Source organism: Tachyglossus aculeatus, chromosome X1 (genome assembly GCF_015852505.1).
Source record: "Tachyglossus aculeatus isolate mTacAcu1 chromosome X1, mTacAcu1.pri, whole genome shotgun sequence".
NCBI lineage: Eukaryota > Metazoa > Chordata > Mammalia > Monotremata > Tachyglossidae > Tachyglossus > Tachyglossus aculeatus.
In genome coordinates this window covers 78,599,417-78,671,505 of record NC_052101.1, presented here as the reverse complement: position 1 = coordinate 78,671,505, position 72,089 = coordinate 78,599,417, and the positions used below count along the sequence as shown (strand labels likewise).

The following is a 72,089-nucleotide window of genomic DNA, read 5'->3' as shown; positions in this document are numbered from 1 at the left end:
GTGGTCCACAATGTCAAAGGCAGCTGAGAGGTCGAGGAGGATTAGGATAGAGTATGAGCCGTTAGATTTGGCAAGCAGGAGGTCATTGGTGACCTTTGAGAGGGCAGTTTCCGTGGAATGTAGGGGATGGAAGCCAGACTGGAGGGGGTCGAGGAGAGAGTTGGTGTTGAGGAATTCGAGGCAGCGCGTGTAGACGACTCGTTCAAGGAGTTTGGAAAGGAATGGTAGGAGGGAGATGGGGCGATAAGTAGAAGGGGAGGTGGGGTCAAGAGAGGGTTTTTTTAGGATGGGAGAGACATGGGCATGTTTGAAGGCAGAGGGGAAGGAACCAGTGGAGAGTGAGCGGTTGAAGATGGAAGTTAAGGAGGGGAGAAGGGATGGAGCGAGAGATTTCATGAGATGAGAGGGAATAGGGTCAGAAGCACAGGTGGCCGGAGTAGCACTTGAGAGGAGGGAGGAGAGCTCCTCTGAGGATACAGCTGGGAAGGATGGGAGAGTAGCAGAGAGCGTTGAGAGTCGGGGGGTTGAAGAATTGGGGGAGTGACTTTGGGGAGGTCAGACCTGATGGATTTAATTTTATTAATGAAGTAGGAGGCCAGATCGTTGGGGTGAGGGAAGGAGGAGGGGGGGAACCGGGGGCCTGAGAAGGGAGTTGAATGTACGGAAGAGCTGACGGGGGTGATGGGCATGGGTGACAATAAGGGAGGAGAAATAATTTTGTCTGGCAGAGGAGAGGGCTGAGTTAAGGCAGGAAAGGATAAACTTGAAGTGAACGAGGTTGGCATGGTGTTTAGACTTTTGCCAGCAGCGTTCGGCAGTTCGAGCATAAGAGCGAAGGAGGCGGACAGTGGCAGTGATCCAGAGCTGTGGGTTAGTGGTACGAGAGTGGCGAAGGGAAAGGGTAGAGTGAGTCTAGCTGAGTAGAAAGGGTAGAGTTGAGACAGTAATCTGATCATCAAGATTGGGTAGAGAGGAGAGGGAGGCAAGGTGGGGTGTGAGGCACTCAGAAAGATGGATGGGGTCAAGAGAGCGGAGATCTCTGTGAGGGAGTAATATGGATTTACAGGGAAAAGGAGTGTGAGTGAGGAGGCAGGTGAGAAGACTATGATCAGAGAGAGGGATTTCAGAGTTGGTGAGAGTGGACACAGTGCAGCGGTAGGAGATGATGAGGTCGAGGGTATGACCAAGTTGGTGAGTGGGCGAGGTGGGGTGGAGCAAGAGGTTGGCAGCGTCAAGGAGAGATAGAAGGCGGGCGGCAGAGGAGTCACCAGGGATATCCATGTAGATGTTGAAGTCTCCAAGGATCAGAGTGGGCATGGAAAAGGAGAGAAGGAAGGTGAGGAAGGGATCAAAATCGTCATCTAGCTGGTTTGAGGCGAGGAGATAGTGCCAAGTAGGGGGAGATGGGAGAGGCAAGAGCAAGGGATAAGGGAAGGTGAGCTTGGGCTGAGTAGAGAGCGTGAGCTGGAAATAATGGATGAAGAGATCAGATGTGCGAGAAGGAGAGAGTACGTAGATCAAAACCTAGAGAAGTGGTAAGAACAGTTGTATATACTTGCGTGCTCATCGACCTTTCTTGTTACCCAAGGAGAATCAGAGAAGGGGATATCAAGTAAGTGATGTAGTAAAACTATGAATCTGAACAAACAGTTGAGAACAGTGAGTTACCTGATCAGGGGATACTGGGATCCGTCTTGCACCATTTGACATTTTTTTGGACCATATTGCTTGGTCCACCATTTTAAGGCCATTTTGTCTTTGTTCGGTACTTTCAGACTTCTAAAAAAGAACAAATTAGAGGGATTTGTGCCAAACAGGTAAAATTCTACACACAGAATTCAACATTCTTGGACAACAAACAGTCTATCAGTAGGAATTGCAGCACATATCACGAATCATAAGTGCTTCATAAAAATGGATATTATCATATTGCAACCTAATCACTAATCTAGAGCCTACATTTTTCTCTACAAGTACATGAAGCAGAGATTAAAATGGTCGGTATTCTTGATTTAACATACCCAAGTGCTTAGTACAGTACTCTACACACAGTAAGTGCTCAATAAACATGATTGATTGAATGGCTGAAGGCTGAGTCATGTGCCGAAGACGGAGTTGGTATATTTGTGTAGGGTTGGAATTATTAGCAGATGTCTACCCAGTAAAAGGAATCAACATTAAATTTAATCATGCCGAAAGCCAAAAGTGGCTCCCTCCTGACATGTGTACCTAATCAAAACCCTTGGCCAATGGGCTTCCAATCGCTCCACCAATTTGCTCCTTTCCCCCACCCACTAACCCAAATGCTAATAATCCCAGCCCGGCACAAATATACCAACTCTGTTTTTGGCATATGACTCTCAGCCTTCAGCCATTCAATCAACCATATTTATTGTGCACTTACTGTGTGTAGAGTACTGTACTAAACGCTTGGGGAGAGTATAACTGAGTTAGTAGACACAGTCCTTGACCATGAGTTTACAGTTTAGAGAGGGAGATTGACATTAATATAAATTAATTACAGATACGTACATTGAGTGCTTTGTGTTGAGGGAGGGGTGAATAAAGGGAGCAAATCAGGGCAATGCAGAAGGGCATTGGAGAAGGGTAAATGAGGGCTTATTCAGAGAAGGTTTCTTGGAGGAGATGTGCCTTCAATAAGGCTTTAGAGGTGGGGAGAGTAATTGTCTGTCAGATATGAAGAGGGAGGGTGTTCCAGGCCAGAGGCGGGACACGGTCAGCGGCATGATAGATTAGATCGAGGTACAGTGAGTAGATTGGCATTAGAGGAGCTAAGTGTGCAGGCAGAGTTGTAGTAGGAGAGCAGTGAGGTGAGGTAGGAGGGGGAAAGGTAATTAATTGATTTAAAGCCAGTTGTAAAGAGTTTCTGTTTGGTGCAGAGGTGGATGGGAAACCACTGGAGGTTCTTGAGTGAGGATACATAGACTGAATGTTTTTGCAGAACAATGATCCGGGCAGCCGGAAGTATGGACTGGAGTGGGGAGAGACAGGAGGCAGGGAGGTCAGCAAGGAGGCTGTTACAGGAATCAAGGCATGATAGGATAAGTGATCGGATTAATGTGGCAGCAGCTTGGATGGAGAGGAAAGAGCAGATTTTAGCGATACTGTGAAGGTTGAACCAACAGGATTTAATGATAGAATGAATATGTGGATTGAATGAGAGAGATGAGTTGAGAGATGAGTTGAGGTTACAGGCCTGTAAAACAGGAGTGATGGGAAAATCAGAGAGGGGACAGGGTTTGAGTGTGACAAGGAGTTTGGTTTTGTACATGTTAAGTTTGAGGTGTCCAAAGGACATCCAAGCGGAGGTTTCTTGAAGGCAGGAGGAAATGTGAGACTGATGAGAGGGAAAGAGATCAGGGCTGGAGATGAAGATTTGGGAAGCATGGGCATATAGGTGATAGTTGAAGCCATGAGAGTGTATGTGCAAAACATTTCCCCCAACTTGAAATAATAATAAATAACCGGAGAACTTATTAAGCTTCTATTTTGTGCCAAGCACTGTACTAAGCATTGGCATAGATACAAGATAATCAGGTCAGATATGCCCCCAGTCCCACTTGGGGCTCACGCTCTAAGTAGGATGGAGAACAGCTACTTAAACCCCATTTTTTTGATGAAGAAAGTAAGGCACAGAGAAATTAAGAGAATCATCCAAAGTTGGTACAGCAGGAAAGTGGCAGAGCCATGATTAAAACCCAGATCCTCTGACTCCCAAGCCCTTGCTCTTCCCACTAAGCCATGCTGCAATCTGCATTTTACTATATCCAATCACTTCTCTTAACTACTTCCAAACCCACCTCCCCCATGTAGCCTTCTCAGATTAACCTCACCCCACTTCTGACCATGTTTTCCTACTCGACCTCAGCACCTATGTATGTTTCTCTCTTTAGGTCTTCCAGTCGATTAATCAATAGTACCTATTGGTCATCCACTATGTGCAAGAGCACTGTACTAAGTGGTAGGGAGAGTACAGTAGTTAATAGGCATGACCCGTGTCTTCAAAAAGCTTATAGTGAGGGAGGCAGACACTAAAATAATTTATAAAGAGGAGGAAGAAAAAAGGGATATGTACATGAGTTAGTGCTTAACATGGGATCAATCAGTTGTATTTATTGAGTACTTACTGTGTGCAGAATACTGTCCTAAGCGCTTGGGAGAGTAGAATATAACAATATAAGACACATTCCCTGCCCACAAGCTTATAATAATAATAATAATAATAATGGTATTTGTTAAGCCCTTATAGTCTAGATGTAAGATATATGTACACAAAAGTACTACAGTTGGTGCAAAAGTACTAAACAGGCAGTAAAGAAGAGAAATTAATTGGGGATGGCCTCCTGGAGGAAATATGATTTCAGAAGGGCTGTGAAGCTGGGGATAGAAGTAGTCTGGTGTATGTGAAGTGTAAGGAACTTCTAAATGGGGAAAATGGTGTGAGCAAGAAGTTGGAGAAGGGAAAGATGAAAATGAGCTACAATGGGTAGGTTATCTTGAGAGGAATGAAGTGCGCGAGCTGGGGTGTAGTGAGAGAAGAGAATCATTTAGTAGGAGGGAGAAAGCTGATTTGAATACTTTAAAGACTATGGTCAGGAGTGGAGAAAAATGGGTAACCACTGGAGATTTTTGCAGAATGGGGAGATGTGTGTAGAACATCATTCTACTCATGGTAAATCCTTACCACCAGCTTTAAGACAATCATGTTTCTCCATTAACTTCACTGACCTACTACAACCCAGTCTGCATATTCCATATTCCACTCCTCTAATGCCCTACTGCCTGAACCTCGACCTCATCCATCCTGCTGCTGACCTCTTGCCCAGAGCTCCCTGCCTTTTTATATTCAACAGTGCACTGCTCTCCCTACCTTCAAAACCCTCCTATTTCCTCCAAGAGGTCCTCTCTATGACCTCATTTCTCCTATCTGCCCCCTCGCTCCCTCTGTGTAGCCTGAACTTAGCTGTGTACCTCTTAAACACTTTTGATGTTCACCCAAGTCTCAAAGTACTTACAGTCTCTCTTTAGTTTCTCTTTATGGAAGAAAAGCAGTGTGGTATAGTAAATACAGCATAGGTCTGGGAGTCAGAAGGACTTAGGTTTTAATCCCAGCTTTTCCACTTGTCTACTGTGTGACCTTGGACAAGTCACTTACCTTCTCTGTTCCTCAGTTCCACCATCTGCAAAATGGAGATTAAGACTGTGGGCCCTATGTGGGACATGGACTGTGTCCAACACGATTAGCTTGTATCTACCCCAGCACTTGGTACAGTGCCTGGCACACAGTAAGTGCTTAAATACCATTCAAAAATATATTATTATACTCTACATTTTCCCTATCTGTATTCTATTTTAATGTTCATTCATTCATTGTCATATTTATTCACAAGCACTTACTGTGTGCAAAGCATTGAACTAAACACTTGGGAGAGTACGCTATAACAATAATTTGTCTGTCACTCCCTGTAGACCGTAAGGTCCTTGTAGGCAGGGGCCGTGTCTACCAACTCTACTGTATTCACTTTCATTAAATTGCATTTATTGAGCGCTTACTGTGTGCAGAAGACTGCACTAAGCGCTTGAAAAGTACATTTCAGCAACAGAGAGAGACAATCCCTGCCCACAACAGGCTCACAGTCTAGAAGGGGTGGGGGGGACAGACATCAAAACAAGTAAACAGGCATCAATAGCATCAATATAAATAGAATGAGATATATATATATATATATATATATATATACACACACACATCAGCCCAAGTAAAACAGGCATTAACATAAATAAATAGAATTATAATGTACATATATACACAAGTGCTGTGGGGCGGGGAAGGGGGGTAGAGCAAAGGGAGCGAATCGTACTGTATGGTCCTTTGTGCTCTGCACAGAGTAAGCGCTCAATAAATACCACTGATCGACTGATGGATTACTTTAGAAAAAAGATCCAGGCAGTGGAGTGAAGTGTGGATTGGAGAAGGAGAGATCCCGGAAGCAGGGAGAGCAGCAGTGCCTGGACCAACGTGGTGGCCATTTGGATGGAGGGGAAGGGGCGGATTCTCAAACTGCTGTGGAGGAAGAGCCAATAGGATTTGGTGACAGACTGAATATGGGATTGAAAGAGAGAGGGCAATCAAGGGTAATCCGGGATTGCAGATGTAGGAGAAGGCGGGGACTGTAATGTTATTGACTTTGATGAAAAGGAGAGGATTTAGGAGGGAAGATGAGCTCAGTTTTGGACAAACATTTTGAAGTGTTGGTGAGACATCCATGTAGAGATGTTCTGGAGGCGGGAGGATGTAAAATTAGAGAAAAAAGAGGTCGGGGCTAGCAAGGTAAACTTGGGAATCATAAACAGAGAGGGGTCATTTGAAGCTGAGAGAGCAGATGAGTGACCCAATCAAACCAGTTGGTATTTACGGAGCACTGTACTAAGTACTTGGGAGAGTAAAATACTTCATAGATATGCCTTCACTGAGCGCCCACTTGGTGCAGTGCACCACACTTCCCAAATGCCTAGTACAAGTATAGTACACCAACAGCTCAGTCAATACTATGATTTACAGCTACAGAGGTCAAAATAAATAATTGAGCACACATGTATAAATAAGAGTGCTAAGGAGGGTGTAAATAAATTCATAAATACTAGAGTTGGCTTTAAGGATGATGTGGCTCAGGGTGCCAGGAGATTAACTGGGGAAGGCTTACTGGAGGAGGTGGGATTTTGAGGATTTGACAGTGGGGAAGACAGTATTGTCAGGGGAAAGCCTGTGATGGTGAGGAGCAAGACAGGAATGTGTGTGTGTGCATGCCGTGGTGTGGGTGTGAATCCTTCCCTGGTGTCCGTGTGTGCGTCTTCTAGACTGTGAGCCCACTGTTGGGTAGGGACCGTCTCTATATGTTATCATTCCCTGCTGTCGGAATATGTGTTTGTGTGTGTATGAGAATTGTCCTCTAGTGTCAGAGAGTGTGTGTGTGTGGTGTGAGTGTGCCTCAGTTCCCTCATCTGTAAATGGGGATAAAGACTGTAAGCCCTCTGTGGGACAACCTAATCACCTTGTAACCTCCCCAGCGCTTAGAACAGTGCTTTGCACACAGTAAGCACTTAACAAATGCCATCATTATTATTATTATAAGGATGATGGGGAATTGGCCCATGATAGAGTGGGGAATGTAAAAAAGCTCCTCTTCTAGACTGTAAGCTCTTTATGAACAAGGAATATGTCCACCAAATCTGTTATATTGTACTCTTCCAAGTGCTTAGTACAGTGAGTTGCACACAGTAAATGCTCAAATACCATGCGTGATTGAAAAAGAAGATCCAGAACTGAGTCTAAAGACACCATCCAAGGTTAGAGGGCTGGAGGCAGAGGAAGAGCCGATGAAAGAGACTGAGAAGCAGCCGGAAAGTTGAGGGAACGGTTTCAGTAAAAACAAAGTTAGAGAGTGGTTCCAGAAGGAAGTGGTCCAGTGTGGAAGGCATCAGAGAGGTCAGGGCGGATTAGGATAAAATGGAGTCCATTAGATTTAGCAAGGGGGTCATTGGTGATCTTGGAAAGAGCAGTCTCAGTGGAGGGAAAGGGGCAGAAACCAGATTGCAGAGGGTCAAGAACAGCAGGTGAATACAGCCTGTTCAAGGAATTTGGATAGGAATGGGAAGAGTAGCGTGGTCTAGTGGAAAGAGGATGGGTCTGGAAGACAGAGGACCTGGGTTCTAATTCCAGCTCTGCCACTTGCCTACTGTGTGACCTTGGGTAAGTCACTTAACTTCTCTGGGACTCAGTTACCTCATCTGCAAAATGGGGTTTAAGACTGAGACCCATGCGGGACATGGACTGTGTCCAACCTAATTCACTTGTTTCTACCCCAGTGCTTAGTAGAGTGCCTGGCACATAGGAAGCACATAAATACCATTTAAAAGGAAAGAGGGAAAGGGGGCAACAACTGAAGGGTACAGTGGGATCCAGATGGGTTGTTTTTTTTTAGGATAGGAGGCCATGAGCACATTTGAAGGCAGTGGGGAATAGACCATCAGAGAGTGAGTGATTGAAAATAAATAGCAGTCAGGGAAGGAAATATGAGTGGATGCAAGTGTTTTTAGAAGGTAAGAAGGGATGGGGTTGGAGGCACAGGTCAGAAGGTTAGATTTTCAAAGCAAACGGTAGATGCCTTGGGAGATAGCTGAAAGGTATAAAAAAGTAGATGTGGGAGTGAGTTGGGGAAATTTTGGGGAGCTCACACCTGATTCTGATCGGGTCAAGAAAGTAGCTGGAAAGGTCATCATCTGCAAGAAAGGGAGAAGGTGAGGGCCTGGTGGGCTTCAGGAGGTTGTTGGTCTAGAATAACTGGTGGGTGCCAACTTTTCCTTTTGAGCACAGGAGTGCATTTGGAGGTGGAACTTTGAGGAGACAGGGCAGGAAATGGTGAGAGAAGAGGAAAATCAGTCAATCCCTAGGCCCTCATGTCCTTTTCTACCACTCCCTTCTGTGTCGCTCTGATTTGCTCCCTTTGTTCACCCCTCTCTCAACCCCACAGGACTGATGTACATAGCCAATAATTCATTTATATTAATGTCTATCTCCTGCTCTAGATGGTGAACTTATTGTGGACAGTGAATGTTTCTGTTATAGTGTTATATTCTATACTCCCAAGTGCTTAGTACAGTGCTCTGCACACAGTAAGCACTCAATAAGTGATTGACTCAATGGTATTAATACAGCGCTTACAGGGTGTAGTGCACTGTACTAAAGGCTTGCAGGGAGGATGTGTTGGACATGTTCCCTGCCCACAAGGGGCTAACAGTCCAGCGAGGGAAGGAAAAAAATAGTAGGTATAAAAGGCAGACCCCTGCCTCCTTCTCCACCACTTCCCCTCTGATCTTCACTGGACACTGGGGCCAGATGTGAGCGGCTACCTTAATCTAGCCTCTGAGCTGTCCATCTGCTTGTCTCACTCCCACCCAATTACATTCTCCAACAGGACCACACTGTGGAAGCCACAGTGCAGCCATGGCACCAGAGTTCTGATTTCTGCTTACGCCCAGCCCCAACTCATGTCCTTAGGACCCTAGGCTGCCCTTATCCTACAGAGAATCTAGCCAACCAAGACCCCAGGCCCAATTTGCACCATGAGAACCCGAGCTGCGAAGAACACATGCTGCAAAGACTCCAGTCTGAGTGAAATCCCCATGCCATCTAGAAAGGCTCCAGCTGCATCTGGCAGGGGACAAGAGGTGCCGAGCTGGCTAGTTATGCTAGTCTTCTTTCCCCAAAACCCATGAGGGCAAAGTTAAATGGCATCACTCCCAGTGCCAAGTCGATGGAGGCCATGGTCCCCATGTCGTGGGCCCGTGGGCATGAGATTTAATGAGGGAGAAATAATGCAGCTGACCAGAAAAGAGGGCACTGCCACTTCAGCAGTTCTATGAAACTTATACAATGGAGTCCTCAGAAAATCCCCTCACTAGCACTTATGAACAATTCTCAATGCTCTTATTACACCTATCTGTAATTTACACTAGTGTGTGTCTCCTGTTATATTGTGAATTCCCTGAAGGCAGGGATCATGTATACTGGTTCTACTGCACTCGCCCAAGTGGTCAGAACAGTGCTCTGCACAAAGTAGACATTAGATAAATACTATGACTAAAAACAAATGTAGTATTTAAATGCTTACTGTGTGCCACCAATTACATCAGATGCTGGGGCACGTACAAGGTAAACAAGTCAGACAAGGCCCCTGTCCTTCACTGTCTAAAGAAGAGGAGGAGAACCCCACTGTAGAGATGGGGAAACTGGGGGCCAGAGAAGATAAGTGACTTGCTCCAGGTCACAAAGCAGGTAAGTGGCAGCGCCAGGATAAGTACGCAGGGGCTCTGCCAACCAGAGCCCCAATGCACTATCCATTGATTGACTGACTTGTGGCTGAAGTCTGCCAGATGCCTAGATTTCCACCCAGAGTGCTTGGCAGCATAAGCACAAGAGGGAGAAAGCATTTTGGGGAGGTAACTCAGGGCTGGGGGTTGGTGATGTGAGATCAAACAGAAGGATACCTGCACTTTAAACTTTTAAACCTTTAATTCACGCACTTAATCTACTTGTAGGTTCATGTTTTCATACTTTGCATTTCCCCCTGTAGATTGTAAGCCCTCCAAGTGCTGGTATTTTGTCTTAGTCCTCTTTCGAAATTCCTCACGGTCCCTCCTAAAGTGCTCTGCACCCTCAGTAAATACTGTTGAAGATGATGATAATGGGACACAGCCCATTAAGATGCTCTGCATCTTAAAAAGCTTACATTAAGTCCCTCTCTCAGAAGCCAACTGTCCTGGTAGGGGGACTGTCCTTGTTGCTTGTGCCTTCTCGCAATGATGTGAGGAATGCTGAGAGGGAGTGTATCTGTGGCTCTACCGATTCTCAGAGTTGTTGAACCAGGATGTATCACGATAATGAAGTTGCTCTGTATCTGCTGCAAAAAAAAAACAAGACATAGGAATCCTTTGGTAAATTATAATGACTTGATGGTCACCATTCCTAGTTACGCCAAGTACACCAGAGTAGAGAGTCTTTGCAGAACCCTCTGCATTTCCTCGCAGATAAAAGGACTGCAAGGGACACAGGCTTGGGTGATGACTGGGGAGGGGAAAACAAGCCCCTTGGGAAAGGATGCTACTTGGGAGGAGGGTTCCGTAGACAACAGGAGGGGCCAAGGTGAATGTAGAGGGCTCTACTGGGGGTAGAGATCCTATTCAGAAATCCGTTATGAAGTTATTCCTGGTGAAAATATGCGTGGTGACAAGGGCCGGGGAAGGCTCGGCCCTTGCCTTCCGGTAGAACTGATTCTAGGGAAACGCTACTGTGGGATCTTGGGAAGGTGCACCTCGGTGGGCTAGACTGGGATGAGAAGCAGCACGGTCTAGTGGCAAGAACACGGGCTTGGGAGTCGGAGGACGTGGGTCCTAATCCCGGATCTGCCACTTGTCTGCTGTGTGACCTTGGGCAAGTCACTTCACTTCTCCAAGCCCACTGTTGGGTAGGGACTGTATATGTTGCCAACTTGTACTTCCCAAGCGCTTAGTACAGTACTCTGCACACAGTAAGCGCTCAATAAATACAATTGATTGATTGATTCTCTGGGCCTCAGTTCCCTCATCTGCAAAATGGGGATTATGACTGTGAGCCCCAGTGGGACAACCTGATTACCTTGTATTCAGTCATTCATTCATATTTATTGAGCACTTACTGTGGGCCGAGCACTGTACTAAGCGCTTGGGAAGTACAAGTCGGAATTGTATCCGAGTTGTATCCACTCCAGCGCTTAGAACAGGGCGCGGCACAGCGTAGGCGCTTAATAATAATAATAATGTTGGTATTTGTTAAGCGCTATGTGCAAAGCACTGTTCTAAGCACTGGGGTAGGTACAAGGTAATCAGGTTGTCTCATGAGGGGCTCACAGTCTTCATCCCCATTTGACAGATGAGGCCCAGAGAAGTGAAGTGACTTCCCCAATGTCACACAGCTGACAAGTGGCGGAGCCGGGATTTGCACCCACGACCTCTGACTCCAAAGCCCGGGCTCTTTCCACTGCGCCACGCTGCTTCCGCTGCTTAACAAATACCATCGTTCTTATTATTACACATGGCCGGGGGCCCACTCTGCGGAGCCCATCTCAAGGGCCTGGTCCGGAGGGTAGGGAGCCGGGGAGCCATTTGTCCGGCCTTCAGCTGGTCTACCCCTTGGTTCCCATAATAATAATAATAATAATAATAATAATAATACATTTATTAAGCGCTTACTATGTGCAAAGCACTGTTCTAAGCGCTGGGGAGGTTACAACGTGATCCGGTTGTCCCACGGGGGGGCTCACAGTCAATCCCCATCATCATCAATCATATTTATTGAGCAATAAACTGTGCAGAGCACTGTACTAAGCGCTTGGGAAGTACAAATTGGCAACATATAGAGACAGTCCCTACCCAACAGTGGGCTCACAGTCTAAAACCCATTTTATCATCATCATCAATCGTATTTATTGAGCGCTTACTATGTGCAGAGCACTGTGCTAAGCGCTTGGGAAGTACAAATTGGCAACAGATGAGGGCACTGAGGCCCAGAGAAGTGAAGTGACTTGCCCAAAGTCACACAGCTGACAGCTGGCAGAGCTGGGCCCTCTTGACTCCAAAACCCGTGCTCTTTCCACTGAGCCACGCTGCTTCTCCGGGCTTTGGGGAAGAGATCCCTCGGGGATCTATTCTGAATGCTGAGCTTGTTGGGGGCGGCGGATCCTCAGAGCTCCTTCCCGGGGGGAGCTCGTCTAGCTAAAAAGCACCTACTGTCGGGAGTTGGGCGAGGGGATGGGGGTGGAATCTCACCTCCTGCAACGATTCGGGCACCTGGGCGGGGACGATGGGTCGCTTGACGCCGCGTTGCTCCTTTTCCTTTTCGCCGCTCTTCTCCTTCCCGTTGTCCGGCTCGCCTTTCTCCGCCTGGGTCATGGCTCCGGCCAACGGCCCAGGCCCGGCCTTACCGGAAGCGCCACCGGCCAAAATGGGTGTCGAGGCTCCAGAGTGACGCGTCGCTCTAAAAGCGACCAAGAATGCTGGGAAACCGAGGCCCGATGAGGAAGAGGGAGGGGGCGTTCCTCAGAAACGGAATCGTGGCGTAGAGAGCTGGCCTCAGCCACCACGGCTTTGCCCACCAGGCCACGAAACGTTTAGGAAGAGGCCTACTGATTGTGGGAATCGTGACGCAACGCGGTGTAGTGGATAGAGCACGGGCGCCAGAAGGTCATGGGTTCCAATCCCGCCTTTGCCACCCGTCTGCCGTGCGACCTTGGGCAAGTCGCTTCACTCCTCTGGGCCTCAGTTCCCTCATCTGTAAAATGAGGGATTGAGACTGTGAGCCCCACGTGGGACAGGGACTGTTTCCAACCTGATTTGCTTGTATCCCCCCCCATCTTACCTCCTTCCCTTCCCCACAGCACCTGTATATATGTTTGTACATATTTATTACTCTATTTATTTTACTTGTACATATCTGTTCTATTTATTTTATTTTGTTAGTATGTTTGGTTTTGTTCCCTGTCTCCCCCTTTTAGACTGTGAGCCCACTGTTGGGTAGGGACTGTATATGTTGCCAATTTGTACTTCCCAAGCGCTTAGTACAGTGCTCTGCACATAGTAAGCGCTCAATAAATACGATTGATGATGATGATGATAGTAAGTGCTTAACAAATGCATTATTATTATCCTTATAGAGAGGCCTCTATCTCACAAGACCTGAATGGGAGAACTGGGGTACGGCGAAGAGATGCAGTATGGCCTAGTGGACAGAGCATGGGTCTGTGGGGGGAAAAGGCCTGGGTTCTAACCCCTAATCTTCCACTTGTCTCCTGTGTGACCTTGGACAAGTCACTTCATCATCATCATCATCAATCGTATTTATTGAGCGCTTACTGCGTGCAGAGCACTGTACTAAGCGCTTGGGAAGTACAAGTTGGCAACGTATAGAGACAGTCCCTACCCAATAGTGGGCTCACAGTCTAAAGACTGTGGGCTTCACTTCTTGGAGCCTCAGTTTCCTCATTTGTAAAATGGGGATTAAAATCATCATCATCATCAATCGTATTTATTGAGTGCTTACTGTGTGCAGAGCACTGTATTAAGCACTTGGGAAGTACAAGTTGGCAACATATAGAGACAGTCCCTACCCAATAGTGGGCTCAGTCTAAAAGACTGTGGGCTTCACTTCTTGGAGCCTCAGTTTCCTCATTTGTAAAATGGGGAGTAAATCCTACTCCCTCTTAGACTGTGAGCTGCGTGTGGAACAGGGATTTTGTCCAACCTGATTATCTTGTATCTACTCCAGTACTTAGTACAGTGCTTGGCACATGGTAAGCGCTTAATAAATACCATTTAAAAAGGGTACTGCAGGCTAATGGAGGGAGCTTGAAAGCTGGGAGATGCAGTTACCATAATTTGGTGGCCTAGGAAATCTAAGCTCCCCTGGAGGAAGAACCAAGAGCAACAGTAAAAAATAATTTTATTACTTCTGGGTCAAAGATTTTAATCTTAAAAAAGAAGCATTTTTTTGTCCTCAAATTTGTTACATGCCTTTATTTAGACGCTGCCATTGCCTAGACACTATCACGTTCAGTACAAGGGAATGCCACCACTTTATACCTCAAGTGCCTTTTTACATGGAATTCCAATTGCCTGATTAAATACAATTTCAAGTTGAAGCAGAAAGTCGACAAGAATATAAAAATGAAATCTTTGGTGTGTGGCAGAATGAAGGAATGGGAGTTAGTGTAAAAAAAAAAAGACTAAGGTAACTCAGAGTTGTTGATCAAAGACAACAGCAGAGATTCAAGCTTTTACTGTGTGGAAGAAGGCAATGTTAAATCACTTCCGTATTTTTTTACTAAGTAAACTCTGGACTACATACCAGAACAACTGCAGATGAAGATAGGACTTTCTAGAGATGTGTTCATGGAGTCGCCATGGGTCAGAAATGAATTGAAGGCATTTGACAACAACTGAGTCAGATAAGAGTCAGGGCTGATCAGGATGGGACTTTGAGTAATTAAAGTCTAGTAAGACCTACGTAATGACAACTTCCACTGAACTCTGTTAGCATGGGAAGCAGTGTGGCTCAGTGGCAAGAGCCCGGGTTTGGGAGTCAAAGGTCGTAGGTTCTAATCCCGACTCCGCCACTTGTCAGCTGTGTGACTTTGGGCAAGTCACTTCACTTCTCTGTTTCTCAGTTACCTCATCTGTAAAATGGGGATTAAGACTGTGAGCCCCTCATGGGACAACCTGATCACCTTGTATCCCAAGCAGTGCTTGACACATAGTAAGCGCTTAACAAATACCAAAATTATTAAAATTATTATTATTATCGCAGCGCTTAGAAGAGTGCTTGACATAAGCACAAGTACTATTTTTTTAAAGCAACCCCTAGAGCTTTCAAAGGTAAGATTTATAATCTTCAAATAGCAGAACACTTTGACTTAACTATCCCAGTACATTCTTCTTAGGACTCTGGAAAATGGCAAAGTATATATACACAATTTGACTTTATCAGCCCACTTATTCAAATCTGTGCATCCTGAGCGTTGTAAACTCTCCTCTCACTGGGTGGAGGTGTTCACCTTGCAATCCTCCAAAACTGTTCTTGTGTCAGAAATGCTTATTTTTAGAACTTTCCAGTTGATAAAATACCACATGATACAGCTTCTACTGAAATATCTATCATGTACTCAGTTCTGCCTTCCTTAACATGTGTTTTCACTGTGCATTTTGGCTGGAGAAGCAGTATGGCCTAGTGGGAAGACTATGGGCTTGGGAGTCAGAGGACCTAGGTTCTAATCCCAGTTCTGCCACTTGCCTGCTGTGACACCTTGGTCAAATCACTTCACTTCTCTGTGCCTCGGTGCTCCCAACTGTAAAATGGGGGTTCAGTACCTGTTCTCCCTCCTACTCAAAGTGTGAGCCCCTTGTGGGACTGTATCCGGCCTGATAAACTTGCATCTACCCCAGCGTTTAGAACAGTGCTTGGCACATAGTAAGGGCTTAAATTCCATTTAAAAAAACAATGTCATTAAGATTGTAGCACTTAATTAAAACACTAGGTGCTGTTCTTAAGACATTCAAGTGAAATAAAAACACAATATGGAAAATATATCCCAAGGAAAGGCTATAGGAAGGTCTACATGGGCAAGGAGATCACTGCCATTTATAAATAGAAGAGGCGATGGAAAATAGAACAAAAAAAAAAGCCTGAGGTTCATAAACAAATACAATCCTGTACTTCATTAATGTCTTTGCTTGCTACTTATTGGCTTCCTCAGGTTTGGAGTTTAGTGTGGATTCATACTGGGCAAGTATGAAAAGGGTCACGGTTTTGCAAGCTGAAAATATTAACTACAACTGGATTAGATGTCGCACACTATACAAAAAGACTTTGAGAACAGAAACGTGTGCCTTTATATAATTGCTTTATCAGTTATACTGGATCCCTGAAGGAATTCCCAGCAGAACATCATTAATCTGCTTATTCGCAGAGCAATTATTTTAGACATACACACTCAATCATGATTGGAAAATGGTTTGGTCCACCATTCAGCATTCTTTCAGTTCCCATGATGAATGTGTTGTAATGTTGCCTGCCTCTTCAGCAGGCACTTATCTAAGGGAAAAAAAAAGAAAGTTATATATTAGTCTCATTTCATGACTTTTATAAGCAAACATAAAAATGTAATTCAAATAATACAATTTACATGACCACTGCATTTGAGACCCAATCTGTTGGAAATGGGCAATTAAATTATAAAGTTCTTCCTGATAGATAAAAATAATACTTCATTTTGTTTTACGGGAGTTAAGCGCTTACTATGTGCCAGGCACCACGTTAAGCGCTGGGATAGATCCAAGATAATCAGGTTGGACACAGTCCATCCCACATGGGGCTCTCAGTCTAAATCAGAGGAGGAGACTTTAACCCCCATTTTACAGATGAGAGAACTGATGCACAGAGACGGTAAGTGACTTGCCCAAGGTCACACAATAGGCGAGTGCCAGAGTTGGGTTTAGAACCCAGGTGTTCTGGCTCCCAGGCCTGTGTTCTTTCCATTAGGCCATGCTGCTGCTCATTTGACTCCTAATCTTTTGATTCCTGGGCATTCCATCCCTAATGGGTGAAGTGGAGGGCTGAGGGAAGGGGCCTCCCACCGAGACCCTCTTGCCTCACACTCCAGTTGCCACTCTGGGGGCAGGTTGATGCCAACCCCTCAGGTGGATCCTGACATGGTCCCAGCTTTGGGGACAAGAATCAATGGTATTTACTAAGCGCTTACTATGAGCGAGCGGGAGATTGGGGCAGCATCAGCAGCACTGGAGAATTACCAGGGGTCAGAGGTTACTGCTCAGGCTGGGATGCCTGAATGGAGCTAGAAGGAATTGGGGCTCACATGAGCACAGGCACAACCACACCTTAAGTAGGGCAGGGTAAGACCAGAAGAAGAACAGAGTGAGGAGAAAGGGTGGTTATCTCTTCAGCCAACAACAGCGCTGACCTTAAGGAGTTTGGCAGGAGATAGACCACTAGCACTTTCACCTGGTCCCAGCTATATGGTCCAAGGTAGAGGGCAATTGCAGCTACACCATAACTGGGCGCTCCGGGCCTGGAATATGTTTTGGTGTATTCAGATGCTGTAACATAGGGAAACAGCGTGGCCTAGTGAAAAGAGCACTGGCTTAGGAGTCAGAGAACCTGGGTTTTCATCCCATTTCTGTCGCTTGCCTGCTGTGTGACCTTGGGCAAGTCACTTCACCTCTCCATGCCTCGACCTCCTCATCTGTAAAATGGGGATGAAATCCTACTCCCTCCTACTTAGACTGTGAGCCCCATGTGGAACAAGGACTGTGTCCAACATGATTATCTTGAATCTACCCCAGTGCTTAGGACACAGTACCTGGCACACAGTAAGTGCCTAATAAACACCATAGTAATTGTCTGCGAACTTATCCAACCCTCTTGAGACTACTGATATGTTTGACCTCCACGGTGCCTTATGGCAAGGTGCCTGAAGAATTTGTTTTTGTTTGTATTGAACCTATCACCCTCACCCTCAAGCTTTAATTGGTGCCTCCTCAGCCTGTGTATGTCTTACCCACACCCTTCAACATTCTGTACACTTCAATCGAGTTTACCTTTGCATTCTGTCTTTCCGGCATTGCAGTCCTGACTCTTTCTGTCTGTTATCATAAGGAACCTTCATCTCTGATCACCTTGGTTCCCTTCTCAGTACTTTTTTCCAGCTCCATTAATATTTCCTAAGATTAGGTTTCTCCCACCTTCTTGATGATGCCCAATACATCTCTTCTTCTTCAGCAACAGCTACCATCAGCTGTACTATCACTGCCCTCTCCACCACAGCCGAATTGTAATCTGTCTTACTTCCTCAGTCTAAAATGGGCCACTTTAATATACCGATTTTAGGCTTTTCCGGTAGCAGAACAGAATGCCGAAAAGTGTGACCACCCTGCCTATTGTGGGACTTCGGGTCATCTAGGTATTCGCGCACATGCAAAACTGCCCAACGAGAAGCAACGTTGCCAAATGGAAAGAGCACGGCCCTGAAACTCAGAGGACCTGGGCTCTAATCCCAGCTCTGCCATGTGTCTGCTGTGTGATCTTGGGCAAGTCACTTAATTTCTCTGTGCCTCAGTTACCTCATCTGCAAAATGGGGATTAAGTCCTATATGGAACAAGGAATGTGTCCAACATGATTAATTTGTCTCTACCCCGGCGCTCAGAACAGCACTTGGCACAAAGTAAACACTTAACAAGTACCATGATACACTATTAACTCATTCCTCCCCAGAAACTAGGTTGGGGCTGGCAAAGGCCCCGGATTTTCATCCCACCCAAGTCTCTCAGTTGAAAGTATTGCTGGTTTTTGGGTTTTTTTTAAGGTATTTGTTAAGCACTTGCTTTGAGTTAAACACTGTTTTAAGCGCTGGTTAGAAATGTTTTGGGGTTTATTTCTATACCTTCCTCATCCACCTCCAGCCATCGGAGGAGGATTGGGTCCATTTGAATGATTAATACGACCCATTCCACGGCGAGGATATCCTGGAGGCCTATTTGGAAACAAAAAGGGAAGAATTATATAGCTATATTTTTGCTACAGATTACTCCCAATTAAACACCATGTCTTTTTCCACACCCAAGATCATTCAATACGGATTGTCATTTTTTTTCTCCAATTGGACATATTACAGCTTTTTCCCTATAACAATGATAGATGCACAGATTTTGAGGAAAAATCTGGAACCAATTTTGCAATGCTTTATAACTAGATTTACAATGTAAACACCACAGCCCCCACAATTAGCATTTTATATAGAATGCAGTTTGTAGGCCATTTCAATAAGAGATAAAACAATACCCTCTTCCATCGTCATATTTGGAATCAGAGGAGGAGTTTCTACAACCTCTCTTCACATTTGGGTGAATCATGCTTTTGAAACTGAGGAAAAAACAAAGAGCGGAAAATATGCTGTTAGAATCTATAGTACTTTAAATGTAATGCTTTTTAATTTGCTGTTTCTCGATGTTAATGCGTGAAAATATTGATATCCATTTACAGCAATTGCCAAGAAATACAAAACTCTCTCTCCAGTTCTGGTAGTACATTCAGTTTTCACAACATTCGTCTGACCACATATCTGTATATCTGTCTGGATAGAATGCGATGCACTCTCAAAAGGAATGGTTAGGTGCATGTGTGCAGTGTCGCAACTTCAGAATAACAATAATCATGATAATGATTTGTGGCATTTGTTCAGCACTGACTATGCGCAGAGCACGATACACTTAAGCACAGGGTAGACATAGTATATGCATATCAGATACAGGCCCTGTCCCAAAAGGGGTGCATAGTCTGAGTAGGAGGGAGAACTGGTATTTAACCTCCACTTTACAGATGAGGGAACTGATGGACTAAAAAGTGAAGTGATGGGAAGAGAAGAGAAGCAGCATGGCTAGTGAACAGAGCACAGGCCTTGGAGTCAGAAGGACTTGGGTCCTAATCCCCGGCTCCACCACTTGTCTGCTGTGTGATCTTGGGCAAGTCATTTAACTTCTCTGGGCCTCAGTTACCTCAAATGTAAAATGGGGATTAAGGCTGTGAGCACCTAATTAGTTTGTATCTGCCTCAGTGCTTAGAATAGTACTTGGCACACAGTAAATGCTTAACAAATACCATCATTATTATTCTTCAAACAGCGAGGGGGGTGGGGAGGAGGAGAGGGCGGGGGTACAGGAGAGGGTGGCACAGAGGCATCAAGGCACAGATACACATGCACAGTCCTCTGCACAGAGTAAACGCTCAGTAAATACCACTGATTGATTGATGTATGGGATATTTGGTCAGTGGCATTTAAGTCAGAAAGTGCCCTTTACCTATGTGTCTGTAATAAACTAAACAGCAAATAAATGAATCAAAACTCACTCAAGAAAGCTGAAAATTCAATTGCTTTCCTAAGACCTAAGAATTAATAGTCAATGTATTTGCTGATTTATTTTCAAGTTAAGGTATTGTATGTTTATAGCTATACTTACAACATAATGATAAAGTCAAGAATTCCCCAGAAGAAATCCTTTATGTATGATAAACTCCATGGAGATCGATTTTGTCCATTCAGCACGTGTCCTAGAGCAAGCAATGAGACAAATTTAATTTACCATGAAAATAATTTCTATAAAAATATTATATGATTAATATGATTAAGACCCAGTAAGCCATCAAAATAGATTTGATTGGGGTTTCAAACCCACATCCTCTTTTACTAAATAGCTGAATAATGATGCTTGAACACAACCAAAATTTTCTATTATAGGTTACATGGAACAGGGTACAGTCAGTTCTCTAACGCAGGAATTGTTTTCTGTAAAACTCATGTTAAAGAGAAATCATGCTGTATTATTGATGCTCAAAAGCATCCCACCCAAAATGCATAATGAAGATGTGCGTCATGGCAGAACTGACTGTAAATAATTTCACTTTAAAATTGCTCAAAAAAGGCATCTTAGTTTGGTTAAAGTACTGTCTCCCCCTCTACACTGTAAGTTCCTCATGGGCAGGGTCCACATCTACCAACTCTGATGGCTTTGAACTCTCCCAAGAGCTTGAGTTCAGTGCTCTGCACATAGTAAGTACTCAGTAAATGCCACTGATCGATTAAAGAACAGCTAAGAAACAAATCAATGTGTACAATAAATTCAGTAGTTCCTCTTTAATGTCAATAAATGTACGTCTAAAAACTCACAATTGGCAAAACTGACATTTGTAAGCTATTGTTTGCAATAGGAGCAGCGTGGCCTAGTGGAAAAAGTACAAGATCGGAAGTCAAGAGACCTGTTTTTTAACCCTGGCTCTGCCACTTGTCAGCGTGTCCTTGGGCAAATCACTTCACTTCCCTGTGTCTTAGTTACCGCACCTGTAAATTGGGGATTCGATACCTGTTCTCCCTTCCCCTTAGACTGCGACCCCCTTATGGGGCAGGGGCTGTGCCTGATCTGACTGTACTGTATTCACCCCGGGGATAAGCAATGCGTTTGGCATACTGTAAGCACTTAAACAGCACAGTTCTTATTGTTTGGGATGTTGGCAGAGGTCGATGCTGGCCATGGCCACGGCAACAAGGAAAAAGAAAATACTGGAGTGTGGGGGAGGGAGGGAAAGTGACTGGAGACAGGAGAAAGGATGGAAATTTAGGGTAATGCTTACATACCCGAAGGATTCAGTCTGGTTCTGAAACCCATCCTACCCCAAAACACAACCATTCCACGAAACAGTGGCATATCAGCAGCATTTAGTAGGCGCCCAGTGCGCGCGGCGAACTACGATCAATCGATGCTATTTATTGAACACTTCCTGTGTGCACAGCACTGTACTAAGAGCTTGGGAGAGTGCAATACAACAGAGTTGGACGATACGCACATGCCATGTACAGAGCATACACATGGGAGTACGTCAAAAGGTAACGAAAAAGTCTCTTCCTGAAGTCATGGGAACCCAGCCCCCAGTAGGCAAGGAACAAGATAATCTGTGGCACGCAACATCGTGTCCGGATGATGACTTTACCAATGTACTTCACTTGGTTATACGGTTGTGGCCTCTTTTCATCTCTTCCCACTCCTATCTACACCGCAGTCCTGGATTTTACCATATGGGACAGGGCCTGTGTCCCACCCGATTTACCTGTAAGCGCTTAACAAATACCACAATGATTATTATTCTGACATACGCGCTAGGCAATGGTTACAAGCAAGCGGCTCCACACTCGACGAGAATCCCTAGCGCACGCTTTACTTGGGACGAGAACAGGCAGCAAAATAAGTGCCGCCATCCCACGAAAAGAGGCCGTAGGAGGCTCCCAACGGGGAAGTACAGAGTGCAGGCCTTAGGGATCCGATCAAGTCACGTTTGTCGGGAATTTCGGACTCCTGTAGCCCCTGACCCCCTCTCCTGCCTGGATCCTTTTGGGATCTTTCGCTCTTCCCCAGCACCGTCCGTCGGCAAGGAGTCGGCGGGCTGGACGATTAAGGGAAGAAAAAAAACCCCAAATCCCCAATCCTACGGGGGAGCCTCGTCGTCGTCCCCCCCCCCTCCGCCCCCACCTCACCGTTAGAGATATAAACCATGACAGCGATTGCTTGCGGGTGTCCCACTGCAAGCCCCCGATGATACCGCGGCCTTCCCTCGGCTCCCACAGCTCCCCGGCCCCTCCCCTCCCCGCCCCCGGCCTCGTCACAAGCGGAAAAAACGTAGAGGGGACCGGCAGGAAGAGGCGGAGGAGAAGAAGAAGGAAGAAAAAGGAAGAAAGTGGGGAGAAGTGGGCGTGGAACCCGTCCCTGCGGAGGCCCGCCTCCCCCTCGCTCGTCCCAGCCACCTCTTCTTCTCTTCCTCTTCTTTTTCCCTCTCTTTGTACGAGAGAGCTTTCGGTTGGAGCGAGAGAGCGAGACGATGACATAAGTAATGAGATGAGGTGACGGTGGCGCCATCCCCTAATCCGCTCTCTCCTCCCCGTCGCCGCCGCCGCCGCCGCTCCGAGGCACAGTGGACGGCGAGTCCGGTGCCTGTCTGGACCCAGGTTGGGCGAGGATACCATTGACCAGAGCTGGCCCGCGTGCTGTGGTCGTCGTTTGACGGCACAATGCCTCGGGGTTCGGCTTTCTTTACCTCCTCAGTGACCGGTGACGTCACAATTAAATCCAAGTCCGGCTTCGACAGGTGGAAATTAGGGAACGAGATGGGTGTGAGGATCAAAAACACTACGCTGAGCACTCGGGATCATACTTCAGCTCTTACTGTGTGTGCAGCACTGGAATAATAATAATTATAGTATCTGTTTTTAGACTGTGAGCCCACAGTTGGGTAGGGACTGTCTCTATATGTTGCCAACTTGTACTTCCCAAGCGCTTAGTACAGTGCTTTGCACACAGTAAGCGCTCAATAAATACGATTGATTGATTGTTAAGTGCTTACTGTGTGCCAGGCACTGTACTAAGCGCTGGGGTGGATACAAGCAAATAAGGTTTGGACAGTCCCCGTCCCATATGGGGCTCACAGTCTCAATCCCCATTTTACAGATGAGGTATCTGAGATACAGAGAAGTGAAGTGACTTGCCCAAGGTCATACAGCAGACAAGTGGCAGATCCAGGATTGGAACCCGTGACTTTTTTTGATGTCTGTCTCCCCCCCCTTCTAGACTGTGAGCCCTTTGTTGGGCAGCTATTGTCGCTATTTGTTGCTGAATTGTACTTTCCAAGCGCTTAGTACAGTGCTCTGCACACGGTAAGTGCTCAATAAATATGATTGAATGACCTTCTGACTCAGAAGCCCGTGCTCTATCCACTACATCATGCTGCTTCTCACCGAATAACCTCTTGGTCCTCATTTCCACTACTCCCTTGCCCATCTGCGTTGGCCTTGCACTTGGATTTGTACCCTTTATTCACCCACCCTCAGCCCCACAGCATTTATGTACATATCTATCATTTATTTTGATGTCTGTCTCGACCTCTGCACTGAAAGCATCATGTGGATAGCTAACATGTCCACCAACTCTGTTGTATTATGGCTTTACAGCTTACAGTCTACGGGGAGTGGGGGAACAGATGCAATCTAGAGATAAGGGAAAGCAACCAAATATAAAGATGTGTGCAAGGTAATGTGGAGAGAGAGAATACCCAGGTGCTTTTGGGTTAAGGATGATTATGATGATGATCAATCAGTCATATTTGTGTGCAGAAGGATTCAAGAGTAATCTGTGGTATTTGTTAAACACTTACTATGTGTTTATCACTGGGGTGGATAAATCTGATTAGACACTGCCTCTTCCCAAATGGGATTCACAGCCTAAGGTATTTAATCCTTATTTTGCCATGAGGAAACTGAGGCAGTGCGAAGGTAAGTGACTTCCCCAAGTCACCCTGAAGGCAAGTGGCAGAACCAGAATGAAACCCGGGTCTCCTGACTTCCAGTCATGTGCCTTTTCTGCTAGGCCACCCTGCTTCTCAAGTGCATAGATGTTTCAGAAGAGGGGAGAAATAGAAGGAGGAGAAGATAATTTAGTCAGAGAAGGCTTCCTGGAGAAGATGTGATTTTAGTAGGGCTAGTAGTAGTAGTATTGGCGGGGGGGGGGGGGGGGGGGGGGGGGGGGGGTGATAGTTCCTGGAAAGGAGTTCCAGGCAGGAGGCAGGACATGGGCCTCAATGTCAATGAGGTCAATGTCGAGAGAAGTTCAAGGCAGAGGCACAAGACATAGGTCAGCATTATTGATTCATTCAGTCATATTTATTGAGCACGTATTGTGTGCAGAGCACTGTACCAAGCTTGGGAGAGTACAGTACAACAATAGACACATTCAATTCCCTGCCCATGACAAGCTTAGAGTCTAGAGTGAGGGAGGCAGACGTTAATATAAATAAAGTTACAGCTGTGTACGTAAGTGCTGTGGGGCTGGGAGGAGGGATGAACAACAGGAGCGAGTCAGGGCGACACAGAAGGGAGTGGGAGAAGAGGAAAGGGGGATGTAGGGAAGGCCTCTTGGAGGAGATTTGAAGTGGGAGTAGAGTGATTGTCTGTCGGATTTGAGGTGGGAGGGCATTCCAGGCCAGAGGCGGAATGTGGTCAAAGGGTTGGAGGCGAGATAGATGAGACAGAGGCACAGTGAGAAGGTTAGCATTAGAGGAGAGAAGTGTGCGAGCTGGGTTGTAGTAGGAGAGTAACGAGGTGAGGTAGGAGGGGGCATGTGGTCAAAAAAACATCCACCTCCGCATCAAACAAAACCTCCTCACCATTGGCTTTAAAGCACTCAGAGTGTGAGCCGGCTTTTCCCCATCCCCACACTGGAGTGGCATCTCTGCCCGTAGCCACCCTGACTCGCTGCAGGAACAGAAAAAAAGAGCATCCTCTGAAACAATTCAAGCTCTAACAGGTGCACTGGCACTTTATTTTACCAGTGCCCCCTTCCCGACCATTCCAAACTGTTCCACCTTACTTTCATCCCTGGCTGTATCCCTGGCCACCCTTCCTACCCGGAGACAGACATAGAGAAGAGAAAAAAGCAGCACTGCTCTGCACACCAGACTTCCCTGCTATTAATCAGTCAATCAGTGGTATTTATTGAGCGCTTACTATGTGCAGAGCACTGTACCAAATGCTTGGGGGAGTACAATCCAACAGAATTAGCAGACATGTTCGCTACCCATAATGAGCTTACAGTCTAGAGGCTATTCTATTTTCTCGGTTCTACCTGTCAGGTCTCTTCTTAACTTGGGCATAGAGCAAAGGATATAGGAGGGGACCCTGGTGGTAACTGTGTGATGCCTGGGTAAGGTGGCCATTAGGTTTATTTACTCAATCAGTGGTATTTATTGAGCACCTACTGAGCGAAAAGCACTGTATTAAGTGCCTGGGAGAGTGCAACACGACCAGGACAACTGAAGCAAGGCCACCAAGGTGGCCATTTGCTCAGTTTTGTACCAATAGTCCAGTTTTCAACTGGTCTATCACCTGTCCAGTAACTGATAGAGCACAGGGAGCCCTTCTTTCTGATATTTTAATTTTAAATACCCAGCTGCCCACTGGCTCAGCACCTGTTAAATCAAAGAGTAAGGAAGTGGTGCTCGTGATGATAGGACCTTGGAGGGAATGCAACAGCTCTGGAGCGAAAGGGGGGGTCCCAGGGGCCCCTTGGGGACATGCGAGGCACAGCTTCTCCTAGGTGCCTTTACGGATTAAGTTTCTTTTCCCTGACTCCCTCTCCCTTCTGTGTCATCTATGTACTTGGATCTGTACCCTCTGAGCACTTGATATTCACCCCACCCTCAGCCCCACAGTGCTTACAAACAAATCTATAATGTATTCATATTAATATCTGTTTCCCTTTCCAGTTGTAAGCTTGTTGTGGGCAGGGAACATGTCTACCAATTCTGTTGTACTCTCCCAAGCACTTAGTACAATGCTCTGCACACAGTAAGTGCTTAATAATAATAATGATAATTACGGTATTTGTTAAGCACTTACTATGTGCCAAGCACTGTTCTAAGCACTGGGGTAGATACAGTGTCCTATGAGGCTCACAGTCTTAATCCCCATTTTACAGATGAGGTAACTGAGGCACAGAGAAGTTAAGTAGCTTACCCAAGGTCACACAGCAGTCAAGTGGTGGAGCCAGAATCAATCAATCAATCAATCAATCAATCAATCGTATTTGTGGAGCGCTTACTGTGTGCAGAGCACTGTACTAAGCGCTTGGGAAGTACAAGTTGGCAACATATAGAGACAGTCCCTACCCAACAGTGGGCTCACAGTCTAGAAGGGGGAGACAGAGAACAAAACGAAACATATTAACAAAATAAAATAATTAGAATAGATATGTACAAGTAAAATAAATAAATAAATAAATAGAGTAATAAATATGTACAAACATATATACATATATACAGGTGCTGTGGGGAAGGGAAGGAGGTAAGACGGGGGATGGAGGGGGGGGCAAGGGTGAGAGGAAGGAGGGGGCTCAGTCTGGGAAGGCCTCCTGGAGGAGGTGAGCTCTCAGTAGGGCCTTGAAGGGAGGAAGAGAGCTAGGTTGGCGGATGTGCGGAGGGAGGGCATTCCAGGCCAGGGGGATGACGTGGGCTGGGGACCGACGGCGGGACAGGCGAGAACGAGGCAGGGTGAGGAGTTTAGCGGCAGAGGAGCGGAGGGTGCGGGCTGGGCTGTAGAAGGAGAGAAGGGAGGTGAGGTAGGAGGGGGCAAGGTGATGGAGAGCCTTGAAGCCGAGGGTGAGGAGTTTCTGCCTGATGTGCAGATTGATTGGTAGCCACTGGAGATTTTTGAGGAGGGGAGTAACATGCCCAGAGCGTTTCTGGACAAAGACAATCCGGGCAGCAGCATGAAGTATGGATTGAAGTGGGGAGAGACACGAGGATGGGAGATTAGAACCCACGTCCTCTGACTCCCAAGCCCGTGCTCTTTTCACTAAGCCGTGCTGCTTCTCAAACAGCATTGATTGATTGGTTGATACTAGGTTTGGTGGATTATCTTAGAAGATTCCCTATGATGTCATTATAGTATGCTGAGTAACAAAGGACAACCTTGCATGATGAAGATTGTATGCACACAACAATGTGGTGGGTCCTTGGGGCGGGCAGTGGTTTTTTCAGATGAAAAGAAGCAACATCAATCAATCATTCAATGGTATTGATTGAGTGCTGCTTACTGTGAACAGAGTACTGTACTAAGTACTTGTGAGAGTACAATATAAGAGCCACATTTCCTGCCCACAACAAGCTTACAGTCTAGAGTGACCTAGTGGGAGGAGCACAAACTTAGGAAGTGGGAGACCTGGATTCTAATTCTGGATCTGCCACTTGCCTGCTGTGTGATCTTGGAGAAGTCACTTAACTTCTCAGTGTCTCAGTTTCTTCATCTGTAAAATACCTGTTCTCCCTCCCCCTGAGACTGTGAAGTAGTACGGGTACTGTGTCTGACCTATCTTGCATCCACCTTGGGCAAGTCAATTAACTCCTCTGAGCTTCAGTTACCTCATCTGTAAAATGGGGATGAAGACTGTGAGCCCCACGTGGGACAACCTGATCACCTTGTATCCCCCCCCCCAGCACTTAGAACAGTGCCTTGCACATATTAAGCGCTTAACAAATGCCATCATTATTATTATTATTATTATCTACCCCAATACTTAATAAATGCCACAGTTATCATAAAAGACAACTGTATACATTGTGGGCCTACATAATGTACATCAGTTACTTCTGGGTCAGTAATGATCTGTCTGATATTTGCAAGTACTGTCAATAGTCGCTGGCCAATGACAGCACTCAACCAGGGGTATTTATTGAGGGGTTACTGTGTGCAGAGCACTTAACGAAGCACTCATGCTTGGCTCCTTCACTTCCCCACCCCAGTCCTGGCTGTGCTTCTGCCCAGCTTCATTCATTGGCTGCATAATTTGCTCTCATTGAGCTTCCAGAAGCTTACAAAGTGGTACAGTGGTTAAGTGTGTCCCCATAAACCTTTCCTCCTGTGCCAAAGAAGGGGTAGGTCTTGTTGGAGACTTGGGATGTGTGGTTGTATCTAACGGAAGTCCCCCTCTCAGGATAGCACCTGGAGAGTTTCCAGTACTCCCCCAGTCTCGGCGACGGGAGGGAGAGTCAAGCTTGGCCATTCATTCAATTGTATTTATTGAGCACTTACTGTGTGCAGAGCACTGTACTAAGCGCTTGGGAAGTACAAGTTGGTAGCATATAGAGACGGTCCCTACCCAATAGCGGGCTCACAGTCTAAAAGGGGGAGACAGACAACAAAACAACACATATTAACAAAATAAAATAAATAGAATAGTAAATATGTACAAGTAAATAGAGTAATAAATCTGTACAAACATATATATAGGTGCTGTGGGGAGGGGGAGGAGGTAGGGCAGGGGGGATGTGGGGGAGGAAGGAGGGGGCTCAGTCTGGGAAGGCCTCCTGGAGGAGGTGAGCTCTCAGTAGGGCTTTGAAGGGAGGACGAGAGCTAGCTTGGTGGATGTGCGGAGGAAGGAGTGGCTAGAGAGTTGAAGACAATCTCCTACAAGTCAAAACTCACCTGTGCTGGGCAGCAGCAGCAAGGGAGAGAGTAGAGGGCGGAGATGCAAGTTGACTGTGCAGAAGAAGGCAATGGTAAACCACTTCTGTACTTTTCTCTGGATACACCACCAGAACAATCGCAGATGAAGGAGGGACATTCTGGGAGGCATGTTTCCATGGAGTCGCTATGGGTTGGAGATGACTCGACAGCATAAGACAAGACGAGACAAGGGGAGAAATGGCTGGCTGGGCTTTATCCTTGCCTGCCTACACAGCTTCTGTTGCTGCTGCTGTTGTTTCTGGCACAGAACCACATTCTACTGGCTGTACTGGAATTCTCCAGAAAGTAACTGGAATTGGCCATTCCAGTTATGTTGATTGCAGTTGTGGCAGGAGGAGTGGCTATGCTCCCACCCACAGATCGGTTTCACCATCAATGGAATATGAAGGACAACTATATAGAAAGTCCAGGGACTTGGTTCTACGCCTTCCACCCCTGACAACCATCTTGTACCACTCCCTAAAGTTGAAAGTTTTGTCTAAGATCATTTTTTTTCCAGACTGGAAACTGAAAGATTGAGGCACCACTCTTCAGCATCCCTAGACCTCTCATAGTACAGAATGAGCACTGGGCTTCTTAATAACCCAGGAGCATCCCAAGTTTTTTTTTTTTTTTCAGTAGTGGGCAGAAATTCTTATGTGTGTGGGCCTCGTGAATTTTTTTTATCACTAGCAATGGTAAAGTGTTGCCTGTTGGCTGTTTTAAAATATGGAGGTTTTTTTTTAGCAGCAATAAAAACGTTTTAAAAACAGTCCAATACAGTATATTAGTACAAAAGTGGACAGTTACAAGCCCAGTGTTAGTCGCTGATCAGTTTTGATCAAGCCATTGAGTACTTAATAGATGGAACTATTTTCGAGAATCATAGGGTGTGTTTAGTCAGAACACATCTCGAGAAGCACCTCAGTAAATATCTTCATCAGATTTTCATAATTTAGACACCTGACTGCATTAAAATAAAATAAATCTCTATACTCTTTCCATTCTTCTAAATATTCCCATAAACTGATGATGGTTAAGAGCACGAACATAAAGAAAATATACACTCTTGATCCCTTTTTTCATAACATCAATCAATAATCGTATAGACTGAGCGCTTACTGTGAGCACAGCACTCTACTAAATGCTTGGGAGAGTGCACTTCGAGTCGGTAGACGTGCTCCCTGCCCACAAGCAACTTACTTTCAGTAAACTACCAATTAACCAATCAATGATATTTACTGAGCACTTACTGTGTGCAGAGCACCATACCAAGTGCTTGGAAGAGCACAATAGAACAGAGTTGGTAATGCCTTCTCGGTCCACAAGAAGCTCACAGTCTCGAGGAGGAGATTACAGACTAGAGGAGCTTAATTACTAATTAATTTCAGCCTGATAGCATGTCACTGGGTGGCAGTCAGTTCCAGAATGGTAGCACCAGGCATTCGGTTAGGCATAGACCGGCCTAGGAGTGCAAATGGGCCAACTAACTAGATAAAAACAAGTGGGCTGAATTCGGTCCGTGGACCGGATGTTGGACACCCCTGTTCTAAACCTTCCTATTACATATCATTGGCCTATTTTAATAGCATTTTTGTTTAATAGCAACAGTTACAAACACTTAGGGCAAAGTAATTAAGTTGAATAGAAGTCACAGCTTCTTAAAGATATTTGGGATTCCGTCTTAAATGAGGGCAAACATTTTTGCCTTGATCTTATCCATTCTCTTGCCTTCTGGCATTGAAAACGTCAGCTCAATTTTGCTTTTAGGGACATTCTAAAATTCAAATAGATTCAGTAGGAGTGAGATTACTTGTCATGCTTGACACTGCTTTTCGAAGTTTTCCATGTGCTCTATAAACATTGCCAAAATGGACAATTGTTTGTTGCCCAGAGGATTTTACATTCACAGAAATATAATTTTAGGGTACACCAAATTTATGATTATCATTTTAGGGAAGGCATATTTCTTTTTACCTGAATTTACAATAGTTCATTTATTTTGAAATATTTGCTGTCCTTATTCAAGTGCAACTTCCATGACTTTGGTATGTTCATTTGGCTAAAGGGCACAGTGATCTCAGCTTTCCTTCAGTCAATGCTCAAGATGTCAAGGGCAATTTAGCAGACCGCTCTGGCCACAAATGATCCAAACTGCTACTGTTTCCTTTGAGGAATAATATTTATTGGGATGAGCAAAGATTACTGAATAGAGTTGCAATATAGCTTTTCATGGTGACTTTTGAAGCAGTGAATCGAAAAGGTCAGTTCAATACAATTTTTCTTTAAAGAGAACAGGTGTACACATAAAATCTAATAGTTTCAGGGTCACAGAAGATACATTTATTGATGATTTTTTTAATGAGTAGAACTTGACCTTTGGTCATTCGTGTCTGCCACACAAACTACCCAACTCCCAAGTGTAATGTGGCCAGCATTAAGAAGGTCACAAATGTAAAGGTTTCATGCTACCAATCAATCCGTCAATCAATCAATGTTATTTATTGAGCGCTTGTTGTGTACAGAGCATTGTACTATGTGCTTGGGAGAGTACAGTACAATACTATTGGTGGACATGACCCCTGCCCTCAAGAAACCTACAATCTAGTGGGGAAGACAGACACTGAAATAACGTACAGATAGGGAAAGTAACAGAGTGTAAGGATAAGCAGAGAAGCAGCATGGCTCAGTGGAAGAAGTGCGGGCTTGGGAGTCAGAGGTCATGGGTTCTAATCCCGGCTCTGCCACTTATCAGCTGTGTGACTTTGGGCAAGTCACTTAACTTCTCTGTGCCTCAGTTACCTCATCTGTAAAATGGGGATTAAGACTGTGAGCCCCATGTGGGACAACCTGATTATCTTGTATCTCCCCCAGTGCTTAGAACAGTGCTTGGCACATAGTAAGCACTCAACAAATACCAAAATTATTATTATTATTACTATTATAATATGTACATAAGAGCTATGGGGCTGAGGGAGGGCTGAATATCAAGTGCTTAAGGGGTACAGATCTAAGTGCATAGGAAAAGCAGGAGGGAGGGTGAATAGGATAGGGACATGGGTTAACCAGGGAAGGCCTCTGTGAGAAGATGTGATTTTAGTAGCTTTGTAGATGGGGAGAGTGGTGGTCTGTCATATATGTAGGGGGAGGCAGTTCTGGACCAGAGGGAGGACATGGGCAAGGGTCAGTGGTGAGATAGATGATTGAGGTACAGAGAGTAGGTTGGTGTGCGAAGATCACCTCTAGAGAGGTGGCTGATGTGGATAAAAGAGTGGATAATGACCTAGGTGGTGATCATGGCATCAGGTACTGCTGCTTCCATCAAAGCCATAGCAGCTGGTGCCACCACTGCCATGCAGGACATGGCAAGCTCGAAGGCCCAGAGGGATGGTACTGGTACTTAATGCTGTGAACAGTGGAGGTCTTCATTTTGTCTATCTCTTCCCCTCCCACTGTCTCTACCTCCATTTTTTTCCTATCCTCCTCTGTCTATCCCCCTCCTCTACCTTTCTCAATCAATCAATAGCATCTATTGAGCAGTGTGGCCTAGTGGAAAGAACATGGGCCTGGGAGAAAGAGGACCCAGATTCTAATCCTGACTCCACCATATACCTGCTGTTTGACCTTGGGCAAGTCAGTTAATCAATCAATCATATTTATTGAGCGCTTACTGTGTGCAGAGCACTGTACTAAGCACTTGGGAAGTACAAGTTGGCAACATATAGAGACGGTCCCTACCCAACAGTGGGCTCACAGTCTAGAGACAGAGAGTTAAATTCTCTGTGCTTCAGTTCCCTTGTCTGCAAAATGGGGATTTAGTACCTGTTCTCCCTCCTACTCAGACTGTGAGGCCCATGTGGACCTGATTATCTTGCATCTACCCCAGTGCTTTGTACAGTTCTTACCACATAATAAGCACTTAACAAAGAGCACGATTATTATTATTGTCACTTTGTACAGAGCACTGTACTAAGTGCTTCTCCCTTTATCTGTCTGGGCTCCTCTCAGGCTTTCTCTTTATCTCTTTCTACAGTGCTCTGCACATAGTAAGTACTCCATAAATACCACTGATTGCTTGATTTCTGCCCTCTTTTCTGACCCTTTCCTGCCATTTCAGTCCCACCCAATGGGGTTCCCATCCCCATCCAAAATATGGTCATTTTAGTAGTTGTAGCAAAAAGGAAGAAATACCAGGGTATTGATTCAGAAACCTTGGCCAACAGGGTGCTCTCTATCTAGATGAAGGGTGGACAGATACAGAGGGAAAGGATAATGGTAAATTCAGCAAACATAAAAATGAAAATCAACAGCAATTTAGTAAAATCAATAATAAAAGTAAGGGAAATAGTCTTAGATTCCTCACTATTTTTTTATGGCATTTGTTAAGCACTTACTATGTGTCAAACACTGTTCTAAGTGCTGGGATAGGTACAAGTTAATTAAGTCAGACACAGTGTCTGTCCCACATGGGGCTCACAGTCTAAGTAGGAGGAAGAACAGGTATCCCCATTTTACAGTTGGGGAAGCTGAGGCACTGAGAAGGCGATTGACTTGCCCAAGGTCACATAGCAGGTAATTGGCAGAGCTGGGATTAGAACCCAGGTCCTTCTGACTCCTAGGCCCATACTGTCTCCACTAGGCCATGCTGCTTCCCTTGCTGTTCCAGGCAAGACCATCCTTAGTTCAAGCTGTTCCAACATTCCAACTGTTGTATCAAGTCACGTTCCTTCTTTACCTGTCTCCACTTTTGTGGATGGGGAGGGATGGGATTTTGAACTGTGTTGTCAGGCAGCAAGGAAGTAGGGTGGGGGGGACCAAGGATGTAGACCTCCCTCCCCCATGTAGAGCTCCCTCCCCCTCCCCCTGACCAACCCAGCCCTGGCGGTAGAGGGCTGGGATCAATCTCTTCGTTCACCCTCCCTCTGCTTCTGTGGGAGGTGAGGCACAGGAGCTTGACAGCAGACACTTTATCACTCACCACAGTATTGTCTCTTGGAAAAATAAAGTTATGGAGGAAATGAGCCTGGGATGGGGAAGCAGTGGAGATAGTTACCTTCCCAATCCCACTATCCCACCGTGGGGAGCGTGGGAAAGATAGGGAGTATGTGCACACAAACCGTACCCAACGGCTCAAAGCCAAACAGACTCAACAACAGGAGATAAAGGGACCAGGGCAAGAAAAACAACCTTGCACCTGCAAAGCTTGGAGGCAACCTCAAGGCCATATCCACAGCCAGCAATGGTTGGCAACGGGTGGCTGGGGGCCAGCCAGAGCAAACGCTTCGTGATGGACAGAGCTGTTGCTAGGCTAGTGGCTGGAGGGTGGCGAGTGAGTGTGCTACATGGCCTGAGAAAATCCTGCCCCCCGGGCAACGGGGGGTATAAGAGACGAACAAGACAAGGGGGGTGCAAGCTCACACACACACACAGGTGCCCTCTCTCCCTCCCTTTCTCTCTCTCTCTCCTTCTCTCTTTCTTTATTAACCATGTAATCACTGATAGCAAATAAACGGCAACCAAGCTTTGGACCTCTGGCTGACTCTTCCTGGTGTGAACGCGCGGCCTGCGTCCGGAGACGTCCGAAGACCCGGAAAGGGTAAGAACCCGAGAGTTGCCCCCGAAACCCCGGGGAGCAACGTCCCACGAGGTTGCTCCAGCTTTGACTCCATTCTCCCATAGACTGGGATCAGGATGGCTGTCAGGGATGGGAATTCCTCAGCATTGGCTTTAAGGGCAGTCCATCGCCTCGCCCCCTCCTACCTCACCTCGCTCCTCTTCTTCTACAACCCTGCCCACACACTTCACTCCTCTAGTGCTAACCTTCTCACGGTACCACCATCTCACCTGTTTCACCGCCGACCCCTAACCCACGTCCTACCTCTGGCCTGGAATGCCCTCCCTCCTCAAATCCAACAGACAATTACTCTCCCCTGCTTCAAAGCCTTATTGGAGGCACAACAAAAGACCTTCCCAGACTAAGCCCCACTTTTCCTCATCTTCCACTCCCTTCTGGGTCTCCCTGACCTGCCCCCCTTTGCTCTTCTCCTCTCCCAGCCCCACAGCATTCATGTAAATATCTGTAATTTTATTTATTTGTATTGATGATTGTCAACCCCCCACCCCCGAAACTGTAAGCTCATTGTGAGCAGGGAATAAATGTCACTGTTTATTGTTATATTGTACTTTCCCAATCACTTAGTACAATGCTCTACACACAGTAAACCCTCAATAAATGTGCTTGAATGAATGAATGAATGAAAGAATGAACTTTGGACAACAGCGACAATATTAGTGGTGGTGGAGGAATCAAGAATACACAGTTGGAGCAGCAGAGGTAACTGGCTCCCTGTCTGTTTTTCCCTCTGTCTCTCATCCTTTTCTCCTGTTTATGCCCACCATTCAATCGTATTTATTGAGCGCTCACTGTGTGCAGAACACTGTACTAAGCGCTTGGGAAGTACAAGTTGGCAACATATAGAGACAGTCCCTACCCAACTGCGGGCTCACAGTCTGTTTCTTCCCCGGGACAGAGAGAGAAAGGGAAATGGAAAGGGGATGAGAGAGGGAAAAGAGGCCAAGAGAGAGGGGAAGTCCTTGCCACGTTCTGTTCCTGCCACTATCGCCAACTTCTGCTGCCCATACTGCCAGTATGACCCACGCAGAAGTGATGGTGGCCTTAAGCCCCTTGAACTGGGGCAACTGCCAGTGTTGCCATTTTTCTCTTTTTCTTCTTCCCTCCATCCTCCCATGGTCAGTTTTTGCTTATCTCTCATGTGGGTGTCATTCTTCGCCATCCAATTTAGAGCCCTCACTTTACAACTGAGGTTTGGATATCTTAAAGTTTGGGATTAAGTTTGAGTCCGACAGCCTAAATTACACAAAGATGTATTAATGTTGCTATGTGTGCTCTGATGTTCATTTAGCTGGTTGAATCATTTGTGACCTGATGTAGAGTAGGTAATATTACTGAAGAAACACTTGCCATCTTAGCTCTTGGTGGGTGGGGAACGTTCCTACCAACTCTGTTGTACTCTCCCAAGTGCTTAGTACAGTGCTCTGTCTACAGTAAGTGCTCAATAAATGCCATTGATTGATTGATTGATGTAACTATCATGGTTCATGAATGATAAAAGTGAAAGCTAAAATAAGACCCCATCTTTTGAAATTAAAACCCATTGCTCAGCACATGGTAAATACCGCAGTAAATAAGCACTATAACCAACCAATTTTTACCTTTTCTCCTCCCTCCACTGCCGGGGGCTCTGCAAGGCCCATCTCACCTCCTGGCCATTACTACGATTGAATGACCGACTGGCTGACCAAGGCTGCAGTGTGCCCTACATGGCAACTTAATCCCTCTAAGCACTGGGGAGGTTACAAGGTGATCAGGTTGTCCCACGGGGGGCTCACTGTCTTAATCCCCATTTTACAGATGAGGTTACTGAGGCACAGAGAAGTTGAGTGACTTGCCCAAAGTCACACAGCTAACAATTGGCAGAGCCGAGATTTGAACCCATGACCTCTGACTCCAAAGCCTGGGCTCTTTCCACTTAGCCATGCTGCTTCTTCCCTAGGTGGCAGGAGACCCAGCTCTGTTCCCTCTACCTTCACTCTGGGCAGTAGGGTAGCCCCTCCCAATCCCCAACTGATGGCAGTGAGCCTCAGTGGACCTAAGGCAAGATTCTGTTTATCTCTTCCTCTACCTCTGTATCTCCATTTCTGGCTGTAGTCTCTGGCTCTGGGCATGTCCTTGGCCTCATATCTCTGGATGTTCCTCTGTGGTTCTCTGGCTCTGGGTGCATCTCAGCATATATCACTCTTTTTTTTTAACCCCGTCTTCTGAAAACTCTGTAACTAATCCACCCCTCTTCCTTATCAATCAATCAATCAGTCAATTGTATTTATTGAATGCTTACTGTGTGCAGAGCACTGTTACAAGAGCATGGGAGAGTACAATATAACAGGGTTGGTAGACACGTTCCTTGCCCACAACAAGCTTACAGTCTGGAGGACAAGCTTACAGGGTAGAGGACTTATAAAGAATTCACAGCTATTCACCTTCCTTGAGGGGGAGCTCAGTAATGACCACTTCCATTTCTCGATCCTCTGTTACTCATCCCCTTCCTCCGTTTGACCACCTCTGCTCATCTCCCCAACAGCTTTAGAGAATGGGAGAAGCTGGAAAGGCACAGGAAAATGTGACAGTTGGCAACGTCCCATGATCCCAGCTGCCTAATCCTGATGATGGGGAGTAGTTTTGGGACCAACCTGCACCCTGGAAACAGGCCGATCCTCCAGGCGCTGTGCTGATCAGGTTGGAGTAGCACTTCTATTTTAAGCCACGGAGCACCAGTTTGACTGCTGCCTCCACCAGAGCCTGGGGCTTAAAGTTGTTTTTTAAGGATGCTAAGGATTTTTTTTTTGAGTTTGAAAATGGGTTTTAAAACTTAATCTGGGCTTTTAAAAAAGTTTTTGTAAAAGGAGCTTGGGAAAAAAATAACCTTTTCTGAAAGCCTTGGGCTCAGACCAGTGCAGGAGTGAAGCTGCACAGCCCTGTAGCTTGCAAAGAAATGTCATGCCTTGACCTGGTTTAGCAACCACTACAGGGTCAGTCCAATGAGCTCTCTTCTTTGTAGTCACCAGGATGTCAGATTACTAGGTTTACCTACCTGGAGCTTCGTCCTCGAGGTTAGGACTGGGTACCCTAACTTTCAGCAGGTCAGGCAGTGGGCTGAGTGAGTCAAAAGAAAATGGCCCATCCAAGTTAGGGACCAAACCATCAACCCATCAGTGGTATTTGTTGAGTGCTTGCCATGTACAGCGGCCTGTACTAAGCACCTGGGAGAGGTTGTGAGCTCCCCAAGGGACAGAGACTGTTTCTAATTCCACCTGTGGTATTCTCTTCCAGTACAGTGTTCTGGACACAGTAAGCGCTTAATAAAGACTATTACTGCTGCAATACAATAGAGTTGGAAGACATGTCCCCTGTGGACCAGGCAGTTACAATCTAGAGGAGGAGACAGACATTAAAATAAATTACACAAATTTACACAAGTGCTGTGGGGCTGAGGGTGGGGTCAATATCAAGTGCTTAAAGGGTACAGATCCCAAGTGCGTAGGTGACACAGAAGGGAGAGGGAGTAGGGGAAATGAGGGCTTAAGTCAGGGAAGGCCTCTTGGAAGAGAGGTGATTTTAATAAGGGTCTGAAGGTGGGGAGAGTGGTGGTCTGTCAGATATGAAGGGGGAGGGAGTTTCCGGCCAAAAGAAGGATGTGGGCAAGGAGTTGGCAGTGAGATAGACAGGATCGAGGTACAGTGAGGAAAATGGCTTTGGAGGAACGAAGCATCTGGGCTGGGTCATAGTAGGAAATCAGTGAGGTAAGATCGGAGTGGGAGAGTCGATTGAGTGTCTTAAATAATCATACTTCATGCTGCTGCCCGGATTGTCTTTGTCCAGAAGCACTCTGGGCATGTTACTCCCCTCCTCAAAGATCTCCAGTGGCTACCAATCAATCTGCGCATCAGGCAGAAACTCCCCACCCTGGGCTTCAAGGCTGTCCATCACCTCGGCCCCTCCTACCTCACCTCCCTTCTCTCCTTCTACAGCCCACCCCGCACCCTCCGCTCCTCTGCCGCTAATCTCCTCACCGTACCTCGTTCTCGCCTGTCCCACCATCGACCCCCGGCCCACGTCATCCCCCGGGCCTGGAATGCCCTCCCTCTGCCCATCTGCCAAACTAGCTCTCTTCCTCCCTTCAAGGCCCTACTGAGAGCTCACCTCCTCCAGGAGGCCTTCCCAGACTGAGCCCCTTCCTTCCTCTCCCCCTTGTCCCCCTCTCCACCCCCACATCTTACCTCCTTCCCTTCCCCACAGCACCTGTATATATGTATATATGTTTGTACATATTTGTTACTCTATTTATTTATTTTACTTGTACATATCTATTCTATTTATTTTATTTTGTTAGTATGTTTGGTTTTGTTCTCTGTCTCCCCCTTTTAGACTGTGAGCCCACTGTTGGGTAGGGACTGTCTCTATATGTTGCCAACTTGTACTTCCCAAGCGCTTAGTACAGTGCTCTGCACACAGTAAGTGCTCAATAAATACGATTGATGATGATGATGATGATGATGATGAATTATGGTATTTTTAAGTGCTTACTACATGCCAAACATTGGGGTAGATTCAAGATAATCAGGTTGGACACACAGTCCCTGTTCCACATGGGTCTCACTGTCTAAGTAGGGTAGAATAGGATTCAATCCTCAGCGTGGCTCAGTGGAAAGAGCCCGGGCTTTGGAGTCAGGGGTCATGGGTTCAAATCCCAGCTCTGCCACATGTCTGCTGTGTGACCTTGGGCACGTCACTTAACTTCTCTGAGCCTCAGTTCCCTCATCTGTAAAACGGGGATTAAGACTGTGAGCCCCACGTGGGACAACCTGAACACCTTGTATCCCCCCAGCGCTTAGAACAGTGCTTTGCACATAGTAAGCACCTAACAAATGCTATTATTATTATTATTATTATTTTTACAGGTGAGGAAACTGAAGCACAAGCAGTGAGGTTACTTGCTCACGATCATTTAGCAGCAAGTGCTGGAGCTGGGATTAGACCCCAGGTCCTCTTTCTACTAGGCCACACTGCCTCCCTTATAAATTATTTACTCATTTATTTATTCATATTATTATCTGCCTCCCCTTCTAGACTGTAAACTCATTATGGGCAGGGAAAGTGTCTGCTAATTCTGCTGTATTGTACTCTCCCAAGTGCCTAGGACAGTGCTCTGCACATAGTAAGTGCTCAAGAAACACCATTGATTGATGGATTTTAAGCCAATGGTAAGGAGTTTCTGTTTGATGCAGAAGTGGATGGGAAGTGATTGGAGGTTTTTGAGGGGTGGGGAGATGCGAATTGAACTTTTTTTAGAAAAATGATGAGAGATAGGCAGGTGGCAAAGATTACTGCCCCAAATTGGTTCTGCAAAGCAGCAGCAGGAGCTGTTGCCACCTGGAGCAGGGTATAAGTATAGGCAAAAGGGAATGATTGGGAGTCACATGGAGGCCTCCCAGATTGTTAGAGGCAGGGGAGAAGAAATAGGTTTGGGTGCTATAGCAGCTTCCTGGAACACCAGTGACCAGGTAAGGCGGCCCTTTACACTCAGCTGGTTGAAAGGGAAAAGCACCCAAGAAATGATAATGGGAGGAGGGGAATGAGCCTGATCCTGTACATATGTGTGTGTGTGTATCTATATAGATATATAATGTAGATTATCTTTTTACAGATAATCTGGAGATTACACATTTTGCCAACAGTGGACTAAAGGATTTACAATATTCTTATGGTATAAAGTAGCTCTTTCAGTGTTTATTGTATACATCAGTGAAGGATGGCTCATGACACTTACGACATGCATTTTTTTTAGGATATTTGTTAAGCACTTACTATGTGCCAGGTGCTGTACTAAGTGCTGGCTGTGGGTAGATACAAGTTAATCATGTTGGACACAGTCCCTGTCCCATACGGGGCTCACAGTCTTTTATAGATGAGGTAAGTGAGGCACAGACAATTACTCTTCCCCACGTCAAAGTATTACAGAAGGCACATCTCCTTCAAGAGGCTTTCCCTGACTAAACCCTCCTTTCCTCTTCTCCTACTCCCTTCTGCATCACCTAACCTGCTTCCTTTATTCATCCTCCCTCCCAGCCCCACAGCACTTATGTATAGATCTGTAATTTATTTATTTATATTAATGTCTGTATCAGGGAATGTGCCTGTTTATTGTTATATCGTACTCTTCCAAGTGCTTAGTACAGTTCTCTGCACACAGTAAGCGCTGGATAAATACAATTGACTGACACAGAGAAGTGTAGTGACTTGTCCAAGGTCACACAGCAGCCAAGTGGCAGAGCTGGAATTAGAACCCAGGTCCTTCTGACTTCCAGGCCTGGGCTCTACCCACTAGGCCATGCTGCTTCTCATTATATGAACAGTATCCACTGGCTCTATTACACCATTGCAGGGAGTTGTAAGAGAGAAGCATATCTGTCTCCAGAGAGCTGTCTGGATCTACCTTAGGATATCTCATTTGGAGTCCCTGAAGTCACTCATTTGGCTTTGTAATCAGAACAATCAAAGGCAGCTATCCATCAGGAAATGAGAGTGATGTTTGAAAAACACCAATAAATTGTGTTTTAGACTGTGAGCCCACTGTTGGGTAGGGACTGTCTCTATATGTTGCCAACTTGTACTTCCCAAGCGCTTAGTACAGTGCTCTGCACACAGTAAGTGCTCAATAAATACGATTGATTGTGTTGCTCTATATGCTAAAGTGACCTTGACAAGGCACTTTTTTTTACCCCTTATACCGTATTTTTAAGTGCTTACCACTGTTCTAAGCACTGGGGTAGTTACAAGTTAATTAGGTCGGACACAGTCCCTGTCCCACATGGGGCTCACAGTCCAAAAAGAAGTGAAAAAAGGTATACCCATTTTACAGTTGAGGAAATTGAGGCACAGATAAGTTAAGCAATTGGAAGAGGCAGGATTAGAATCCAGGTCCTTCTGACTCTCAAGCCCATGCTCTCTCCACTAGGCCACACTGCTTAAACCCTCTGGCCACAGGGACCCTATGACATTTCCAATGCAACCAGTATCTACATGACTACATGACTACATACATGACCCCTTTCAGACTGTGAGCCCACTGTTGGGTACGGACTGTCTCTATATGTTGCCAACCTGTACTTCCCAAGTGCTTAGTACAGTGCTCTGCACACAGTAAGCGCTCAATAAATACAATTGATTGATTGACTAACAAGGAGTACTTTTAATTATGAAGCATAAACAACATTGTCACTACCAAATGCTGTTTTTTGAGCATGCCAACACTAATTGTTGGTTTTATTTTTCTTTTGACTACATTATAAAATGAATAGTTTTTAAATTCCAAAGGAATGAATCTAGCAATGGTCGAATATTCATGGTTACTTCTTTATGTCAATGCTTAATCATGACCCAACTGTAAGTTTTAATATTTGGAGAAGAACTGGGCTATAAAATATTCAATACAATGCTAAATTCATTCAGTTTTAAGTGATTGAGAATTAGGGTTCTCCTAAGACTAATAAATATAAAACAAGTTCAAAGCACTACAATTAAATATAAATCAAAATAAATTATTGCATTATAAAATATCTCATAAACTTTTTTGAAAATTAAATTTGATTCTAATTACTGCATCATAAAAGTACACAGCTTTAGCATGAGAAGGTTAATAAGCTAGATTTTAGGAGAAAAAAGGAATATGGACATAAAAACAAGGGTATCATAAAGCACCAAACACACCCAATATATAAACATGAGTTTTAATGTATGCACAACAAAATTTGCAATAGATTAAATTAAGTTAGTCCAAGTTCCTTATTATTTTCACCAGGGTTGATAGGAAAAGAGTGGTTTATAAACTGCTATCAATGTAAAAGATGATGCAACAGAAACAATCAGTGGTAATTATTGAGCACTTGAGCAGAGCACTTGAGAGAGTTGGTAGACGGTCCCTGCCCACAGCAGGCTTACAGTTTAGAGGACAGGGAGGCGCTGTCGATTTTAAGGCAAAAAGGAATGTAACCAGCTGCTTGAAAAGGGGTTATCAAAGTCATAAATGTGTGTACCTGCCATGCACAATTGCTTTCCTTACTGAATTTCTTCTGCAGAACTAGGACAGATAAAGAAAAAGTAACTTTTGCACTATCTCTCCATAGGAGGGATGGACTTTTCAAAAATGTTAACTTCTCTAGAACAGTTCACAGACTCTTAGCTGTATTTATCCAGCCTCTGTTCCCAGGACATGGTTTCACTGCTCAATTGAGTCCGTTCAATAGAATGGTGAAACTGCTTATGGCGAATATGCTTATATCATATCATCATGCACATTGATCTTGATGGGAACAAAGAGCCTAACTCCTAACTAGGTGCATCAGCAATGTTAGGAAGTGGGTGGAAAGATATGGGAACACTTTCCTTCATTAGATTGGCTAATGTGGACAGACCTTACTTCCCTCTATAAAATCACTCTAAACTGCTGGCCAGGGCTCATGGCATGGAGTGGCAATGTACAATCTAAATGATATGTACTGAGCTGTTAACAGTGGCATGGCAGTGCATAGAAGAGTGTTGATTTCCACCCTGCTACGGGGGAAAAGGCACCTGCCAAAAGTGGTAGGAGTACAGTTCTCCAATTATGTCCAAAAAAGACTACTCATTTTCCCTATCGAATCTTCTCTTCCACCTAATTTTCCCATCACAATTGACTGTAAACTCATTGTGGGCAGGAATGTGTCTTATGTTGTTATATTGTACTCTCCCAAGCACTTAGTGACCCTCTCAGGATTGCACCTGGAGAGTTTCTAGTACTCTACCAGTATCAACTACGGTCGGGAGAGTCACGCTGAGGCATACCCATTCCATTCCTAGCTTGGCCAGTGGCTAGTGAGTGGAAGGCAATCTGCTACAAGTCAAATCTCACCTGTGCTGGGCAGCAGTGGCATGGGAGAGAGTCGAGGGTGGAGACTTATGTTTACTGTATGGAAGGAGGCAGTGGTAAAACTCTTCTGTATTTTTGCCAAGCAAACACTACCAGAACGATGACAGATAGAGGTGGGACGTTCTGGGAGAGATGTGTCCATGGTGTTGCTATGGGTCGGCTTTGGGACAAAGCCATAAAAGCTTGGACATATGGGATTTCTGACCATTTCTCTAACCGCCTGCAATATAAGTCCAGCTGGAAAATAGTATTATAACTTACGGACCCATATTCGGGCCAGACCTCCTGATCCTCTAATTTATACTGGGGCCATTTTGTGGTGCACAAAAAAATCAGATGCTGGCATTTTAAGTCGGCCAAACCAAATTTGTCCTTATTCTTGGTGTTCAGCAGGCAACCCAATGGGGAGTTGCCTGGAATTGAGGAACCTTGTCCCATAACGGGTGAAAAACGTTCCTCTTTTGGGGTGCTGGAAAAAAATTGTCCCATAATGGGTGGAAAACGTTCCTTTTTTGAGGTCTGTGTCTGTTTCGGGTTACAACCGACCCGGTCGGCCTTTCTTCCCCCCTAGTGAGCCTAGGGACTAGAGGGTGCCTCTGCGAGAGCAGACAAGAACAATTCCGGTTCTGTGTCTGTCTTGGGCTATGTCCGAGCACCGCGTGGTGTCCCACTGGCGCTGGAATACCCAGACCGTCTCCTGACGAGAGGTCCTTTTCCCAGACCGACCCGGTCGGCCTTCCTTCCCCCCTAGTGTACCCAGGAACTAGAGGGTGCCTCCGCGAGAGCAGACAAGAACAATCCCAGTTCTGTGTCTGTTTCGGGTTATGCCCGTGCACCGAGTGGCGTCCCACTGGCGCTGAAATGCCCGAACCGTCTCCTGATGAGACGTCCTTTCCCAGACCGACCCGGTCGACCTTCCTTCCCCCCTAGTATACCCGGGAACTAGAGGGAGCCTCCGCGAGAGCAGACAAGAACAATTCCAGTTCTGTGTCTGTCTCGGGTTATGCCCGAGTGCCGTGTGGCATCCCACTTGCCCAAGCTGCGGTCCCTCCAACTCAAGGCGTCCCCTGATGAGAGGTCCCTTCCCCGGACTGCCTCCTGATGAGAGGTCTTTTTCCCGGACCACCTCCTGACGAGAGGTCCTTTTCCCGGGCCAACCCTGTTGGTCCTTCCTTCCCCCCTAGTGTACCCGGGAACTAGAGGGTGCCTCCGTGAGAACAGACAAGAACAATTAAAAAAAAAGAACTCACCACTCCGATGGCTTCAGGCTGTGCTGTGGTCAGCCAGGATGGCGGCAGTCACATCTACTGGATCTCCCCGTACGGGCCACCAAAATGATAGCGGTGGTTGTTCCGGATGGCCACCAAGTCACTGGGCGACTAAAGAATTAGTCAGACAGCATGTGACTGCCGAAAGTTTTAATAAAGTTTTTATTGGTAAGGCCGAAGACCGAATAGGGGGTAATGCACCCGGTGGGCTCATTTCCTTAAGGGAAAAGGCCCCAAAGACCGAATAGAGGGTAATGCACCCGGCGGGCTCATTTCCTTAAGGGAAAGGGCCCCAAAGACCGAATAGGGGGTAATGCACCCGGTGAGCTCATTTCCTTAAGCGAAAAGGCCCCGAGTGCCCAATACAACGGGCTTACATACCACTGTTGCTGATCACAGTGATTGGTAGATTTGAAAACAGTGGGGACTGGATTGGTGCAGTTTTGTTCAAGATTTGGTGCAGAGCTGGGCAGAGTCTATCTGCTTGTTTGGTTCCTGGACCCACACAGTGGGCTGCAAGGTCTAAGGACCATACCAAATATGGCAACAGAACCGCGTACATTCAAACAATATCTGCAACCTTTCCATGGTGCATGGGAGGGCCCCCATGATTAAGTGCTTGGGAGAGTACAATACAACAATAAACAGACAAATTCCCTGCCCACAATGAACTTGCAGTCTAGAGATGAACTAACAGTCTAGAGATGGTTTCCCATTCCTCTCCTCCTCAAGCATAACCTCCTGACTATTGGATTGAAGGCAATCAGCTTTCTCCCACCTACTTATTCACTCTCTTCTCGCACTACACCCCAGGTCACACTCTCTGTTCCTCTCAAAACTCACCTACTCACTGTGCCATGTTCTCTTCTCTTCTCTTTCACTGACCTCTTGGCACACCTTCTCCCTGTCTGGAGCTCCCTCCCCCTTCATATCTGACTATCCACAGTTCTCCTTATCTCCAAAGCCCTTCTAGAATTATATCTATTTCAGGAAGTTTTTCCTGATTGATTTCTCACCTCTCATCTGCGTTTATATCCCCCCCAGCTGCCACTTCATCACTTCTGTACCAACTAAGTGAGCAACTTAAGTGCTCACAATCTCCCATAGCACTTAAACACATAATTTACATGCCCCATTACTTAATTATTAACTCTTGTCCATTTACCCCTTTAACTTCTTCCTCCAATCTGAAACTTTAGTGTCTGTTTCTCTTGCTGGATTGTAAACTGGCAGGGGTCAGGAACTGGGTCCACAATTCCATTGTTCTCTCCTAAGTTCTTAGTACATGACTCTATACTGTGTAGATAGTCAGTAAATTCCACTGATTGAGATTCAGTGGTAGTGATGAGCACTATCCCAGCACTTCACTGAGTACTCTGCCACTCAGCTGGCCAGCAGCATACTAAAAAAAAGGAGGGATGCAAGATACACTTCACATCAGCTCAATAAGCACTTTGAACAGTGCTCGACACATAGCGCTTAACAAATACCATCATTATTATTAAATATGATTGACTGAATCAGCAAAATTCCACCACTCCTCTACCTTTAGGACTGAGCAGTCGGCTATGAATTGGAGAAGCAATCAATCAATCATTCAATCAATCAATGGTATTTATCGAGCACTGATTATATGCAGAGCACCATACTAAGCACTTGAGAGAATACGATATACCAGAGTTGGTAGACACGTTCGTTGCCCACAATGAGCTGTGGCTGGTTGAGGGAGTTTGTATTACTGGCTGTGGTAATGCATACTGTGTCCTGGAGCCATGACAAAGGCTCTGGTCTTATTAGGCATGTTCCCCCAAATCAGAAAACCTTTAAAATATTGTACTTACACTTGCTGCTCCAATTATAACTCACTTAAATAGGGTCAGTGTTCTGAATGTGTTTAGATTTGCCACCAATTGGCACTTGGCACCCTATTTAAGTGACTCATAATTGGAGCAGCAAGTGTAGGTACTATATTGTAAGTTTTCCGGTTTGGGGGAGCATGCCTAACAAGACTCCTTGTGGGCAGGGCATGTGTCTACCAACTCTGTTACAGTGTACTCTCCCAAGTGCTTAGTACAGTGTTTTGCACACAGTTAGTGCTCAATAAATACTATTGTTTGATCAATTGATTCCCAGGTTTGGCGGTTTAGTCACGGCATCAATGCCAATTAGAACACACTTTCTCTGTTGTTCAGCCGTATTTATGTGCTCAGAATTTTTGCGTTTGTGCAGCTCCAGTGTTGTTTTTTTATAAAAATTCCTCAACATCAAATTACTTTTCTTCTCCCTGGAGAGGGCACAATCCAGGCTTTGCCAGAGGAGTGAAAATGTCTAGGCACAGTGCTGCAGACCCAGGCTTAACCAATGGTCACCTCAAGATAACAAAGAGCAGATGACCCTTAGCTTCAAGCCTGCCCAGAATAGAAGGTATCTTTCAGTTGCTTTGATGAAGCATAAACAATTTTCCAAAACTTCACTTGGGGTTTATATACCCAGTGCAATTGAGCCAGGTATTGATCTATAATTCTATTTATTTATATTGATGCCTGTTTACTTGCTTTGAGTAAACCCTCCTCTAGACTGTAAGCCTCTTGTGTGCAGGGATTGTCTCTATTGCTGAATTGCACTTTCCGAGCACTTAGTACAGTGCTGTGCACACAGTAAGCGCTCAATAAATGCTATTGAATGAATGAGTGAACCAACCAATTTAATTTCAATTCATGAACCAGACTATTAAAAATTATGGTAGTTTCAAAAGAAACAATGCATCTAAAAACAAATCATAGACGTTAACTTCTGAAACAATGAAGCAGAATTAAGACAATGATAGTTGTTTTCTGGGCTGAAGAACCTTATCCAAGGCATGGGTCCTGAAGACCATGAGTAAAAGATTAATGAGTCACATCTGGTCCTGCCTGGGCTAGAGAAGCAGCATGATGTATGGAGACAGAAGGTTATGGGTTATCATGCCAGCTCTGCCACTTGTCTGCTGTGTGACCTTGGGGAAGTCTCTTCACTTCTCTGGGCCTCATCTGTAAAATAGGGATTGAAGCTGTGAGGCCCTTGTGGGACAGGGACTGTGTCCAATCTGATTTTCTTGTATCCAGCCTGGTATTTAGTACAGTACCTGGCACATTGTAAGTGCTTAATAAATACCGTTATCATTATTATTATTATTAGAGAGCTCCAGCCATCCTCTCCTGAAAGAGCTGCTCTCCTTTCCACTTTATTCTCTTGCCTGGCCTGCCCCCTGCTGCTGCTATCTGTCTCCAATTTGTCCACTAGCTACCACTCCTTCTTCCTTCCTTTGGCCTGGCTGCCTCCTGCTGCTTCCTTACTTCTTTTTTTAATGGTATTTGTTAAATGTTTACTATGTGACAGGCACTGTACTAAGCACTGGGGTGGATACATGCTTATCAGGTTGGACACAGTCCTCATCCCACATGGGGATCACAATCTTAATCCCTATTTTACAGATGAGGTAACTGAGGCCCAGTTGAGTGATTTGCCGAAGGTCACACAGCAGACAAGTGGCAGAGTAAGAATGAGAACCCATTCTGATCACCAGGCCTGTGCTCTATCCCATAGGCCATGTTCCTTTGGCCACCATCCTTATTTCTTTCCGGACTTTCGGCTAAAATCAAGCATAGTAGCTGTTCTTTATCAGTTTAATATCTGATGTCTTCTATCTGAGGACACTTTTTTCCTCTAGACTGTAAGCTCAGTACAGACAGGGAACGTGTTTACCAACTCTATTATAGTGTACTCACCCAAGTGCTTAGTACAGTGCTCTACACACAGTAAGTGCTCAATAAATACCATTGATTGATTGATGGATTAGCTCTCCATTCATTCATTCATTCAATCGAGTTTACTGAGTGCTTACTGTGTGCAGAACACTGTACTAAGCGCTTGGCATAGTACAACACAGCAATAAAGAGAGACAATCCCTGCCCACAACTTGTTTCAGTCCTTCTGACCCTTCTGAGCTATCCCAGAAGCCATAGTGGATGTACATTCTGCACACACTCTCCATTCAGCCAATCTGAAGCTGAGGATCCTGCCAACCAATCCAAAGGTTTGGAGCCAGCAATTCAGACTGCACTGCCTGCTATATTGTTACATTGTACACTCCCAAGCTCTTAGTACAGTGCTCTGCACACAGTAAGTGCTTGATAAATGCAATTGACTGACTGGCCTTAGGATTTTATATTCAATCAATGAATTAATCAATAATATTTATTAAGCACTTACTCTGCACCAAAAACTCTACTAAGGGCTTGGGAGAGTACCCCAATATCCCTCTTGACTATAAACTTGTTGTGGCCGGTAAATGTGTCTACCAACCCTGTGATACTGTACTCTCCCAAATGCTTAGTACAGCTCTTTGCACAGAATAAGTGCTAAATAAATAAACTGATTGATTGATTGATTAGTATGGTATCTGGCACATAGTAAGTGCTTAACAAACACTGAAAGTATTAGAGATGGGGTTGTGTCTACCTACCTTATAGTATTCTTCCAAGCACTTAGTATGGCTAATGATAAAGCTGTCTTTGCGTTATAGAAACATGAAAATGGTCAGGAAAATTGACAAAATGGTATTTTGTATAGCCAATACTAGGATTAATTTTCTACATTATGTGCTCCCCTCCAGCTGGTTAACAAAACAGGGATTGCTCTTTCCTGTGTCCCCACTAGAACAAGATACCTTATTCAAGATCCCGTGATATGTCTGATTTGACTCAATCTTTAATATCATTTTCACTAGAGTATAGAAATCCAGATGGGCTCCCTTTTAAATGAAATGTAAGTAAAGAAGGAATCTGTCCCCAATAATGCTCTTGAAGTTTTCAATTGCTAGTCTATTAGTCTTGAATCTTACTGTCTCAGATTAACCAAGGCTCTAAAATGAATCCTGATCCATTCTGAAGGTCATAGCCTATTTATATTTATTTTTGTGGGATCTGAAGTTGTAATAAACAGTTCTACTGTCACAAACAATATTTTTACCCACATGCATTACCTTAACATCATACAATATGAATTGGTTTGGCATTTCTCTGCTTTCTCTTATTCTGTAATCTTCCAGGTTCTTCCAGGTTTCCTATCCCTCCCTTTCTTTTCCCTATTTCCCTTTGCCCCCTCCTCCAGGTTTCACAACTGTGGATAATTGAGTTTCTTCCTTGTCTCTGAAACTTCTAGTTCTCTTACATCTCTACACTTGTAGCCATCTGCCTATCCTGCTCTAAGTATCTTTTCTGCTGACTTGATATTTAAGATTTCCACAAGTGACATGAAAGTTAAAACCAATTTCTAGATTTTGATTTCTGGAAATAGCACATATACTTTCATCTATTTTCTAATCAAATTTACATTTTCATAATTACTGCTCTTTAAATTTTTTTAATGAAATTCAGCTTTATAAAATTAAACGGCTTAAATAAAATCAACCTCTTTGTCATGTTGTAAAGGCTATTTTCCAGGAGCCAAAAAGTGATTAATAACTTTTCAGAAAGACTGTAGATAAATTAAATTATTTCAGCAGAAGAAATTTACTTAGAATAATCAATTGTATTCTCCCCAGTGTTAGATAGGCAGGTGCATAGTTTTCCACCTGGGTTCCTCCTGTCTTGTGAAATGCCCAGATGAAAAGGGACAGAATAGGGATTACAACCCTTTGGTTTAATCTCATAACTCTCCCTGCATATGGAACCCTTGATAATGTAGTCCTCTCCAAATTGTCTCAAAATCTTTCTGCTTACTTTTGAAAACCTAAATATCCTGTCTGTGGAAATAAGTTCAAAGGGCTTACTGACTTCACTCACCCACAAAAGTAGTGTTATGTTGTGAGAAGTGGCATGGCTTAGTGGAAAGAGCATGAGCCTGGGAGTCGGGGGATCAGGGTTCTAATTCCACTTTCCTGCTGTGTGACCTTGGGCAAGTCACTTAACTTCTCTGGTCCTCATCTATAAAATGGGGATTAAATACTTGTTCTTCCTCTCCTTTAGACTGTGAGCTCCATGGGATGGGGTGGGGAGGGGGAGACTATGTGTACTCTGAGTATCTTGTATCTACTTCACTGCTTAGTACAGTGCTTAGCACATAGTAAGTTCTAAACAAACACTACAGTTGTTATAATTATCAAGAAAGATCTAGCAAATGAAGATCACAGATTATGAAGAAGAACAACAATTTTGGAGCCATCTACTCTATCACCTCTCACCTCAACTACATCTCTCTGTCTCACCTGTTTTGCAAATCTTCTATCTCCTCCTGTCTCCACTTATTTCTGCCTGGATGACCTGCTGGCAACAATATGTTCAAAACTGAACTCCTCATATGTCCTCCTAAACCTTGTTGTTTTCCTAAATTTCCCATCACTGTTGACAACATCATCATCTTTCCTGTCCCCAAAACTCACAGTCTTGCTGTCAACTTTGACTTTTCTCTGTCATTTCCCTCCCTTCCACATTAGTCTGCCTCTAAATCCCACCAGTTCTTCCTCTATAATATTTCATAGATTGGCCCTCTCCTCTACATCCTTACTACCACCACGCTGGTTCACATCCTCTTTATTTCCCATCTTAATCACTATAGAATTCTCCTTATTTGTCTCCCCTCCTCAGTCTCTCCCATCTGCAGTCTACCCTACTGTGTGTATCACCTTTCTAAAATGTCTATTGGGACATATTACCTCTGTCCTTAAAAATTTCCAAAGACTTCCCCTTTCTACTTGCATAAAACAAAAATAACTAATCATTGCCTTCCAAGATCTCCATCATTTCTCTGCATCTTCTGATTCCACTCCCTTCTCCTGCAATGCCCCAGTTCTCATTCTTCACCTCTACCCAGCCTGTGACTTGGTTTCTAACCCATTGCTCATACTTTTCCCCCGAATAGAGTGCTTTCCCTTTATGCTCTGCCAAACTATGTCCTTTTCCTCCTTCAAAGTCCTTCTAAAAAATACCTCCTTTAAGACTTATCCCCCCACCTTCCTGGTTATGTCACCTCATCAACTGCCCCCGCACTCCTGGTTTGTATGTTTTTTTTATTTGTTATTTTTACAACTGCTTACTAGAAATTTTATCATTTGTGTCTATTTTCTTCAATCAATCAATAACATTTATAGCTAAAGTGTGTACTGACTACTTATAACTAGCAAAACCCAAGTTTCCTGTCCTTAAGAAGCGTACAGTCTAATGAAAGATCAAAAATTGTTTACAGATAGTGAAAAATAGAAGAAGAAAATGTATAAAGATGAAAGCAGAACAAACACGCATGAAACAGCCAAAAACTATTGAATATATTTGTATATTTATTATGTATTTACAAATAAATATGCTATATACAAGAATGACGAGAATAGGATCAGAGTATACAAGTGTTAAGAGTGGGTGCTGGTCCAGTGTGAGGGGCTGTGGTGCCATGAATTAATCCAGGATGGCCTCAATTTGATTTTAGGAGAATTTTAATGATGGGGAGAGCTGTGGTAATAACTATGGTAGTTACAATTGGTGCTTGTTAAATTTTTCCAATGTGCCAAGCACAGTGCTAAGTGCTAGGGTAAATACAAGATTACCAGGTTGGACACAGTCCCTGTCCCATATGGGGTTCACAGTCTAAGTAGGAGGGGGAAGTAGGATTTAATCCCCACTTTACACATGAGAAAATTGGTCTGCAGATTTAGGGCAGAAGGGATTTCCAGGCTGGGAGAACAGCATGAGCCATAGGTCGGAGGCAAGAGAGTGGAGAGTGAGATACAGTTAGAAGGGGCGTTTGAGAGGAGTGAAGAGTATGAGTTGGAGGGTAGAGGGTGAAGAGAGCTAATATATGTGATTGGAGATCTGGTGGAGAGCCTTGAAGCTAATGGTAAGGAGTTTCTGCATATTGCTGGGAGGGATCGGTAACCATTGAGGACCATTGAGGAGTGGGGAGATGACTGCCAAGTCAGTGTGGTATTTTTTCATTCATTCATTTATTCAATCATATTTATTGAGTGCTTACTGTGGACAGAACACTGTCCTAAGCACTTGGGAAAGTAAAATACAACGATAAACAGTGACATTCCCTGTCCACAACAAGCTTAAAGTCTAGAGAGGGGGTAGACAGACATCAACACAAATAAATAAAAATTACAGTTATGTACATAGTGCTGAGAGGCTGGGAGGGGGGAGGAGCAAACGGAGCAAGTCAGGGTGATGCAGAGAGTGGGAAATGAGGAAAAGTGAGGCTTAGTCTGGGAAGGCTTCTTGGAGGAGATGTGCCTTCATTAAGGCTTTGAAGCGAGAGAAAGTAGTTGTCTGTCAGGTTAGAGGAGGGAGGGCATTCCAGGACAGAGGCAGGATGTGGGCTAGGGGTCAGCGGTAAGGCAGGTGAGATTGAGGTGCAGTGAGAAAGTTAGTACTAAAGGAGCAAAGTGTGCGAGCTGGGTTGTAGAAGGAGAGAAGTGAGGTGAGGTAAGAGGGGGCAAGGTGATGGAGCGCTTTAAAGCCAATGGTGAGGAGTATGTGTTTGATATGGAGGTAGATGGGCAACCACTGGAGTTTTTGGAGGAGTGAGGTGACATGCCCTGAACGTTTTTGTAGAAAAATGATCCAGGTAGCAGAGTGAAGTATGGACTGAAGTTGGGAGAGACAGAGGCTGGGAGGTCAGCAAGAAGGCTGATGCAGTAGCCTAGGTGGGATAGGATGAGTGAAGGTATTAACATGGTAGCAGTAGGGATGGAGAGGAAAGGGCAGATTTTAGTGATGTTGAAGCACTTACTGTGTGCCAAGCACTGAAATAAGTCCTGGAGTAGATATAAGATAATCAGGTCAGATGAAGTCCCTGTCTCACAGTCTAAGTAGGAGGGAGAAGGGGTATTGAATCATCATTTTATAGATGAGGGAACAGAGACACAAAGAAGAAAACAGCGTGGCCTAGGGGAAAAAGTATGGGCCTGGGAATCAGAGGCCCTGGGTTCTAATCCCACCTCTGCCACTTGCCTGCTGTGTGACCTTGGGCAAGTCAGTTAACTTCTCTGTGCCTTAGTTTCCGCAATGGTAAAATGGGGATTTAATATGTATTATCTGTCCTACTTAGACTGTGAGCCCCATGTAGGACAAGGAATAAGTTGGTAGTGGGCAGGGAACATTGCTACCAACTCTGTTGCATTGTACTCTCCCAAGCTCTTAGTATAAATGGTGCCCTGTACACAGTAAGCACTAAAAAAAATTGCCATTGATTGAGGGACTGTGTCTGACCTGATAAACTCGTCTCTACTCCAGCACTTAGAACCGTGCTTGACACATAATAGACACATAACAAATACTACAAAAAAGTAACTTGCTCAAGGTCACACAGTGTGCAAGTGGCAGAATCCAGGTTAGAACCCAGGTCTTCTGACTTACAAGCTTGTGCCGTTTCCACTAGGCCATGCTCCAGGATTATGATTCGTTCAGCAGCTCGGTGTATGCATTGTAGGGGAGAGAGCCTGGAGGCAGGGAGACCAAAGAAGAGGCTGATGCAGTTTTCTCTTAATCTTTGGCCTATTGTATATTTAGCCAATGCATGACCTCTTGTCTCCTGCAATAGATTTACTTAATGGTACTTGTTAAGCACTTAGTATGTACCAGGCACTCTACTAAGCACAAGATAAGGTTGGACACAGTCCCTATCCAACATGAGGCTCACAGTCTAAGATGGAAGGAGGAGGATTTCATCCCCATTTTACAGTGGAGGTAACTGAGGCACAGAGAAATGAAGTGATTTGCCCAAGGTCACACAAAAGATTACAACCCAGGTCCCCTGACTCCCACGCCTGTGATCTTTCCATTAGGCCGTGCTGCTTCCATGTAAATTCCCTGAGGGCAGAAACTGCCCCCTTTACTTTCTATTGCCTGTTTCCAAGCTTTGAGTACAGTGCCCTGCACACAGAAGGTGCTCAGTATGTGCTTCTGATGGTGATTTATAATGGTGGTGATTTATAATGGTTTCATCGTTGCCCAGTTACTTAAATTTACTTTTCAGACTCTTAATCATTTCTACTGCTCTTGTCTGGACACACTTTAAAATATTTTAAATTGTCAAGCCAAACACCATAATATTCAAATATAGCAAGGGTCTTAGCAGTTGTAAGTGTGGTGAAAAGATCAGCCGTCCCTTTTGCTTTCAAGCTGCTTCTTTAGGTTATTTCCCAATCCCTTTCTTAGACTACTTTTTTCTATTTTCTTCATTTGAAGTTTTTTTTAAAGTCATATAAATGGAAAGTTCTATCTTCCTTGGAGACTTCAGTTGATTAAAAAGTTTGGGATTTCATCTTCATTCTCGGAAGTATGTCACAAAGTTAATTATAATATCAGTTTCATTAGTGAACATGTGCAGCTTAATTTAGACAAGTCATCTTTAAATGAATATAGGATATTTTAATCTTAGAGTTTCGGACTCACTATAACAAGGGAAATCTTATTCCAATTACTGTGTCTAACCTTTTCTTGTCAGCGATCTGGTTTTACTGGTCTTGATAACTGGCGTGGTAGCTGCCTTGTGTGGGAGCTGGAAGAGAATACTGGCTTAGATTTTTAACATAATTCCTGACTTGTTAATAAAAAGCCTGATAGATTTACATGCAAATGAATCCCTACCCCTCTGAATTCAGAATAACTAACTGGAGGATCTGAGGTTAAAATTTAGTTTTCTTCAGATAAGGTCTGGAAATGTCCATTGGTTTAGTCAATGGAAGTGAAATTGAAATACTATTTAATGGGCACTGAACTGACTGTAGATATAAAATTAGATTTAAATTTACTTTCTAAATCTTAGTCCTAGATTCCTAAACAATTAATAATAAAAATGTTTCAGAAACATACTTTTTATGGTATTTTAAAAATGGTATTAATTAAACACTATATGCCAAGGCAGGGAATGTGTCTTTGTATTGTTATATTGTACTCTCCCAAGTGCTTAGTACAGTGCTCTGCACACAGTAAGCACTCAATAAATATGACTGAATGAATGAAAACACTAATAAGCGCTGGGATAGATACAAGCTGATCGTGTTGGACATGGTCCCTGTCCCACTTAGGGCTCACAGTCTTAATCCCTGTTTTCATCTGAGGTAACTGAGGCACAGAGAAGTTAAGTTACCTGCCCAAGGTCACACAGCAGACAAGTGGCCGAGCTGGGATTATAACCCAGGTCCTCTGATTCCCAGGCCCATGTTCTAGCCACTAGGCCATGCTACTTCTTTCCACTAGTCAGTCAGTCAATCCTATTTATTGAACACTTACTGTATGAAGAGTACTGTACTAAGTGCTTGAGAGAGTACAGTACCTCAATAAACAAATCTATTCCCTGCCCACAACAGGTTTAATGCCTAGAAGTGCGGGGAGGCCATGCTACTTTCCACAGCCACATTTGCAAATCAAGTGAAATGGGAAAATGGGTTGTAAACTTAAAGTGATGAAGAAATCAGCATGGCCTAATGAAAAAGGGCACGGGCCTGGGTGTCAGAGGAAATAGGTACCAATCCCGGATCTGCCACTTACCTGCTGTATGACCTTGGGCAAGTCACTTAACTTCTCAGTGCCTCAGTTTCCTCATCTGTAAAATGAGGATTCAGTGCCTTTCCTCCCTCTCTTCTAGATTGTGAGCCCTGTGTGGGACAGGGACTGTGTCCAACCTGATTATCTTGAATCTGCTTCAGTGCTTAATAGGGCTTGGTACATAGTAAGAACTTCAATACCACAATTTTTAAGAAAATCTAGGTTGAGAGATACTCTTTATTTGCCTGTGTCATACTCAATAGATATAATCAATCGGTGGTAAACACCTTCCAAGTACAAAACACCATAATAAAAGCTTTGGCGAAGAGAAGCAAGACATTCATTCTGTAACCTCAAAGCTCTCACATTCTAATTGTAGAAATGGATAAAAAATTGGACTGTAAACTCCCTGTTTGAACATAAGCTCCTGGAAGGCAGGGATCGTTCCTACCAACTCTATTATATTGTACTCTCCCAAGTGCTTAGTACAATGTGCTGCTCATAGCAAGTGCTCAATAACTACCATTGGTTGAAAGTTATTTACAAATATTCCCCATGGGGGGGGGGGATAAAACATGAATTGGTTCAATTATATCAAAGGGCAACAGAGGACTCAACAAATATCTAAAGATCAAATGAGAATCCCCTCTTTCTCTTTCCTGCCCTTCCTCCCTCTGCAAATTCTTTCCTCTTTTCTTTCCTTCCCTTCTCCTTCCCCTCTATTTCTTCCTCCTCTGTCCTCCTAATGTCCCAACTTTGCCCCTCTGCTCAAAATGAAAAGTCCATGGTATTTGTGGAGCATATCAATCAATCATATTTATTGAGCGCTTACTGTGTGCAGAGCACAGTACTAAGCGCTTGGGAAGTACAAGTTGGCAACATACAGAGACGGTCCCTACCCAACAGTGGGATCACAGTCTAGAAGGGGGAGACAGAGAACAAAACAAAACATATTAACAAAATAAAATAAATAGAATAGATATGTACAAGTAGAATAAATAAATAGAGTAATAAATACAAACAAACATATATACAGGTGCTGTGGGGAAGGGAAGGAGGTAAGGCAGAGGGGGAGGAGGGGGAGAGGAAGGAGGGGGCTCAGTCTGGGAAGGCCTCCTGGAGGAGGTGAGCTCTCAGTAGGGCCTTGAAGGGGTCGGGGGAAGAGAGCTAGCTTGGCGGATGTGCGGAGAGTGGGCATTCCTGGCCAGGGGGATGACGTGGGCCTGGGATCGACGGCGGGACAGGTGAGAATGAAGCACGGTGAGGAGATTAGCGGCAGAGGAGCGGAGGGTGCGGGCTGGGCTGTAGAAGGAGAGAAGGGAGGTGACGTAGCAGGGGGTGAGGTGATGGAGAGCCTTGAAGCCTGTAATTTTCACAGAAATATTTTCCAAGCATTCCTAAAGGAAAAGCCCCAATTCTATTGCTCACAAACATTTTGAGGCAATTTTACCTGCAAAAAGAGTCCAGAAAAGGGCCCAGCTCTTTTCAGATGGCAATTAACGCCCCTCCAGATTCATGAGGAAATCTATTTATTAGAAGTTAGAAATTCATTAATAGGCTTTTTTTCTGTCAAATTCACTGATAAGTATTAGCTTGTTCTCTAAGGTGAATGTGACAAGGAGAACATGCTGACATTGTAGAAGTTAATGAACCATTGCATGAGTATTTAAAACACGCTTTAAGTTAACTTAATTACATTACTTGTAACATTGGACAAGTTGAAGAACAATGAGTAGATTGTCTCTGAATAGCATGAAATTACATCTTGACTGTTACATTAGGGCTTGGTGTCATAATCAAGTAATTGAAACTTTGTTAATACATTTTATTTATTTCAGAAACTTCTACATAAGCTAAGTTAACCATTGCTAATTTAGTAGTTCCTACTTGGTTCTAGATGATGAAAAACAATGTTGAAATTGACATCTGAACTGCCTTATTTCAAGGGGAATAAATTAATAAATAATAAATAGGATTGATTGATTGGGAAAATGAATAGTTAGGACCCAACTAATGGAAATAGATCCACTTTACTGCACTACATTAAGGCTGTGAGTTTTCATTTATGTGCTTCTCATAATAATAATTTATACCTTTTCCTTTTACGGATATAAATGATGGTGTTGATTATGCTCACTATGTGCCAAGAGCTGTGCTAAACACTAGAGTAGATAGAAGCTAATAAGATCAGGCACAGTCACTGTCCCACAAGGGATTCACAGTCTAAGGGAGAGGGATGAACAGGTGTTGAATCCCCATTTTACAGATGAAGAAACTGAGCCACAGAGAAGTTAAGTGACTTGCTCAAGGTCACACAGCAAGCTAGTGTCAGAGCCGGGTCTCCTGATTTCCTGCCCCTTGCTCAGGTTATTTTTTTCCTTGTGTGTCAGTTTCCAGTTACCCACCAGCGTAGATTGTGAGCTTCCACTGGATCAAAGTGTAGGTCTGAATTATTATCTTTGCAGCTTTCACAAGCACTTAATACAGGGCTTTGCACAAAATAAGTCCTTTATAAATACAGTTGATAACAAAACAACACTAATAATACATTGTCCTCCTTTTTTGGTGAACCTGATCTCCCCTCTTATGTTATAATTAGCTATTTAGCTGTGGGACCTTCAAAACTGATGCATCACTAGGCTTCTAGGTTCGTCGTGATGCCTACAGAAACTTTGGGCTTAAATATCAACCTTCTGAGATGGTGCTTCTTTAGTACCCACATGGTTTGATGAGTTATATTCCCATCCCCATTTTACAGAGGTGGAAACTAAGGCCTATAGAGGGTATGACTGGCTTCAGGTGCCACAAAAAGTTAGTGACAGAGTCAGGATTAGATCTCACAGCTTCTGTATTTCCCTCAAATCTGAATCAGGCCACCCTTTGGTTCAGGGTTGAGGGGCAGGATGGGTGGGGGTAGGGGGGAAGAAAGGTGGTAAAGAGGAGAACTTGAGAGTCCAGGCCTGTGCCAGCCAAAGTGGGGAGCCACAATGAAGCAGAACAGTCATTTTGGCAGTTTACAGTTTTTGGCCAGCCCCATCTGGCACTAATTGGTGTGGCTGTCATTATGCCCCAAATGCTGTAGGTGCCAAGAAAATAGTTTCACTCCCACAACCCCAATATTGGATGTGGGTGAAGTTAATACCTTTGCATCTGATACTTAACTTGAAACAATGAATTCCCAATTATGACATGCCATGGGTTGGAGTCCCCGCTCCTCTGGCTCCATATTAACTAGGAGCAGGGAGCGGGAGCCATGGGACTCCCTCATGTTATCTTTGGCAATCTTGGTCTGGTCCATCCCTAATTACTGGTGCAGCTGGGGCCAGGGATCTGGCAGTACTGGAAAGGGCTCCGGATCCTCTCTGATGAAGCTCTCCGAAGTCCTGGTGACAGAGAGGGTGAGGGAAACCACATTACATTCCATACTCTTTCACTTAACATTCCATTTACGTGGAACCAATTAAGAGTTCTAACCCAATCCCTCTCCTCTGCATTCTCGCTGCTGAATCTTCAGAACTGTCTTAATCCCGGGGGTTGGGATGGGGGATGGGGTTAGTCAGATGAGAGGTGAAGTTGGGGTATTTTCCCCTATACCATGGTGCTTCCTGACAACATCCCCAACCCTGGTTCTGACACAACCCCCAGCCCCTTTTCTAATTCCGCTGACTGCTGTGGGTCTGGGAGTTGTGACAGATAAGGAATGAGCAGGATTGGCTCAGGAAAGGCAAGAGGCTTGGTAACACCCTGTTTCCTGGGTTCTTGCTCCCTGCTTCCAACCCCTACTGCTGCTAGGGAGGGAAAGGGACTGGGGATCTGGGGAGAGTGGCATGGCATAGTGGATAGAGCACGGGCCTTGCAGCCAAAAGGTGATGAGTTCTAATCTAATCCAGGCTCCGCCACATGTCTGGTGGGTGACCTTGGACAAGTCACTTCACTTCACTGGGCCTCGGGTACCTCATCCGTGAAATGGGGATTGAGACTGTGAGCCTGACATGGGACATGGGAAAACACGATTTGCATGTATTCACCTCAGCGTTTAGTACAGTGCCTGGCACATAGTAAGCACTTAACAAATACCATAATCATTAGTTTGGGGTCAGAGACAATCAGGTGGTGATGTCTGGGAAGGAAACAGAGTCAGAAGACTCCCTGGCATCTGACGGAAAAGGGTTCAGAGGAGTGGATTCTTGGCAGGACCTGAGGGGCTGCTCAGGAACCTCAGCCAGAAGACAGTGATGACAGGGATGACTGTAGAAAGATGTCTTTACAGTCAATCAATCGATCAATCAATCAGTGTACTTATTGAGTTCAGAGCACCATTCTAAGCACTTGGAAGTCTACAATAGAATTAGAAATATGACCCCTGCCCTCAAGGAGTTTATGATATAGCAGAGGAGCCTGACACAAAATAATCAACAGATAGAAGAAGAGAAAGGAAAAATGGAGAAGTGGTTAAATAGTAGATTATGTAAGATGATATATACAGAAGTGCTACACCTGGGAGTGAGTGCATAAGAGCATAGTTGGCAAGGAAGTGCTGAGATGGTGGTAGTTGAGGGGATGTGACCTAGCAAGATGAAAAATTATTTGGAGAAGGCCTCCTGGAAGACATGTGCTTTGAAGATAGGGAGAACAGGAGGTCTAGGCAGGAAGAAGGGTGGGAACACAGCATACCTTACTTAACAATCCACTACAGGCCACCGATTGTAGCATAACTTGTACATTTACATTTTAAAGGGAGGCTGGAAGTCACAGTTCCTCTAAAGGGAATTCTAAATGTAACTGGGGAAGAGATGATCCCTTCTGCCAGGGGCTCATGAAAAGTGTGGACTTTATCACCTTTGCTGCTGTAGGTCATGTGAAGAGAATGATGGTAGCAGGAAACCCAAGAAGTAAGCTATTATGGAGGAACCATAAACAAGGCAGACAGAATAAATATTTTAAAGACATTATGACACAAAACTTGTGATGAAATAGCCTAGCTGTGGACAGCAGGGACACGCCACAGCAGATAGATCAGCTTAGCATGTGGCAAATAGTAATGGGGTAATTAAGGGCAGAGGCTTTGAGAGAATGTCTTCAAGAGGCAGAAACAGTAACACAAACAGACACCGTGGGTAGCAAATGCAACAGCAGAGCAAGAGACAATCTTTAAATGCATAAGGGGGGATGGGATGTCATATTGGCCTTTTTAGCCTCCAAAAGTTTCAGATTAAAATATCTTGGTCACACATCAATAGCATCACCTTAGTGATATAAAAGGAACCTGATATTTGAAGATCTGAACACCCTTACACACACATTCATCCATTCATTCATTCAATCATATTTATTGAGTGCTTACTGTGTGCAGAGCACTGTATTGAACACTTGGGAGAGTACAATGATAAACAGACACATTCCCTGCCCATAAAGAGCTTACAGTCTAGAGGGGGAGCTAACACAAACACACACACACACACACACACACACGCATGCACGCAAACGCACACACACACACATCTCCTCAGAGGTTAAATGGTAAGAAAGGTCCTAGATCCCTCATCCTTCTTACCTCAGAGAAGGTAGTTCTCAATACCTACTTCAAAAGCATTCCCTACTGGCAGTAGAACATACCTTTTCCCTTATTAATCTTTGGTGTCTGAGCAGTGCTCACCCTGAATGGCAAGGGACCAGAAATAGGCCACAACTGTGTTTCTATGGGCACAGTGTGCTAGTGTGCAAGTGATTCTCTCCCAAAGACATTCATGTCCAAGGATGCAAATTCAACATCTTTGAACCAAAGGATAACTCTAACACTTCAAAAAGCCCAGCCTAAGCCTCGCGGAACCTGGGGGTGAAGAATGTCATAAAATACTTGCCCTCATCTATTCCTCATTGTCTTTTATTTTATTTCACTACATTTCCCCAATGACCCTAAAGCTGATACACAAAGAGCCCTCTGAAATACAAAATATAATCAGACCCGAAGTTTTTAAATAGAACAGATTGGTTGCTTTCTCTAACCCCTTTTCATAAACCAAACCATTTCCTAAAATACAGCCCATACAACTAGATGCTATAACGAGCATGCTTTCAATTTTGTTTCCATTTACAGTCATTGCACTCCCTCAACCTGATTACCCTTAATGTTATCAATGATATCCCAAGGCTGTTAGGGGATTTGGTTTTGTTTTAAGTTTGAATCTAGAAACATGCGAGAGTTTTCACGGAGTGGAGGAGACAAGCACAACCGGCCTCTCCTAACATCAACTACTGAGCTTATCGTATATACTATTCAAAGATTTGATTTCCCAGAGTTTTAACTTGTAGCCCATGTGTGTTCCTGGATTTAATGACTAATGACTGAACAGAGGTCATTTCGTCAAACCTTCAGATTCAAGTCTTCATTCTATCAAGAATTGTAGTGGAGTCTGTCAGTTGTTCAACTGAGGCCAATAGTCCATAAATTTCAAGACCGGCTACGTATTTTGAGTTGATATCTGTGCCTTGAGTATTAAATGATAGTTTTGAATGACCTTGCTTGGGGAGCAAGGGAACAGCAGCCTTGGTCATCTCCGGCTGTCTTTTCCAACCTGCACATTTGCTGCCCACAACACTTTTATTTGGAGACATATGGTGAGGCATGTAATGCTTTACATGCCTTCGTGTTGGCTGCAAATGAATCCTCAAAGTGGCAGTATAATATTGACTAATAGAAATTGCTTTGCTTAAGCTTGTTTCATTTGCCCTCTAGGGACCACATAAGTCTGGACCATTTAACTGAGGAGTTCTGTGACTTCAGGATTTGTTCTAGGTAAGATAATATTTCGGTAGAGACCCCTGCTCAGTCTTCAAAGAGGAACATATGAGTTTTCCTTTCCTTCCTTCCTTCATTAGTTATTCACTGAGTGCCTAATGTGTGCACAGCACTTAGGAGAGGACAATGGAGGTAAAAAGACAGGGGTCGTGGATACTGGGAGAAGCCTAGTGCACAGGACTGGGAGTCAGAGGATCTGGGGTCTAATTCCAACTCTGCCACTTGCTGTGTGACCTTGGGCAAGTCACTTCACTTCTCTGTGCCTCAGTTTCCTCATCTATAAAATGAGAATTCAATGCCTGTTCCCCAGACTGTGAGCCCCATGTAGGGCAGGGACTTTGTCTGACCTGATTAACCTGTATCTACCCCAGTACGTAGAATGGTGCTTGATGCATAGTAAGTGCTTAACGAATACCATTAGTATTATTTTGGAATCTCTTTCCCCAGCTTTGCCAACAGGCAGAGGGGGAGACTTGATAGCACTCACCTGAGTATGAGCTTACCTGTTTTCCTTCAAAGCCTGGCAGGTCAGTACAAGCAGTACATTAGGTGGACCCCCAAAGCAGTTTGAAAAGCATCTTGAAAGGGATGGCAGTTAGTGACTGTTCTGTTCATTCTGAATTCAAAGTGTGGCAGCAGCCAACTACATGCTAGACATCAACAAGAAAGAGAGAAAACAATGCAAAAGGCATTGTTTTGCCACTATACAAAGCCTGTTGCAGAAGTACTGAGAGCAATTTAGGTCACTGCATTGTAAAACTGGAGGTGGTTTGGAAAAGTGCAAGCAAGACAATCAGCAAGTCACAACTTCTCGTTGCTTCAGTTTCCTCATCTGTAAAATGGGGATAAAATACTTGCTCTCCCTCCTCCTTAGGCTGTGACCCCCACGTGGGACAGGGACTTTACCTACCTCAGTGCTTAGTACAATACTGGCACATAGCAAGTGCTTAACAAATGCCACAGTTATTAAAGAAGAAGCTTCCTTATGAGACTATACTGAAAGAGTTAGGACTCCCCAGTCTGGAAAGACATAGGCTGAGAGGGGACATGCCTGAATTCACAAAATCCTGAAGAATATAGTGAACATGGAGTCTTCCCCTGTTCTCTCTCCCTCCCTTCAGGCTCGTGTCTCCTCCTGCCTTCAAGACATCTCCATCTGCATGTCTGCCCGCTATCTAAAACTCAACATGTCCAAGACTGAACTCCTTATCTTCCCTCCCAAACCCTGCCCTCTCCCTGACTGACTGATGGGAACATCACTGTAGACGGCACTACCATCCTTTCCGTCTCACAAGACCGCAATCTTGGTGTCATCCTCGACTCTGCTCTCTCGATCACCCCTCACATCCAATCCGTCACCAAAACCTGCCGGTCTCACCTCTGCAACATCACCAAGATCCGCCCTTTCCTCTCCATACAAACCACTACCCTGCTGGTTCAATTCCTCATCCTATCCCGACTGGATTACTGCATCTGCCTCCTCTCTGATCTCCCATCCTCCTGTCTCTCCCCACTTCAGTCTATACTTCACGCCACTGCCCGGATCATCTTTGTGCAGAAACGCTCTGGGCATGTTACTCCCCTCCTCAAAAATCTCCAGTGACTACCAGTCAGCCTACGCATCAGACAAAATCTCCTCACTCTCGGATTCAAGGCTCTCCATCACCTCGCCCCCTCCTACCTCACCTCCCTTCTTTCCTTCTACAACCCAGCCCACACCCTCCACTCCTCTGCCGCTAACCTCCTCACTGTGCCTCGTTCTCGCCTGTCCTGCTGTCGACCCCCAGCCCATGTCCTCCCCCTGGCCTGGAATGCCCTCCCTCCGCACATCCACCAAGCTACCTCTCTTCCTCCCTTCAAAGTCCTACTGAGAGCTCACCTTCTCCAGGAGACCTTCCTAGACTGAGTCCCCTCCTTCTTCTCCCCCTCCCTACCCCCCGCCCTACCTCCTTCCCCTCCCCACAGCACCTGCATATATGTTTGTACAGATTTATTACTCTATTAATTTTACTTGTACATATTTACTATTCTATTTATTTTATTTTGTTAATATGTTTTGTTTTGTTGTCTTGTCTCCCCCTTCTAGACTGTGAGCCTGTTGTTGTGTAGGGACCATCTCTATATGTTACCAACTTGTACTTCCCAAGCGCTTAGTATTTATGATGGAGAGGAAAGGGGGGATTTAGGCAATGTTGTAAAGGTAGGATTTGATGACAGGCTGAATATAATCTTCTAGACTGTGAGCCCGTTGTTGGGTAGGGACCGTCTCTATATGTTGTCAACTTGTACTTCCCAAGCGCTTAGTACAGTGCTCTGCACACAGCGCTCAATAAATATGATTGAATGAATGAATGAATCCCCGACCACAGGATAATTGTCAAAGAGGATAACCATCACTTTCTTCTTCCCAACATCCTGTTGCCACTGTTGGAGACCACATATGGGACTGAGTGAACCAGTGTTCTGATGGACTATTAGAATGTTTTTTATCTTCAATAATGATTATTTTTAGTTTTTTTTAAAGCCAGATATGAAACTTTACAGTTTGTCATTAGTCTAAAAATTAAAATTTTGCTTTTTGCATGTCTGATTTCAGTCTGCTTAATAGTTATTTAATTTTCCCCAAACAAATGATGCTTTTTATTTTTGTTTTATTTTTGAAAATAATACACAACATCAGTAGACTAACACTCATAAATAGAATAAATAATCCCAACACAAGAAACCAATAAATATTTTTCCAAAAAACCCAATAACAAAAAACAGATTCCATTTTCAGGCTTCCAGCAGAAAATAAACAAATTAGAAAAAAAGGGATCCTTTCAAATGCCAAAGAATGTTTTGACAGCCTCTGATTTTTAGTGTTGTAGAAAATAAAGAAGCATTTACTTCACAGTCTCATAGCAAAGAAGATTTCATTTTTGGAAAGGAACCCTTTTGGGATTTCCTTATTGCCAAATGTTGACCATGTAGAAGAGCAGTCAGGTCTAGCTGAACATTCATTCATTCATTCAATTGTATTTATTGAGCGCTTACTGTGTGCAGAGCACTGTACTAATCTCTTGGGAAGTACAAGTTGGCAACATATAGAGACGGTCCCTACCCAACAGCGGGCTCACAGTCTAGAAGGGGGAGACAGACAAAACAAAACATATTAACAAAATAAAATAAACACAATAAATATGTACAAGTAAAATAAATAAATAAATAGAGTAATAAATACGTACAAACATATATACATATATACAGGTGACTCAGCTCTCTCGTTCACCCCTCACATCCAATCCGTCACCAAAAACTGCCGGTCTCACCTCCGCAAGATCGCCAAGATCCGCCCTTTCCTCTCCATCCAAACCGCTACCCTGCTGGTTCAATCCCTCATCCTATCCCGATGTGTTCTGTCAAAACATCCTCTCCTCTCAACATCTCCATAGTTACTATTGGTAAGGTGGGGTGTGTGTGTGTGTGTGCGCGCGCGTGCTTGTGGGGGCAGGGGGTGGGGGTGACAAGGGAAGGTAGAGAGGTGCTTGCTGATGTCAAGATGGAACTTTGTTACTGATGTCTTTTTTTCCTCACTCACTGAACAACACTAACAGCCTCTTCCAACCTAACCTGAGGTCAGAGATGTTCCCTGCTTCAAAAAAGCATCTTGAAAGAGAAACCATTCTTATTTTCACAATTATAAGTTATTTCTCTTCCTTTATAGGAAATTTCAAATGGTTTTCATTTGGAAAATGTGAGACATAAACTCTAAAAATGGAATTTTGAGGCTAGAGCAGGATATCGGAAACCTTGTTTTCCTTATCAGCTAAATATTGTAAGGGAGATAGACAATCCAGTCTTTCATGTTCAGTGAGAGTTGTTCTTTAGGCATGTTTAAGAAGAGCAGGCATTTTGTGTATTACATCCACAAACTGAGAATAGCTTTTTCAGATTGAGACACACCAAGTTAGAGAGTTGTTCTTTTCACCCTTGGAGACATGTACTGTTAAGTCTAAATTTAGAATATTTATGTAAATGAGCATTTTTCTGCCTTTCCCGGTCCCGATATTTGGATGTCATAAAATGGCCCCCCAATTTGGCTCATTAGCCACTTTTTTTCTTGGGGCTAGAGAGGTGGGATGGGAGGAGGAATTAGATGGAAGTCAAGCTGTGGTGGGGCATTTCTTGGAGGAGGTCGATGAACCTTTTCTGTGTGAGCAGGTTTGCATTCTGCCTAGCCCTAATGTCACAGGCTCTAACCAGATTAATGGCTTCTTTTTATGAAAACCACATTCAATTATAATTAAAAAATAATCTCCCTGAAGCTGAGTTCTTCCAACTCTTAACCCATGGCACATTTTAATAGTTTGCAAAATAACTAAAATGATATTTTAGTAGAGATGGTGTGACTTTCTATATTACAGAGATACCAGTGTAACTCCTAAAAATGAAACTGTACTAAACAGACATATCCATCTTGGTGAGGTCTTCTCTAGCTTTGATCACAGGAGTGCACTTGCCCATGCACATACATGCATGAGCACACACATACACACACACATGCACAAGCACACAAACACACACCTCAATAATTCATAAGTGAATGCTTTTTAGGTATTTTGTAAGCCTGAGTTGTATTTTGTAAGTCAAATAAACATAGTTTCAAATTCCTTGCTAAGGAACTCTAAATAGTCCCAACAGCTGATGAAAATAAAACCATATGCATTTACATTATGTGAATGATCCACTGGCAAGGTTATTGAATGAAAGCATTCATTTTAGCCGTGTGTTCTGTCAAAACATCCTCTCCTACTACTCAAATGGGTTTGAAATGAAGCTGTAGTTTAGACCTTCAGTGATCTTTTCACTCCGTCTTTTGCATAGCAGACAATCTGTAGTATTGCTTACAACCTGGCATTGTCTCAGCAGCATTCTACAGATGCTGAAAGATATATGTAACCCTAACTCTAAACCTAACCCTGGTCCTAATGCATAGGGCCAAATGAAAAGAAGCTTATTTGTTTAGTCCAACTTCCCTTGTAATAGGAATCAAAAGAGGTTAAAAGATACATTTCGGTAGTCATTTTAAGGAGTCAAAAAAGTCCAAATCAGTGATTTCTCCTCCCAGAAGGCACATTTTGCAGCTAGCATCCAGGGACTTGGTGTAGAAAATCAATCAACCAATCAACTGATGGTATTTATTGAGTACTTACTATGTGCAGAGCTCTGTACTAAGTGCTTAGGAGAGTGCAATAATGCAGAATTAGTGGAGACTTTCCCTGACTGTAATGAGCAAGCATCTGGCAAAATGAGAACCCAGACCCGGTTTCTAGTGCAAAATGGAGGGAGGGCCCCATGACAGGACTACCATGGAAGAATGGCCAGGAGGGCTATTCAGTTGCACTTAACCAATCTAGCATGTGAGGCCTGAACAAAATGCACTACATACCTTTCAGCGCCAACCTGAGAATTGTGGGCCCCTTGATTCATATTCCCTGGAAAGCCCCCGCTAAAGAATAACTGCACCCCTGCTACGGGTGCGGAACGGCCCGACTCCAGGAATGTCATTCTTATCTTGCAAAGAGGGAGGGGTTAGATATCATAGAGCAAGGACAAACCCAAACGCCTGGACTGGGGGAAAATCCGGGTCTTTATCGAGGGGATACTTCCCAAGGCGATGACGTGCCCACAGCTCCTCTCTCTCTACCATTGTGCAGGAGACTGGCACAGCTTATTAAAAGGTGCTTACCCCTTACTATCGAACCTCACCATGGGTGGTTGGGTAGCTGGCCCTTGGTATTACTCCGGGTTGCCTCGTGCAGCACCCAGGTATCCCTGCATTGTTTGAGGTGTGAATATTCCTCCTATTAAAAGCCCGATTAGCACAGATGCTGACTCAGGATATTTTCATTCATGTCGTTGGAATCAGCGCAATCTACCTGTCTTGCAGATATGTGCTATTACCCCCTATTACAGGTCCATGGGCCTACCTGTTTTTGGCCTCTGGCTCAGCCCCAGCCTGGCCCCAGGGATTTTCTCTGAGCATCAAGTTGGCAGAAGTCTAAGTCTGTTCTGGGGCATACAGGGAGTAGCAATCAGTCTGGTGAGCTCCTTTCAAAGTACCAACTTCTTTTTTATTTTGAAGATAATGGAATTATCTTTGAGGTCTAAGTCAAATGAAAGCAATCACTTCCTTTGATCTAGTAGCCTATGCCAGGCTCATTTTGAAGTCACTAGCTTTGATCAGAGAAGCCGCAAATGTTTCTGGATTCTTGGGAATATGTTACAGGCTGGGAGATTCAGGGAAGACCTTTAAAAACATTCGGCACCTTAGTGCCTTATCACTACAGATTTCAAAGCACCCATGAAGCTGGATCTTATAATGCTTCAGAACATAATAATAATAATTATAATTATGGTATTTGTTAAGTGCTTACTATGTGCCAGGCCCAGTTCTAGCTTCCATCCCCTACACTCCTCTGAAACTGCCCTCTCAAAGGTCACCAATGACCTCCTTCTTGCCAAATCCAACGGCTCCTACTCTATCCTAATCCTCTTCGACCTCTCAGCTGCCTTCGACACTGTGGGCCACCCCCTTCTCCTCAACATGCTATCCAACCTTGGCTTCACAGACTCTGTCCGCTCCTGGTTCTCCTCTTATCTCTCCGGCCATTCAGTCTCAGTCTCCTTTGCGGGCTCCTCCTCCCCCTCCCATCCCTTACTGTAGGTGTTCCTCAAGGGTCAGTTCTTGGTCCCCTTCTGGTCTCTATCTACACTCCCTTGGTGAACTCATTCGCTCCCATGGCTTCAACTGTCATCTCTACACTGATGACACCCAAATCTACATCTCTGCCCCTGCTCTCTCTCCCTCCCTTCAGGCTCATGTCTCCTCCTGCCTTCAGGACATCTCCATCTGGATGTCTGCCTGCCATCTAAAACTCAGTATGTCCAAGACTGAACTCCTTATCTTCCCTCCCAAACCCTGCCCTCTCCCTGACTTTCCCATCACTGTAGATGGCACCACCATCCTTCCCATCTCACAAGCCAGCAACCTTGGTGTCATCCTCGACTCTGCTCTCTCATTCTCCCCTCACATCCAATCTGCACAACATCGCCAAGATCCACCCTTTCTTCTCCATCCAAACCACTACCTTGCTGGTTCAATCTCTCATTTTATCCCAACTGGATTACTGCATCAGCCTCCTCTCTGATCTCCCAACCTCCTGTCTCTCATTCATTCATTCATTAAATCGTATTTATTGAGTGCTTACTGTGTGCAGAGAACTGTACTAAGTGCTTGGGAAGTACAAATTGGCAACATACAGAGACGGTCCCTACCCAACAACGAGCTCACAGTCTAGACCCCACTTCAGTCTATACTTCACGCTGCTGCCTGGATTATCTTTGTGCAGAAATGCTCTGGGCATGTTACTTCCCTCCTCAAAAATCTCCAGTGGCTGCCTGTCAACCTATGCATCAAGCAAAACCTCCTCACTCTCGGCTTCAAGGCTCTCCATCACCTCACCCCCTCCTACTTCACCTCCCTTCTTTCCTTCTACAGCCCAGCCCACACCCTCCACTCCTCTGCTGCTAACCTCCTCAGTGTACCTCATTCTCTCCTGTCCTGCCGTCGACCCCTGGCCCATGTCCTTCCCCTGGCCCGGAATTCCCTCCCTCCACACATCTGCCAAGCTAACTTTCTTCCTCCCTTCAAAGCCCTATTGAGAGCTCACCTCCTCCAAGAGGCCTTCCCAGACTGAGCCTCCTTTTTCCTCTCCTCCTCCCCATCCACCCCGCCCTACCTCCTTCCCCTCCCCACAGCACCTGTATATATGTTTCTACAGATTTATTACTCTATTTTACTTGTACATATTTACTATTCTATTTTTTGTTAATGATGTGCATTTAGCTTTAATTTTATTTGTTCTGACAACTTGACACCTGTCCACATGTTTTGTTTTGTTGTCTGTCTCCCCCTTCTAGACTGTGAGCCCGCTGTTGGCTAGGGACCGTCTGTATATGTTGCCAACTTGTACTTCCCAAGTGCTTAGTACAGTGCTCTGCACACAATAAGCACTCAATAAATATGATTGAATGAATGAATGAATTTAGCTTTAATTCTATTTGTTCTGATGACTTGACACCTGTCCACATGTTTTGTTTTGTTGTCTGTCTCCCCCTTCTAGACTGTGAGCCCATTGTTGTGTAGGGACCATCTCTATATGTTGCCAACTTGTACTTCCCAAGCACTTAGTACAGTGCTCTGCGCACAGTAAGCGCTCAATATATATGATTGAATGAATGAATGAATGGGGTAGATACCAAACAATTGGGTTGGACACAGTCCCTATCCCACACAAGGCTCATAGTCTTAATCCCCATTTTGCAGATGAGGGAACTGAGACACAGAGAAGTGAAATGACTCGCTCAAGGTAAAAGCAGACAATTCGTGGAGGCAGGATTAGAACCCATGACCTTCTGACTCCCACGCCCATGCTCTATCCACTAGGCCATGCTGCTTCCCACTGATCAATAGCTGAACATCACTAACCAATAGCAAGGAGGGCAGCCTTCACACTGTTCCTTCTTTGGGTCACTGTGGGAGACAGATCCTCGATGGGTATGAGTCCAGTATGACATTTCTTCCTTTCTTCTATTTAAGTAAGCAGAGAGGTACGCATTTCGGCACAAATGCAGGCAAATACGTATGGCAAGGGGGCCAGAAAAGGTGAGCTACTGTATTTTCTGAAATAATGTGTCAAAATGTGCAAGAGATTTTCTCCAATCAATCAATCAATCGTATTTATTGAGCACTTACTGTGTGCAGAGCACTGACTGAACTAAGTGCTTTGGAGAGTACAATATAACAGAGAAGGTAGACACATTCCCTGCCCAAAAGCACCCACGCTTATAAATGCCCTCTTACTGTTGGCAGTAAAATTGAGGCCATCAGGGGAGGAAAGGAGAAGCTTTCAAGAGGAGGAAGGAGCAAGGAAGGCCAGAAGCTGGGAAGGGATGGAGTTACCTGGTCACCAAGCAGAGATACCACCGTAGGGGCAACATGTGTGCAACATTCAACAATTTGCCTACCCTGCCTTTGAACAAAGCTAATCAGGACCAGATTGCACCAAGAGATTACATGATTTATAGGTCATACACATTGTCAGTGGGAATTAGACTATGGACTATCTCAAACCTCGTTTTAGGCATTAATTTAGTTCCATTAGACTAATTAGACTAATTTAATGGAACTAAA

At 44.6% G+C, this 72,089-nt stretch overlaps 2 protein-coding genes, 1 non-coding gene and 1 pseudogene across 4 annotated transcripts in view; 2 read left to right on the top strand and 2 right to left on the bottom strand.

Annotated features, from left to right (window-relative positions):
• The window catches only part of ACTR8 (actin related protein 8), a 22,191-nt gene extending 9,643 nt beyond the window's left edge, over positions 1-12,548 (bottom strand). The window contains exons 1-3 of the mRNA XM_038739981.1: positions 12,385-12,548; positions 10,311-10,481; positions 1,669-1,779 (exon numbers count right to left, since the gene is read on the bottom strand). Coding sequence (XP_038595909.1) covers positions 1,669-1,779; positions 10,311-10,481; positions 12,385-12,507 — 405 coding nt within the window. The 5' untranslated portion in view covers positions 12,508-12,548. The remainder of the gene's footprint in view (positions 1-1,668; positions 1,780-10,310; positions 10,482-12,384) is intronic.
• A 3,432-nt stretch (positions 12,549-15,980) lies between these two features.
• Positions 15,981-22,666, bottom strand: SELENOK (selenoprotein K). 2 transcript variants are annotated; one of them, XM_038772711.1, is made up of 5 exons: positions 22,474-22,666; positions 20,141-20,231; positions 18,966-19,046; positions 18,568-18,657; positions 15,981-16,201 (listed from the first exon to the last, which is right to left on the bottom strand). In XM_038772711.1, the coding sequence occupies exons 1-5, from the start codon at positions 22,583-22,585 to the stop codon at positions 16,198-16,200; spliced, it is 378 nt and encodes a 125-aa protein (XP_038628639.1). In that variant the 5' UTR covers positions 22,586-22,666; the 3' UTR covers positions 15,981-16,197. The 2 variants fall into 2 exon arrangements, with proteins under 2 accessions (XP_038628639.1, XP_038628640.1); XM_038772712.1 differs by lacking the exon at positions 22,474-22,666 and adding an exon at positions 22,207-22,298.
• Positions 22,667-43,096: 20,430 nt separating this feature from the next.
• Positions 43,097-43,234, top strand: LOC119920391. The gene has a single exon (XR_005448140.1). It is a non-coding gene; the product is annotated as a small nucleolar RNA SNORA7 (small nucleolar RNA).
• A 4,907-nt stretch (positions 43,235-48,141) lies between these two features.
• LOC119920359 lies at positions 48,142-48,246 on the top strand (annotated as a pseudogene).
• Positions 48,247-72,089: the final 23,843 nt, after the last annotated feature.